Source organism: Phragmites australis, chromosome 11 (assembly GCF_958298935.1).
Source record: "Phragmites australis chromosome 11, lpPhrAust1.1, whole genome shotgun sequence".
NCBI classification, from domain to species: Eukaryota; Viridiplantae; Streptophyta; class Magnoliopsida; order Poales; family Poaceae; genus Phragmites; species Phragmites australis.
Genome location: NC_084931.1, coordinates 18235621 through 18307709, shown reverse-complemented (window position 1 = coordinate 18307709; position 72089 = coordinate 18235621). Strand labels below are relative to the sequence as shown.

General features: G+C 42.5%; 1 protein-coding gene across 1 annotated transcript; it reads left to right on the top strand.

Annotated features, from left to right (window-relative positions):
- Positions 1-51341: 51341 nt before the first annotated feature.
- On the top strand, positions 51342-55926 carry LOC133884527 (xylan O-acetyltransferase 5-like). The gene is made up of 6 exons (XM_062323978.1): positions 51342-51721; positions 51824-52221; positions 53994-54165; positions 54437-54636; positions 54777-54938; positions 55087-55926. Exons 1-6 carry the CDS (start codon positions 51500-51502, stop codon positions 55469-55471), a joined length of 1539 nt encoding a protein of 512 aa, XP_062179962.1. The 5' UTR covers positions 51342-51499; the 3' UTR covers positions 55472-55926.
- Positions 55927-72089: the final 16163 nt, after the last annotated feature.

Genomic DNA, 72089 nt, shown 5'->3' with positions numbered 1-72089 from the left:
CGGGAGAGAGTGCTCGGGGCTGCGAACAGCGGCCCCCGAGCACTCGGTTCCCCGAGGATCCGAACAGTCAATTCCGGGAGAGAGTGCTCGGGGCCATGAACAGTGGCCCCCGAGCACTCGGTTCCCCGAGGACCAAGAGAGGGCGTTTCTGGGAGAGAGTGCTCGGGGATGTGAACAGTGACCCCAGAGCACTCGGTTCCCCGACGGCCGAAGAAGTCCTTCGTCGGTGGCCCCCACAGGGGTCCAGCGGTGAGGTGTTAGCCAGTGAAAGGCCCGATGCAGCATTTAAGAGGGCACGTGGCCTGTCACCTCCAACTGCTCCTGCCACGCTCGGTGTCAGTCTTTGCCACATCCTGGCAGGAGGGCGTGGGGACATTTAATGCACGGGTCCCATCCCGCGTCATCCGGCATGCCTCAGGATAGCTTCGCAAGGCCTAAGGCGCCCCGCCTGCCACCCTGCTGTGTCAGGCGAACAAGACTAGGCGGGCACGCCGGGCTGCTCTGTCGCTGCCCGGTGGGCCCTCTCCATGGCACCCGTTACCAACACCAACATAACGATTGAGACCGGGCGGGGGGGGGGGGGGGGGCGTGTTTTCAACCCCCCGTCACTTCGCGCAGTAGCCCATAATGATTGCCTTTCCATTTATGGTGCCTTTCCATTTATGGCGCCTTGGAACTCATGCCCTCCCTTTCGGGGCACGCTACCGCCGGTGAGTATTTAAGAGAGCCGGTGGGCACGGACAAAAGGAAACTTGGATACACATTCCCAGAGGCTGAAGAATCCAGAGCGAAGACAGAAGAACACCTCAGTACAAGCACAGAAGCTGAGACCACCGAAGAACAAGGGGTCCGAAGCTCTAGGATAGACAAACATTCTTGTAACCAGCAACATCCTTGAGGGACATTCTCAGGGCATTTATAGCATCCACACAGGAGTAGGGTATTACGCTCAGTGCGGCCCGAACCTGTCTAAAAATCCCTCCAGTGCATTTACTGCATTCTGCATTAGATCATTCCATCCCACCTGCCATCGCATTTACACCCATTTATTTCTCCCGCAAACATATTCAGAATCATCCCCCCGGCCGAATCTCAAAAAGGGGTCCCTCCGGATCCCTGTGATAGGAGTTCACCCTCCGACGACGGCCCCGAGCGCCCTCTCCCGGAACTCTGTCTTCTCGGGTCCTTGAAGAAATTGGGTACTCGGGGAACACTGTTCATGGCCTCGAGCGCACTCTCCCGGAACTCTGTCTTCTCGGGTCCTCAGGGAGATAGTCCCCGAGGGAAGGCCCCACGTGGCATTCTGCTGTCCCGGCCTCGGGATTCGGGGACCCCTGGTTCCCATGTCACCGACAGCTTCCCTTCTCCACCTCCTGTTCATTTTGACCCACTGCTTTTGTTCCTCATTTTGCTCATTGTCGAGCTATTGAATAAAATCACAGAGTGGTGGAGGGGACTGAACAAATAGAACAAGATGAGCGGTTAGTAAAACAAGGTGCGAAATCGGCAGAGATGTGCCTGATATCTGTTGCTATACTGGTGGATACTCATATGTTCCATGTTGAGGCTTGTCATATTCGTAGTTGGTACACATGAAGAAGCGCAGTCCATAGGTGTATGAGATGTCCTACAACTCGCGGAGCCTGCAAGGGTCACCACAGAAGCACATTGATGGTTCAATACCTTGAGGGACGAAAATTCTCCAATGTTTCTTTGGTGGGTTTGGTGGAGCTGAGGAAGAAATTGCACTTGAGAGATCTGAGAAATGAGTGGTGCATCAACGTATGGAGGTTCGACTATTTATGGTTGGGGGAGGCAGAAGCATTGGATTCACTCTTGAAGAAATGAGTGAGTGCAAGGGCTCAGAGGGTGGCAGGAGCATTGGATTCCATCTTAAAGAATAGGAAAGTTGTGTCATTGACGATGGACAGAGATTCCATGTCTATTGGTACCTGTGTTGTCATTTATTGTGTGGTAAAAAATATCCGGTGTTGTCACTTCTTGTCTAAAGCCTGCGCAAGGAGACATGTGTTGTCATGTCATGGTTAAAGTTCAGTAGTGTGGTCACTTCGTGATTAAAGTTACACTCCCAACAGAGTAAGCGAGCTGTCACTTCGTGTATAAGTAGCTTTGTAAGATATACATTGGTGATGACGATAGAATGTAGCGTGTGGTCATGTCGGATTAAGAAATGCAACTAGCATGCCATCACATTGGAATAAGAAATGCAGTTATGACATGCTAAGTGGACCATAAAGATTACACGTGTTTGAATACGTAAGAGTACATTGCGAATCGAACATGCATATGTAAGTTACAAAAACAAATGTAAAATTCTACTACTATCTTCTCCGCTGCCGTCGGCCGTGCCCCCCATCGTGGTCCCGATGCCGCTGGTTGACCCTCATGTGGCCCCTGGAGTAGATGATGGGGTCGGGTGGACCGACCTGTCTGGTAGGCCTATAGGGAGCACTGATGTTGAGGCCTCGTCCTGCGTGGGCTGTGTCCGAAGTGGAGCACTGGGTACCTGGGACCGTTGGAGGACGTCGTAGTCAGGTGTGCCCTCGAAGAAGTCACAAACGAGGTCGTACGCGGGGTTCGGGCCAGCCTCATCCTCCTGACTAGGGTACGAGGACTGTGAAGGCTCTGCTGACGTCCATGTGTACTGGCTGGAGGGGCCTACGAACAAATAATTATATTAGATATGGACAATGTAGAAATGAAAGTAGTAGTAAAAAATGCACAATTGTACCTGCGTAGTATGCCGGTACAGCAGAAGATGGCCAGGCCTCGGATTCATCCATACCGTTGCGAATCCAGCGAGTTTGTCTACGGCCAGGTGCGTTCTTCATCTATTCCAAATTAGGCACATAGATTCTTGAAGGCCCTGGATTACTTGTAAAAGTGTCAACAATGTCGTAACCATACAGCTCATGATTTCAGGTGTTCAGTATTTGATCCTTCATGAAGTACTTTGAAACATATTGCCTGGGAAGCATACTGTGCTCCGCACACGCAGCTATGACGTGTGTACAAGGTTTGTGGAGTAATTGTGGCTTCTGGCAACTACAAATGCATGTCCCACTCCTTAGCACACACTCTTGAACATGTCGCTCACGTCTTCCACCCCTTCGACCCTTATCCCGGCACAGGACACTGAACATGTGCTCTGCAGTCCCCTCTTGATTTGCGCGATGCATGTGGGCCTTCTTTGTGGCCTTCTCCATATACTCACATAGCATCCGTCCATACAACATACGATTGTCCTCCATTACATTTTTAGCAGCTGCGTACCGATCAATAAAATACTTGCAAGTCCCATGCAAAATGCCTTCTACAATTCCAACAAGTGGGAGAGACCTCATTCCTCGCATGACCCAGTTATAAACCTCTGCAAGATTTGTTGTCATTACTCCATACCTTACCCCACCACTGTCATACAGCAAAGCCCATTTTTTATTTGGCTCATTATGTATCTACTGTGAAAAGCTCCTAATAGCTGACCCTGACCTCCTTACTATTTGCGGAGTATCTGTTGGGAGAGGTCCAAGAGCTATCGGTTCATCACCAGCTGGTGCAGCCTCCGCTGTCTATTTTAGAGTTAGTTCATCAAGTCTTGCCCATAGGGCATTGAACTTCCGTTGCTGGTTTTGGCTGCACAACTTTTTGAAAAGCTTCATCAACTCTTTGTTTTTAAACTGTCTGTAGAAGTTCACACCCATATGGCGCATGCACCACCTCCTCTTCAGGTCGGGCCACTGTGCTGCTACACCTCATCGAACACTACCATGTTGCATATCCAGCAAAGCCTGCAACAACCCTGCATGTCTATCATGAATCAGACACACATCTGGTCGGTCAAGAACAATAGCATGTTTCACCCGCTCAAGGAACCAATACCAGCTGTCCCCGTTCTCACTCTCCACGAAAGCAAACCCCAGTGGCAGGACTTGATTGTTACCGTCTACCCCAATTGCAGATAATATCTGTCCTTTGTACTTTCCAGTCGGGAATGTTCCATCCAGGCATATGATGGGTCGACAATACCGAAATACTTTGATGGTTGCAGCGAATGCAAAGAAAGCACGCTGCAATACTCGTTTTCCGCTGTACTCCGCATCAGTCGAGGGGTAATGCTTGATATCATAGTAGCTGCCTGGGTTCCTTCCACAAATTGTGGCTAATTGACGAGGTAGATTGTGATATGAATCTTCATATGTTCCGAACCTCATCTCAATAGCCTTCTGTTTTGCCCTCCATACTTTCGTATAGTTTATCATGTACTGGAACCTTTGCTCAATAGTATGGATTATTGATGGTGGCTCATACCTTAGGTTGTCCACAATCTCCCCGTACATAACATTAGCAATAAAGGCAGATGACAGGTTCCGGTGGGCGAACTCTATTTCCTCAATGTGACAATTATGTTTATTGACTATTGAGCACTACCAGTAGTCTACCCATTTCCCTCTGAATGTATGCACCCGCCAAGGACATTGAGGCACCAAACACTTCACATCATACTCTCTTTTACTGGATTTAACAACCTTGAACTGCCTCTGAAGAGATAGCGACCAGAATTTAACTGCATCAATAACTATCTCCTTTGTAGGGTACATAGCACACTGAGACACCTCGTTCTCATGGTACTGCCACGGTATCTTATCAGCCTCGCTAACCACCAGCTTTGAAAATTCATGATCTCTCCACTCTGTAGGCACTGGAGCATTACCCTCCTCGTTAGATGAATCCCCATCGACAAGGCCTTCCTCCAACTCTTGATCCTCCAACTCCATCTCTTCAATGATGCTAGGGATATGCTCCCCTTCATCGGCTACACCCATCGGTTGCATCTCTGGAATATCTCCAACATGTGTCCTAGTCCCTACATTAACCTGGTCCGATTTATCTTCCACCGCCTTACTTGGTCCTGCTACTGCTTCCGTAGAGTTCACCTCCGTTTGATCTTTCAGGTACGCCTCAGCTAACAAAACCAGAGGCAGACCACGTTCACAAGATATATCTATATACTGCCTCCAAGTTGATGTGGCTTCGATCGGAACAAGCTCCCCAAAATATCCATGACTAGCACGGCAGAGGACAGCTTTCAGCTTCAGCTCATGTTGCTACGGATCCAGTTGGAAAAACCGCATGAGCCATTTGCACACACCCACAACGGTCCTCTTATTAGCTTTACTAAGACCCTTCATGACATGATGAAATCTAGACAGATCTACACCGTTATGACCGTACCTAATTTCACCCTCACCATAATATATCTGAAAAATTAATTTATCTATCATCCCTGAAAACACCCGCAAATATAACCAATATTAAGACCGACGAACTATATTTCTCATTATCGGAGAAAAAAAATTTACCGACACCGATTCATACATAACAATAGGTTTTCAATAATAGCTCTACCCAAACTTACCTACAAATATTACTCTATACAATCTACATTTAATAGCTATTCTACCGTGTCGGAATTAATATTCACAGTATACTACCATTTTCTAAATGCTACATCCTAGGTTCGCCTATTATCATACAGTGCTAGCTCCTATGTCGCACAATACAACCCTACAATTATTATTTATAAATCTACATATTCAAAACTAACATAGTACAAATAATATTCTATATTTCACTACTATCCTACCATGTCTTAAGTAAATTTGACAATTTTATACTAAACATAGTATTTTCTAAACCCTAGGTTATACATGTCTAAAACCTATATCATATACTACTACTGCACTAATTAACAACAATAAAAAGAAAAAAGGACTTACCGAGAAGTGATCTTCAAATCCGCGGAATAAATGCAGCAGAGCTTCGCCGGTCTCTCTTCCTCTCCTCTCCTCTCCACCCTCTTCAGAGTTTTTTCTTTTTTCTGAATAAAATGTGATTTTTAGCTATTTTTAGCTCCTTTATAGAGGAGGGTGGAGGGGTGGAGGGGTGGAGGCTGACGGGCGCGGGCAGGCAGCCCCCTTACCGCCCCCTGAGAGGGCGGGTACGTTACCGCCCCCTGATAGAGCGGCAAGGAGCCGTACCCGCCCTCTCAGGGGGCGGTAAGGAGTAGGCTCGAGCGGGCACCTCCTTGCCGTCCTCTGAGGGGTTAGGCCACCCGTCCTCCTAGGGGCGGTTAGCAGGTCTAACCGTCCTTTCAGAGGGCTGCAGCCCTCTCAGGTGGCTGCAGACGTCTAGTTTTACAATTTTTCCACGAGGCATCTATTTATTTAAATTTTTAATGGAAAAATATAAAAATGAAAAAAAAAACTCCATATATAACGCTTCCCTGTGTGGGAGATCGATTGGTGGGCCTTCATTCCGTGGCTACCAAGAGACTAGCTGCTGACTGTGTTTCGCTGACGCGTTCTGACCATATCCATCTTCACCGGACTTGGGGGATGAATAATCTTTTTTTTAAAGAAACTCTAGTACAACATGTATAATTACGCATACATTTATATTACCATATTATGTATTTTCATAATGTTTACTAAAGACTAAACATGCTAAGCTTGAAGCCGCAGTTTAAAATAGAGGGATCTTGGTTCTCTGCACAAATGTGCTTGAGTACGGTTCGTGAGGCCGGCCATGGATTTATCTTGGTACCCACAAAATGATCCCAGACAGATGCTACTCACATGCACCCGGCACTCCCACGACGCGTTGTTGTCGTCAAGGGAAATAAATTTCGCTGGTGCCAAGTAGGAAGGGCAATGTGCACATTTTACACTCGGACACATGGGTAAAAACTTTAACGGGCGTATATATTTCGAATGTATTCTTTGCCTGTAGGTTTAGATATAGGTTTAATGTTAAACCCAATGAATATAGAGAGGTGGACATGAAAAAGTCTTATCCTTGGTTACTTCGTTCGTGTATCCGCTCCACGTATCTAACATGTGAGCATAAATCATTTTTAGTATAAAAACAAGCAGACTATCCTTTAGGGTTTCTCATTCGATCATTCTCTACCCAGCCACCACACACACCAAAGGCTATCCCTACCCTAGTCCCAGTCACCACACCCACACTCCCCAATCCCCAGTCACCCGTCCACCACTTCGGCCCTGACACCCCCGCCTACCGCACATGTCTGCTCCTGATGTGACCAACACCCCTAACCGCACGCCACCGTAATATCTAATTCTAGGTTTCTCCTAATTTTTCTATAATCAACATGTTTTATTTTTTCTTTTAATTTGGGATTTTAAAGCATGTACGTGAGACACAGTCTACTAATTTTTTCTTTGATCTATATCTCGTCTACTAGTATTTATAATACTTTAGGAGCTAATGAAACTATTTTAGTAAAATTCAATTGTCTCAATTCCTCGGCAATCGCACCAAAAACTCGAGTTCTTTTTGGATTTTCTTTTTGATCAATGATAACTGCTACATTATCATCATAGCGTATTATTATACCATCTTCGTATTTGAATTCTTTACATGTATGTACAATTACAACTCGAATTACTTCAGATCTTTCTAGAGGCATTTGGGGCACTTTGTCTTTGATTATAGCAACAATAACATCACCAATACGAGCATATCGCTGATTACCAGTAGCTCATATGACTCGAATACACATCAATTTTCGAGCTCCACTGTTATCTGCTATATTTAAAAGGGTCTAAGGTTGAATCATAATATTTTGATTTTAATTTGTTATTTCAATGCAAAAGAATGAAAGAAATATTGTCTCTTCAGAAAGAAAAACCTAGGGTTTTTTTTATCTTCAATACTCCATTTTGGGTTATATATCTCGAATCGAAGAAATTGACTTCGTATGGGCATTTTCCTGGCAACTATGGAAATAGCTGCTCTAGCTACAGTTTCGATTACTCTTCTCATTTCATAAAGTATTCAACCTGGTTTAACAACGGCTATCCAATATTCGAGGGATCCCTTTCCCGAGCTCATACGTGTTTCTGTGGGTCTTATTATAACCGGTTTGTCGGGAAATATACGTACCCATAGTTTTCTACCAGGACGTGCATATCATGTCATTGCTCTTCGTCTTGCTTCTATTTGTCTCGCTGTGATCCAAGCAGGTTCAAGTACTTCAAGGGTGATAACATCTTTCTTTTGATGTCTTGCTAAGTCAATGTTTTGGCAGGAGCGTTCAGTGTGATTCCATCAATTTTTGGATTTCGATCGTATATAAGATCCTATTTTATCTGGGTTGCTAACTCAATGGTAGAGTACTCGGCTTTTAAATGCGACTATGATCTTTTACACATTTAGGTGAAGCAACAAATTCTTTCAGACTCTTGGTAGAGTCTAGAAGACCACGATTGATCCTCAAAGGTAATGAACGGAAAAATAGCATGTCAAAATAAAATCCATTTTTGAATAAATTCTTTTTGATTTTTTGAGTCTAGTGAATTGGGTTTTCCTATGAGTGGACCCTTGACTTTTTTTGGAAATCCTAATTATTCTTTATTATGGATTGAAAAGAGATGTTATGAATTGAGTGTGTAAAATAAGTAGTGTACTGATAAAAAAGATTATATTCCAAAGTCAAAAGAGCGATTGGCCTGCAAAAATAAAAGATTTTTTCTTTTTTTAATTAGAACAAACATAAACTAATTTAATAGAAAAAGATCTATGGATTAGACTTCCTTTCTTTCCAGGGTTTGTATTAAAAAATACAACACCCTGTTATGACCATATTGCACTATGTATCATCATTTGATAAATCGAGAAATGCTTTTTTTCTTTGATTCAAGTAGAAATACAAATGGAAAAATTCGAAGGGTATTCAGAAATACAGAAATCTCGTTAACAATACTTCGTCTACCCACTTCTCTTTTAGGAATATATTTATGCATTTGCCCATGATTATAGATTAAATGGTTCCGAACCTGTGGAAATTTTTGGGTGTAATAACAAGAAATTTAGTTCACTACTTGTGAAACGTTGGCTCTTTCCATTGTGCACGCAAGATTAGTTGGATTAGTGCACGTTTCCGTGTGTTATATATTCACTTATGCAGCTTTCTTGATTGCCTCAACATTAGGCAAGTTTGGTTAATTTAGTTAGTTTTTTACTGTATCAGAACCCAGTTCAATACTCTTGATGGAGAGGGACGGTCCGCTTTCTTAGAATTTTTTTATTATTTTTCCATCTAGGATTTTATTTATTTTTCCATCTAGGATTAGAAGAACCATATACATGGTAATAATAGGAATGACACATTATGGCAAAAAAAAGTTTGATTCAGAGGGAGAAGAAGAGGCGGACATTAGAACAAAAATATCATTTGATTCGTCGATTAAAAAAAAGATAAGAAGCAAAGTTTCCCCTTTGAGTTTGAGCGAAAAAAACAAAAATGCAAGAAAAATTGCAATCCCTACCACCTAATAGTGCAGCTACATGCCTTCATCGATGTTGTTTTTTAACTGGAAGACCTAGAGCTAACTCTCGAGACTTTGGGCTATCTAGATACATACTTCGAGAAATGGTTTATGCATGTTTGTTACCAGGTGCAACAAGATTCAGTTGGTAAGGATAAAATACCCTTTCATATTTGTATGGTTTTTTGGAATTGATGATCGTAGAAGAGCCCTCTTTACCATTCTGTCCAGAAAGTAGCTCCGGGTTGGGGGACTACTCCTTTTATGGAGGCTGCAATGGGTTTATTCGTGATATTCCTATCTATCATTTTAGAAATTTACAATTCTTCTGTTTTACTGGATGGAATTTTAATGAATTAGGTTTCTACTAATTAAAACTATGAAGTCATAGTTTTTCCATCCAAAAAGAGGCCTTTCTACTTTAAGTTCCACATTTTTAGACATTCTGGTAGTTTGACCGTGGATTTTTTTTTGTTTGAGTATCTTTGGAATATGAGTGTGTGACTTGTTAGAATTGATCCTATTGATAATACATAGAAAGTGCATGTTATCTCTATCAAAATGATTCTAATTCATCGGATATTATTTATTCTAGTATCTGGAACACGAAATACATAGAGTGGATCAAGACAAAAATGGAACTATGATTCCTACTCACTATTTAGACCTCGCAACCAGACTAAAAAAAAATCAAGTAGTTCTTAATAAAAAAAAGAAAATTTCTTCCTTCCAATTTTGTTTGCCCAAAAGAAAACTTTTTTTCTCTCGATTTTGTCGAGTCATTACACCGATTCAATAAATGATCATCAAGCGGTTCTTATTCGAAGAACCCTTGCCTTTTATTTAGCTTGAGACTCAATCATTGTGGCTCTATTATGAATCTAAGATTTTAATTGAACTGATTCATAGGATCGCAACAAGATAATTTCTATCAGAAAACCACTATAAATAAAAAATAGGGATGAGAAAAGTAAAGAGGCCTCTAAAACATAAGGGAAAGAAAGACAAATGAGCCAACTTGAGATTTTTTTGGTGTTATCATAACAAAGAAGAAATTTTGGATTTTTCTTATATCAAATCTTCAAGGCAAATCGTTCCAATCCTGTGGCTGATGAAGTTTTGAACTTTTATTTTCTTTTCTAATATCTGTTGAAAAATTGTTTGATCTAAAAGGGATCTTCTATAATTTCGAACATAAGTGGTTATTTCTTGGTTTCGTCCGGTCATTAATAACTTGATTATTCTTAGATAATAATAGATTGAAAGAACGCTCGTAACGAGTCCTATTGAAACCAAGAAATATAGGCCTACTTGCCATCCACACCGGAATAGATAGAGTTTTCCAAAGAAACTTGCTAGTGGAGGAAGCCTTCTAGGGATAAGAGACATATGGCTAAAGAGAGAGCCAAAAAAGGATCTTTCATGCATAATCCTGCATAATTTCGAATGCTTTCGACTACTGAACTTTAGCCATCTAGGGTGCGACACTCAACCGCTTTGCCTAGCAGCACAACGCTTGTATTGCTCTCCCACAACCCCGTTTTCACGGTTTAAGCTGCTCCCATTTCACTCGCCACTACTACAAGAATTGTTTTTTCTTTTCCTCTGACTACTAAGATGTTTCATTTTGCTAGGTTGTCTTTTGCCTGATCATGGATTCAACAGACAGTTCAAAAGGTTGACCTATTTGGGAATCTTCGGATCTATGCTTATTTTCAACTCCCCGAAGCATTTCGTTGCTTTCTACGCCCTTCCTCGTCTCTGGGTACCTAGGTATCCACCGTAAGCCTTTCCTCTTTTGAACCTCACCATTAACGTTAAGGGGCCTTAGCTGGTGATCCAAGCTATTTCCCTCTCGATGATAAAGCTTATCCCTCATCGTCTCACTGGCCGACCTTGACCTCTGTTATTTTTGGGTCATATCTAGTATTCAGAGTTTGCCTCTATTTGGTACCGCTCGCAGAGTGAAAGGATAATGATATCACCTAGAGGGGAGTGAATAGGCGTTTTTACAAAAAATCATCCCCTTTTACCGTAGCCTTAAACTTGCAGCAGAAAATAAACTAACGGATTTTTCACAAGTAAAAATTCTAAATATGCTATGCTCAACTAGTGCACAATCACCCTAAATAAGTGTAAAAGTTACAATCCTAGGGTGATAAAGATCATTCAAAACTAGCAAAAGATATGCAAGAAAACTTTAGTTGAAAATCCTAAAAACACTATTCACCAAATACTCCAGATTGACCTAGATACTCCAGGTTCAGATCTGATTGTACAGTATCCAGAGTTTTCTAGTTAAATCTAGAACCTATGGGTTCAGCAGAGAATGAAATTGAAACTGAAATTAAAGTACGTCTAAAGAGTTCTAACTCAAATCAAATGAAGTCGTGTGTTCCAAGTGATGATTCTAAGTAATCCATTGAGAACCTACAATCAATTTCACATGAGCAAGTAGATTGAGCAATATGCATAAATGTTGAGTAAGAACTCAAGAACAAGGATACAAGAGAGGAGACACAAGATTTGTTTTCCGAAGTTCGGACACCTCTTCTAGAGGTTCCTACATTTCTGTTGACGGGCTTGGTCACACTTGAGCTAGGTCTCTATTAACACTTTTCCTCTCCAAGCTCGGTAACACTTGAACTTGAGTTTCCACTCTAGATTTCTTCACTTCCGGAGGCAAAATCGAAGCCTTCACAAACTTCCCACGGCACACCACAACCTTGGGTGCTCACCGGCGACGCCTAGCTGCCTAGGAGCTCAAAGCTCCAAGAGTAACAAATGTGATGATGAAATTCTTACAGATGAACTCAAGTGCTCAAGATGGTAGTTTAACTCACTTACACTTAATCTTCCAATCTTTCAACCCAACTTGCTTTTCTTCTCAAATCTCACACTAAAAATAGAGTGGGAAGGAATTCTTTTGGCTCTAGAAGGTTTTCCTTTTGTGTCCAAGTAGCAACAAACAAGGGTGGGGGTGAGGGGTTATCTATACCCTTCCCCAAAAAACTAGCCGTTACATAGCTTTTTGTACTGACTCGGAGTAGCCGGGTTGGCACTTGAACACGTAACCAAGAACCCTGGCTGGAGTATAACTCGAAGGGTTCGGATAACTACCAGAACCCGAAATCTCCGAGTCAACCTAGAGTATCCGGGTGAAACACTTAGACCCTAACAGACTACCTGGCTTGGAGCTAAACCCGGAGACTCTGAAAATGGCAATAACTTTTGATCCCGAAGACCGATTTCAACAATTTTGTATTCTATGGAAAGCTTATTCAGAGGTCTAACATCCCAACTAAATTCATAAAGCACACTAGTTAGTCTATAAAACTCTATTGATAGTGGCATACCATTAGTTACTTGATCTCCACAAGTAATTTAGCATTCACACTTATCGCTAATCTTATATAAACTTTTCTTTCTTCTTAGGAGCATCACTAAGAGCTCATTCATCTTGATGCATATGTCTCCTCTATGCATCACATATAGAACAACTTACTAACAAACTCAATAACATTGTTAGTCCATAGGTATTGATATAATTACCAAAACCACACATAAGGGCTAGATGCACTTTTAATATCCCCCATTTTAGCAATTGATGACAATATCACTAGATGATTATATTTGAAAAACTTAAAGTTTTAAGTATACATATAATCCGAAGGTGAATGTATACAAAGAACAAGTTTTAGAAACGTCAAACATCACAAAGATATTTGAGGTTATCATAACTAGTTTTACTAGCATCAAACACAATAAAGATTTTGATGTTAGTAGAACTAAATATGTATAAAACAAACTCATACACAATCTATGCATGTGTGAATGAATCCTGAATATCATTGCATACATTGTTTATCTCAAATTTTAGACAGAGCTTCCTTTATACATATGAAGCAAGCATAACAAAATATATATCAAAATGAATATGGTCATGCAAAGAGAAAACTTTTCAAAAATAAAGGAGCAAAGGAGTTGCATGATTTTTCTTTTAAAACTGAGTTGCATGATTTTTCTTTTAAAAACTCCCCCAATTGACATTCTCCTTACAAACAAAATATCTATTACAAATTTCCCCCCATGAGCAATAATCTCCCTCATAAGCAAAGTCCTCTTACAAAATATAATGTCTAGTCCAAATTTTCCCCTAATTGACATCAATGCCAAAATGGAATCATCGAAACGAATTCTCCACTAATTGACGTCAAATTGGCAAGAATCATGAAGGACTTGCTAAAAGAGAAATTTTCCAAAATCTTTCGATTGTCAAAAGAAAATTCTCTCCGAACCACATTTGCTCTATCCCAAAAAAGGAATCATCAAAAGCTAGTGCAAGACCATGTATAGTATGAGCTCCACATGATATGTGCATTTCTCATAATTTGAGTTGACCCATATATGAACCATGTGAGGAAAATAAGCTATACAATAGGTCAAAGGGGTTCAAAGAGATGCCAAATAAGATTTCAAAAAACAATACCAATATATCAAATGAAATCACAAAGAATACCAATTAAAAATCCAAATGATATCAATTAAATACCTTCAAGATATACCAATTGAAAATCCAAAGTATTTCATGTGAAAAATATACCAATTCCAACTAAAATAGATGTCAATTGAAACAAATTCAATTGACGATAAATCAAGCATGAGTACAAGATTAGGCACAAAATTGAACATAGCAAAATAGTTGACATTATAACGAATATCTCGTTTAGCAAAAAGTGTCAACATCTCATAAGCATGCATGTTCAATAAGGCCAAACAAACTAGACTAAACCTTGAGCAAAAGATTTTACGATTTTCATCAATATTGCATATAGAAGCAACTCAAGTATTTTATATTAATTATTTTGTATATTAGGATTGAATGAATCGTAAACATGATTATAAAGTTTTCACAAAAATAAGTTACTTTAAATTGCTCATATTGCAATAAAAAGGTTTTTAAGCAATTGCAAGAAAACACATTTTCGTAAGTCGTTTTCATGCTATGATGCAATATTGATCTTGGTGACTTGTTCATGTCGGTAACTTGTTCATCTCGGTAACTAGTTTATTTTTACTTGGCATTACTTTGATATGATCATTCCTTTTGATCCAATTGAAGTTGAAGAAGACGATCTTCTTTATAAATACCAAATGAAATAGTGACCTTCTTCATGAAAATCCAATTGAAATGATCTTCTATTTGGAAGAACCTTCATTATGATTAACCCGCTTCCAATGCATCTCCATTATGCCTAAAACTTATTTAAATACAATTTAGTTCCCAAACTCATTGGGTCTAAAGAGGTTAGTAAAACCCACCATATAGAGTAAACTTTTTAAAGGATGGTGCATATGAAATAGATACCATTTGAAGATATATACCAATTGAAGGATTAAAAGCATATATCCTAATTGAAAGTCAAGTGAAACTCTATACACCTTTTATCCATTAAAAACTCTTGAGGGAGGCTTACTCCATATGTTGGATCAAAGAAAGCAAACATGCTATAGATTCTAACATTTAAGTCAAACAAGCATGCTCATCATTTTTAAGATCTAAAAAAATATTATTTGGGTAAAATAGCATATAAGACTTGAAGACACTAAATCAAAAACAAAATACAGATAATGATGTCCAAATTACATCTAAGACCAAAAGATCAACAAATAATCATTCACAAAGTTCAACAAATAAACTAAGTGAATATTGAGCATATAGAAATATGAAGAAGTTCTAAACATGCTCAAAAACTTATCTCAAGCAAGTATATGGGTAATAATTCAGGCATTAAGATAGCAAGCTTCCAAAAGCTCTAAAAGAAAAATTTCTTTGAAGAAACCAATATTCCTAGCATAAGAGTTAAATGAAATCTTTCACAAAGAAAAAAATAACTTGAAAGTAAAAATTGAAACAAAGATGATAAATAAGGGTTACCACTTGTATTTCTACCAATTATAAGAAAAAATAGTATATGGAGATTTCACAAGTCGGTAATTGCAACAAGATATAGATCAACTTTCTTTCAAAAAGCATGGAGAGAAGGATTTTAGAAATTAAATATCATGCTTCAAAAATATTCTTCATAAAATCAACTATTACAAGTAAACACATAAAATCCATTGTTGATTTGATCCAAATGTGAGAAAGATTCAAATTAAAATTTTGAGATTAAGAGATCACTAGAGAAGTACCAAGAGTCTCAAGTTTTAATTTAAGATCAAATATGTATTAATTAATAGATTCTTGTAAAAATGAGCTTTATATGAGCTTGACATACCACATAGATACTAGATAAGCAATGATATCAATTCTAAGTGGTATTACTCAAATATTCACACTTAATGGGTTTTTAAGATGCATAAAACATAATACTCTCCCATAATATGATAATCCATTAATATGTCCAAAAGAGGCAAACTAGAATTCAATAAGAAGGATAAGATCGAATGAGGCTCAAAAACAAACAATCAACAAATGAGTGTGCAATGCATCTTATACATCCTAGTTATATGACTTACACATACTACTTGGTAAGAGAAGCTAGAAGCACCACAAATAAATTGTAGCACATTTAGAAAGTAATCAAGACATGTATGGATATAAAATATAGAGATGATAAGATTGTAATGATGTCTACACATGCTAGGATAAGCATAAACTCTAAAACAAGTATAGATACAAAACCTATACATGCAAAGAGCTAGAAACTTCCAAAATCTGAAATTTCCGGATATAACCTGGAACTTCCGAGTTCTGGAGCACTCAGATATTCCGGCCTGACTCAAAACCTCAAAGTTCTGGAGCACTCGGATACTCAGGCCTGATCTGGAACTTCCGAGTTCTAGAACTTTAAAAAAATTATGTAGAACAAAACTCTAACACAATGAACAAGAATACGAATTTAAGGCATTGTAATAGAATGTTACCTCATAGAATGACATTGGATAGATAGTAAATATATTTCCATATAACTCGACTATTTAAACAGTTAGATAGCTCTTCAAATAAATAGCCAAATCTCCAATGCTAACTCTCATTGACATTCTTGAGGATATTCATTTCACAAAGATACTAAACACAAATTTTACTTGAAGAAATATTAGTCTCAAAGCACAAAATATAGGATGAGCTCCCCCTAAATATGAGCATCCAAGTACTTGAATTACTTGTAACATACACATAGTTCATTTAAGAATGTAGAGGAGTTTACCATATATTTTGAGTTAAGGCACAAAATGAATTTACAAAGAAAATACTTGCGCCAAGAATGAACTTACAACCATAAGATCATGTAGATTAAGTTCATCTTCCATAGCCATCACTAAGTCCAAATCATCTAGCATTTATTTTACCTTATATAGCTCACAAAGACAAAAAGGTAAAATTCACAAGAAATTGTAACTAGATGTTTTAATAATTACCATACTTCTTTTATATGTCTCGTTGAACATCATTGATGGGATGATCTCTTGGATTCTTGATGACCTACTGAATGAGGCACTTGTAGTGGAGGTTCAGTATTAACTCCTTTCTTTATCTCAATATACCTCCAACTTTCTGTAGATTTTGGAACTTCTGAATTTAGTCCGGAATGTGTGGTTTACAAAGACCGGAGCCTCTGGATTCAATACGAAATATCTGGATTATCCAAAAAGCTAAAATGCTTGGGGTTTTCATGAGTCTTGATCTTTCCTACACAAGGTTAAGGAGGCTAGATATTTCAAAGTAGGTACTTGTTACCGAGATGTCATTGGTTCTTGATATTGGATTAATAATCTTCATACTTGGCACTCTTTCCACAAATGATGAGAAATACAATTTGAAAGAAAACTTGATATGAGATTTGCAATAAAATTCTTCTCAAGTGAGATAAGTCTTCAATGCATCTCTAAGTACCTATTTAGCAAATTAAGAACTTTGTGGTATCCAAATCATGTTGGGTCCTTTAAGGTTAGCCACGAGAGACTTAGGCACCCAAATGTCCTTTACATTAATATGAGGTGAATAAATCACCTTAGCAACACAAGTACTACTCTTAACCTTCCTAGGCAAATATTGATCATTATTGAATAAGTTAGGCTTATGAATGTTACCCTTGGGATAATTTTTACCAACATGTCCCTTTGCCCGGCAATTGTAGCAATGTCGATTTTTGCTTCCACAAGATCTTTTCTTCCTTTTGACTTGCTTCTTGTTTTGCTTTTGTCAATTTGCCTCTCACTTGATGACTTAAAAAGTTCTTGTTTCTTGTAAGGACATGATCCAATTTTATACCCCTTCTTATTGCAACTATAACACTTCCTTTTGTTGATTCTTGATTTCATTCTTGGAAGTGTTGCTTCATCATTAACTTTGCTAGAACAACTTGAGGCAAAGTGTCTCGCATTAGTGCACTTGAAGCAATTGATGTGAGCAAAATTCTTCTTATTTTCTTTTTTCTTGCTCATCTTCTTTTCTACTTTCTTAAAAGGGAAATATTTTACATCATAACCCTATTTCTTGCACTTGAAGCAAGTGATGGGAGCCTTGATATTGACATTGTTGGACTCGTTCTTTTTATTAGAATTGAGTCCAAGTCCACTTATTTCTTAAATGCACTTGATCCTTGAGCTTCTTGCTTTTACCTTTACTATCAATATCACAAGTAACACTAGGAAATATATTAGCTTTAAAGCAACAAGGGTTAGTAGGAAATTCATCATTGGATATGGAATTGACATTAAATAAATTGCTAGGACTAGCACATGTTAAATCTACATTATGCAAAGAATGTGTGCTACTATCCATATGTGATTTATAGTATTTTACAGTTGTGATCGTTACCTCATGAGCTATTTCTAGTATGGTATGAGAAGCTACAAGATTTTCATGAGTACACAAACATTCATTATGATTTTCTTGTAGTTTCACATGTTTGCTAGTTAGCTTATCAATTTGAGCCCTTAACAGAACATTTTTCTTCTCCAAGGATGCTATATGAGAAATAGAGTTAGTAATACAAACATCATCAATAGGAGAAATAGTAGATTTTTCTTTAGACAAAATATTACAATTAGGACATGATTTTCCTAAATCCACTAGAGGCCTAGCGTCTAATTTATCAAGAAAAGAAATATAATTAACTTTAAGATCCCCATAAAGATTAGATAAAGAACTATAGGATTCTTAAAGTTCTTCATATTTCACATTTAAAGCTTTAAGTTTCTCAATTTTTTCAATGAGGAATTCTTATTGCCTCTCAAGGCTATCCTATAATCCTTCCATGGCGGCCATGAGCTTGATCATTTTAGACATTCTTTTTGCTCAAATGATCAAACTCAAGTCTGTCAATGGCACTATTACTATTATCCTCAGTTACTGGTTTCCTTTTACCTTTAGCCATAAGGCTCGTGTAGGTATCGGAATGAGGAGATGAACATCTTAAAGAGGTTGATGCTTCTCCACCTAGGCTTTGTCTCTTATAGATTTCTATTTCTTTCAAAAAGTTAGTCTCACAAGTACTAGTGGAAATAGATGCATCACAATGAGAGCAAGTAATCATATCATCATGATAAATAGTTATTTTTGCACTAGATGAAATGCAAGAGTTAACAACACAAGTAGATATAGAAATTTTATCGCATGTGTTGTTAATGCCAAATGAGGGATTGAACACTTATTAATCACACTCACCATGTTATTACTTTGCTCGGATATGTCAATTGGTAAGGTGGATGATAAAGTGATATCCTCTTGGACAAAAGCGAAAGTCATTTTGTGCTCTTCATGGTGTGATGATGAAGTAGAGCATTCCACAAATAACTTCTTCGAAAGAAGTTCTTCTTCATCACATTTGGGTTTGTCATATATTTTTTTAAGAGTAGTCCAAATGAGATGAGTGTCCTCAAGTGGCATGATGGATTCAACCACATCTGTACTCAAAGCATTAAATAAAGTATTAGTGGCTTGAGCATTGAGATGTATGTATTTCTCTTCCTCTTCAACTGATAAGAGTTTATCACTAGGAGGAAAAATGCTCACATCTACAACTCGCTCTATTTGAGGACCTATGGTCCTAAAAATTAATAGCATACGAGTACTCCACTCAAAATAGTTAGGGCCATCTAATATGTGCACTAATTCACTAGTCGGCATCTTTACTCTCTAGGCGGTAAAGCCCGAAAAGAGCGACTTACCTCTGATATCAATTGAAAGAACAATGATGTCGCCTAGAGGGGAGGGGGTGAATAAGAGTTTTTACCAAAATTCATCCCTTTTTACCGTTGGTCTAAACTTGCATCAAAAAATAAACTAACGTACTTTTCACAAGTGAAAATTTTAAATATGATAGGCTCAACTAGTACACAATCACTCTAAATAAGTATAAAAGTTACAATCCTAGCGTGATAAAGATTATTCAAAACTAGAAAAAAAATGTAAGAAAACTCCAGTTAAAAATCATGAAAACACTGCTCACTGAATACACCGGTTGACCCGGATACTCCAGGTTCAGATCTGATTGTACAGTGATCGGAATTTCTGGGTTAAATCTGGAACCTCTAGGTTCAGCAGAGAATGAACTCGAAACTGAAATTAAAGTACGTCTAAAGAGTTCTAGCTCAAACTAAATGAAGTCGTGTATTCCAAGTAATGATTCCAAGTAGATCCACAAAGAACCTACAATTAATTTCACACGAGCAAATAGATCGAGCAATATGCATAAATGTTGAGCAAGAACTCAAGAACAAGGATACAAGAGAGGAGACAAAATTTGCTTAGTTTCTTCAAAAGTAGATTATTTGCTTAGTTGGTTATTGGAATTTATTAGTTTTCATAAGTAGATTATTTACTTAGGTTAATAACATACATTTCATAATCAATATAATTAGATTATTCCTTAAGTATAATTGTACGAATTTTATTAATCAGTATAATTAGAGTATGTACGTGATTTAGTAAGAGTTATTAGAGTTATATGATTAATTGGATTAAAATGTTACTTGAATGAATTTGTTTAATTAGATTAATCACTTAGGTTAAGTAGAGTAATTTGATTAATCGGATTATTTAAATAGGGTGAGTAATGTGAATTTATTTAATGGTTGTCAAGTAAATATGACACGTAACTTTAAATATTAATTATGATTTTTAATAGATGTTTATAATTTGCATTGTTACGTACTGTATTACTTAATTTTCATTGTTACTTTACTTAATTTGCATTGTTACTTTACTTATTATTCATTGAGGGACATAATTAGCTGTGTATCGTACATACATCTAAGTATTTATTATATTACATGTCCGTTTGTTTAGCAGATTCGGTATGACTTTCCATATTTATTATGGAGAACGTCCAGCTATTTTTAACGGGAGACTCGTAATAATTCAGAACCGCCAGCACATAGAGAGTCCGGTTGAGGTACCTATTAACTTAGATGACCTGAAATCACATGTTATGAGCTTTTTGCATGTGAACCAGCAGTCACATACTGTTGTCCTAGAGGATGTGTGGTTACGGCTTATTCTAAACAGCTCGGTCATTATCCATATGTTGTCCAAAATGAGAAGGAATAATGCATGTGCTTTATACTCATGCAAGGCATTGGAAGAGAACTTTGGTATGAGAGTGTACATAAACATAGTACCACGATTGGTGCAAGGTAATGTAGTGAATAGCGTGCAAGGATCAGGCCAACAGGTGATGTATTAAGAGGAGGGAGGGCATGTCGGGGAGGGTAGTTTCGGTACAAAGGGAGCTAGAGTGAACCCTTCTGAGGTAGATACAGGATGCATGGACGATGAAGCCGATGGTAGTGGGGATGAAGAAGTTGTTGACAACGATGACCTAGTGTCGGCGATCCAGTACTTTCCTGGTGCTGGGCTATTGGATTGTGTCGTTGTTGAGTATAACACATTATCTAGCTGGGATACCAGAATAATGATATCCAGGTCGGATAACGGTTTCATAACAAGGGGGAGGTCTTTCACTTTATTAGCAACTATGTTGTAATGATAAGAAGAGACCACAACTGCGTCCGGTCTAACCCTATGGAGTATGAGGTCAGGTGTATCAAGCACCTGAATTGTCCTTACTTTGTACGAGCACATAAGCCAAAATATGAGCACTATTTTGTGATCAGTAGACACACCCCACATGCATGTAGTGAAGAGGTTGTTAGGAATGTGAGCCATGCCTTTTATGCGAGGTTCATATCCCAACTCCTCATTACCCTTGTTGGCACGGACATATGTTTATCGCCAAAATCGTTTATGGGGGAGATGCAGACTAAGACGGGTATGCTGATCAATCACCACACCATGTGGCGAGCAAAGCGAAAGGTGTTGAAAATGCTGTTTGGAAGCTTCGAAGAATCTTACAACTATGCTCCGAGGCTACTACAGAAGATTTCCATGACGAATTCAGAGACTCAGTTGGCCATGGCGAATGAGCCGATCAAGGTAGATGATAGGTCATAGCAACACTGACCGATACCTCGTTAGGTTATTCTGGTCCTTTAGACAATGCATCGAAGCTTTCGGACATTCCAAGCCAATTGTATGCATGGATGCCACATTTCTGAGCGACAAGTACCATGATACCCTTATGACAGTGATGGCAGCAGATGTAAATAATCAAATCATTCCTCTCGTCTTTGCAATGGTTGAGAATGATAAAAATGATAGCTGATTGTGGTTCCTCACCTTGGTGAGGACACTTGTCATGGGAAATAGGGAAGTTGTTTGCATCATCTCAGACCGCAACAAGGGTCTTCTGCATGCGTTGGACGTGCTGCATGATAGCACAAACAACTCTATTGCATGGTATGATTTGGAGAGAAGATGGTGCATGCGATAGTTGGGCACGAACCTGTACACAATGTACTGCAACAAGTCTCTTGTAAAGAGATTCAAAGGGTTGTGTCTTTAGAACTAGTAGACAAAGTTCAACGAGATATAGAGAGAATTAAATGAGACCACTCGCAAGATGATGGTAGAGCAGGAAGCATAGGAGGATCATCTGCGGACACAAATGGTTGGGGGCCAAACTATCGTCAACCGTTCACATGCCACATTTAGCTAGTGGATAGCGGGGAAGCCGGCGGAGCGTTAGGCCCTAATCCATGATACTGATAGTGTCAGGTTAGCACATAGTATTTTAATAATTATATTTCACCCTTTCTTATACAAATAGCCCTTCTAAAAATATCGTATCCTATGTTAGGTATACCATCATGACAACAAACATAGCGAAGGAGTTCAACAATATCCTAAAGGGTGTGCGCGGCCTCCCATCATGTGACATCATTGAGCTCACATTCTATAGAATGGCGGAGTACTTTCTAAACCGTTGTAATGCTGCTATGAAGTGCAACACACGGTTTAGACCTAAGGTGGAGAAAATTATATCTAAAAGGAGGAACAAAGCACATTTTCATCGGACCAGTATCTACGACCTGGCCAACAATGAATTCGAGGTCATGTGCCACCGCCGGTATGCTTCAGGGTATAGCGTAGGGGACAGTGTGCAATAATGTCAACTTGGACCTCACGAGGTGAAGTGCACATGCAATAAGATAAAATTGCACCATATCCCGTGCTCCCATGTGTTTGCCTCTTGTAGGGACATGAGTGGCAACAACGGATCACAGTACTTATCACCGTACTTCATGATCGATGCATTAAGGAGCACATAGCTTCCAAAGATGCGGTCCTTCAACATCGGAATAGGCTACAAAGTGATTGAGGGGCCTAAGTGGGCACCTTATCCCTGAGCATGACACATAGATACTGGAAGGCCTAGAGCCACGAGGCTGCAGGGTGACATGGATGAAGCAGATGTTGTTGACAGTAAGTGCAAACTTTGCAAACAACCTGACCATGACAGGAAAACTTGCCCGACCCGGTAGTATACTATCAAGCCACTATCGAACTGTACTATATTAGAGTTGTTGCAATTTAGTTTGTTCTTTGAAGTTATTCACAGACATGGTTTGTATTCTATATTGTTATTCACCTATTAGTTGTACTACTTATTTTGTAATATATCATATGATACTGCATCACAGATAGTGTTTTTTTATTGAATCATGCAGCTTGTTATTCACCTATTTATTGATCCATGAAGCTTGTAATATATCTAATTTGTTATTCACCTATTTATTGAACCATGAAGCTTGAAATCATTATCATGGCTTATGGTGGTCTTTAGCAGCGGTAGGACGAGAATTATAGGGGAAGGATGATTTTCATAGGGCAGTAGGTACCACGATTATATGTGCCTCTTAATTGCCACAATAATTTGCTACTAACTAATTCAGTACATGTATTGGATACCTTTTGTAGTTGCTTCTGTTGTGAGCCTAGAGTGTCCACACAATTGTGGAGTTAGACCCTCAATTCCACGAGACACTCGAACGGGCAAGACTACTACCTTTCTCTCTCATGATGGCCGGAGCTCCCATGGCGGGCAGTGGTAGGACACCTCTCCCACCGATTAAGGAGTCACTGCTCACATGGCTTGTTGATCGGTGGAGTCTTGAGACGCACATGTTTCACTTCTCTTTTGGTGAAATGGCCGTAACATTGAGGGACGTGGCCATGCTGAGCGAGCTGCCAATCAGGGGCACCCCGTTAGTAGTTTCATGACCAACAAAGGAGCAGCGGAAGGGTTACATTGAGGGCAGGTAATTATTTGTTATGTAATGGACTTCAAATGTTGTAGTGCTATTCAAGCTTCATTGATCCTCTACATATTGTAGGTTTGGTGTGCAAAATGACATGAAGGATGTTGGAATCTCCATGTCCTAGATTCTTGGACTGCCACAGTTCAGTCCATGCCCAGCAAATGCAGACGAGGCTACAGTTATGCAACACTATGAGGTTTACTTATACGTCCTGCTGGGAGGCATCATGTTCTACTGGCAGGCAATTATGGCATCCCCCATATTGTATGGTTAGCGAGTCAGCTCGCGTCACGTCCTTATGAGCCAACATCTTATAGTTGAGGATCTACTATGCTGGCTACAACCTAAAGAGGATTATGTGCTGCAACCCAGTGGTCAAGGAACCTACAAGAGATCTGTTACAGGCTGTCTACACCTCTCATAGCTATGGAGCTGAGAGTATCTCCCGGTTTGTCGGCCTTGGGTGCTCAAGAGCTAATATTCAGTCCCCATCTCCGATGGCATTCAGATGACATGAGGCCTACGATGGGGTATCGGTGAATTCATGCAAGGCTGAGATGGAGCCAACAGGAAGATCATGGTAGCTACTCCTAGGTGATCAGTGATCTAGATGTCCTCAATGCCGATCTCGTGGAGTGGGATCCATGGTGTATGACACGAGTGACAGAAATTGCGATTGGAGGGCTCATTGCATCCTCTTATTGGCATGACTCAGACTTATGGATGACGAGATGATTCTTGTTATACACGAACAATGTAGAAGTATATTCTCCAAAGTGTGTATAGAGATAGTTCAGGTACCGATAGGTGGTGTCACTACCTCCCCCACGAGACTCCGGATAGGTGCACGAGTAAGCGTGTTATTATAGGTAGCATTAGTACCTTAGGTGATACATGTTAACAAATTATAACTATTTATGTTATGTACAGGAGGAGCGCACATGGGGGCGGAGGCATGCAGGACTAGGCATCCGTGAATGCCGAGCACATACAGAGGTGGATGGAATCAATCGCGGTGGATATCATTGTTTCTGTTTGACAATACGTTGATACCATGTACTTGGAGTACCTTTCATGGTACCGTCCAAGCACGCGTGCCACCTTACTCAGCGGACTTGTAGAGTTGACCCTCAGACCCTTCCCCGAGGTTTGTGCCCACCTTCTTCATGTTGTGGTAAGTGATACGGTACTTATAACGATTTTTATTGGTTAAACCTTTGTATTACCGACATGGCCCTCATCCTATACAGATCGAAGAGATGTACAAGATGCATACACAGTCGGAGCAAGATTTTGGGGAAGCAAATGGGTCATCAACATGGAGGGATTGGAACCCTCTCCTGGACTACATGAAGACTAGAGGTCATGCTTCCTATCCGCTATACGTGGTCTAGGTGGTTGTGCCTCGCGTTGGAAGGGTATGACCTACCAGCCATGGACCTGTCCTGTGCCTCCCACAGCAGGCGCTTGTCTAGTGCCCGTGAAGAACCCATTCGGGCACACTCGCGAGAGGCACCTTCAACTTCGAGCATCATGTGTAACGTTCCAGTGCTGAGGACAAGGAGTGCACGCAGGCTCCTGAGCCCGAGTAGTGTACACTAAGTTCACAGGCCCTGCAGTAGATACAATCTCCTCAGACTATGATGATACCTCCGCCTGCAGCATTGACTCATCACGAGGACGTCACTGATTGCACGCAGCAGACGCCTGACTAGAGTGATACACATGATTTTGACTGAGCTACTGCAATGCAAGCCGCAAGCTTCACTGATCTCCTCAGTGGACAATACCCCTAATATCCCGATGCACATGGAGATTCATAGTGGTTCTAGCAGGGCAAGCCTTCGTCACACCGGACTCCATCGAAGCACGTTATAGGTGCGTCCACACTTCCACATAATGATCCTTCATCATTGTACATGTAGGGCCGAGTTAGCGGGTCTGGATACATGTTCGATGGGGTCCCACATGGTAGGTCGATGATGATGACGGCCAAGGGCACATGAGACAAGGGCCAGTGCAGACTACTAGGATGAGGGCCACACAGTAGCTAGACGCTTACACTCCTAGGGATTGTGTGCGGCGTCGTCGTCATTGAGTAGCCAGTGCCATTGTTCGGTGCACTTGTACTTATTCATGACATATGTACTATTCACTTTAATGTAGTAGTCATCCCTATTATGTCTTATTCACTGTATTGTTAATGTAATTACTTTTAATTTCTTTAATGTTTTTCAAATAATTATAGCACGTAACTTTATTTATTAGTTATTTCTTAAGCATTGTTACATATTAATTATGATATTTAATACTAGTTTAATGTTTGATAAATAATCAGGGATTCGTGCTTTTATGCAAAGCCAGAATGTTGCAGGTAAGGATCAATAAATCTATAGCCCGATCTTCTAGTTCATGCTTTCCATGGACACCTACAATGATCAATATAGCATTTAATGCCTCATTGCTGGTTGTGTGTGGAGGGAAGGATGATCCCTTAAAGGAGAATAACTTAATCCAAGTCGTGTCCAAATTGCATGCAAGACCCTTATGTTCTGTGTTATTCCGCTCAACCATGTAACCACTGATGACCTTAGGGCCCTATTGCATGAGCGGCATTAAAGATACCTCAAGGTGTGCGAACTAGCCTACCATCCTTATGTGCTAGATTTCTCTAGGAGATAAAGAAGAATAGTGATGTTGCCCGACCAGTATGCATCCCATATTCAGGTTCGTCATTTTCTATTTGATCACCTACTTATCTTTTTTCCACTTATTCGAACGCTCCTCTTTTGCATTAGGCGTTCCTGGAAGACGTAGAGTTGATCCAAAAAAAATTCAAACTTCTTGGTGATGTATATGCTCTTTGGTGGGGGTGTGATGTGTGATTCGCATAGAAGATGATGAAGATCAACGAACCTAAGGGGTACAAGCGTGCCCTCTACTATTCAAGCCAAAAATGAAGAGGACGATGAGGATGATAATTTTATGCCACCAACGCTTTGACATTGCAGCAGCAATACAAAAGAAGGTTCAAGTAACACTACAAGAGGATGTTCACGCACCACATCGAGATGGCGTACAACCAACAACGAATAGGACGTGCTCATACCGTGATCGCTCAAGATGACGATGATGACAATTTCACGCCACAACGATCCCTCCCTTCGAGGCATCAATCTCCAGATGACACTGATGACCCTAAAGATGATGGTGGATTTGCTATTACCCATCCTTACAACTTTCCATCACCACCTCAGAGACGTCAACCATCTTACTCTAACATCATTGACTGACACAACAAGCAATCTTCCACTATTTTGCATCGACACTTTCCACCACCATCTTGAGATGATCTAGATATTCTCCATATTCTCTGAGTTAGTACACATTATGCAGTAATACCAACTTATTTGCGCACGCTGTGATGCAGGTATTTTCTATATTGAGACTATCACACAGGTTTACCACAACGACCATCCTTGGGTGGAGAAGGAGGTAGCTATCCAAGCATCAGCACGCATACCAAAGCATGCCAGAGGCAAGGTTTAGGATAGGGTCAGGGTACAGGCCAGGGTAGGGGTCAGGTGTAGTCTCTTTTACTTGTATGCTTAGATAATGTATTTTGTTCAGACTATTACACGACTATTTATTTTGTGTACCTTCCTATTACATTGGTTCAGTTTGATAGATATATGGTTAGTATCTTATATTACCATACTATGCTATAACCTATTTGTGACCTTCATGTCTAATGCATGTGATGATTAGTGTATTATATTAACGTACTATCCAATCATACTTCTTTCCAACATGTGAAAGGCATCACTTAGCCACTTTTGAACGGATCTGTGCGTCGTCCTGTCAGGTAATAAATCGTTGGCTTGCAACTTTCCACATCAAAACCATTCGCACATGAATATAACATTACATGACAAGGTACAATTTATTCAGTTACGAATAACATGGTATAATGAAATATTACATTAGGCTAAGGCAGTATATCGGGATACATTGCTTCTAGTCATACAGAACTGACAAGACACGTAGCATATGACACATGAATGCCTTTCGTGAAATACATTGGCGGTAACAAACTCAATGGCCTGAACTTGTTGAACCACCCTTCCTACGAGACAACTTTTCTTTCTCTGCCTCCCACCTCGCAAGGTCCTCGCATAGTTTCTTCAACCTCTCCTTTGTCTCCTTTTCTTGTTGCTTCATCTCGAGGTCTTCTATGTCCCATTTCTTCAATAGGTTCACCCATTCCTTGTCCTCGGCTTTGATGTCAAAGTCGATCCACATTATGAAGTCGCAAAAAATAATGGACGACTGTATGCACGATTTAGTTACTGTCCGAATCAAAAGTTGATGAATCATGCGAAATATGACATAAATTAAATACCCCATAACACACGAATGAAGGATCAAAGTTTGAACACTAAAAGAATCTCCTCCCATAGGTTTTGAGCTCATGGGATACCTTCATTTCACATACAGTACCGCACTTGTACAACGGCGGTGGTATAGCAAACATATGCGTACCAGAGCTCGCCGTCTCTTTATTTCGTCTTGTGTTTGTGGCAGGGATAACATACGCAGTTCAGCGTTGCCTTTTATAGTCGTTCACAGTATCACATGCAAACACACACTGCTGCAACCACACCCTGCTGCCAAAATAGTACCTCTGTTGTGAGTCAGGCTTTAAACATGAAGTGACCAAATGACTTAGTTTTGAGTATGATATGACAACACCTTCATGCCAGCACATCATCTCTGTCGTGACTCACACTTTAGATACGAAGTGACCACATGACAGAGCTTTAAGCATGACAGGACAACACATTTGTCGTGAATTAGGCTTTAGACACAAAGTGACCACACGATAAAGCCTTAATCATAAATTAAATGGTAGCACCTCTATCCTGACTCAGCTATTAGACAAGAAGTGACCACATGATAGAGCTTCAAGCATAACATGATGGCACCCCTATCGTGAATCAGGCTTTAGACACGAAGTGACCACACGACTCAGTTTTAACTATGAAATGACAAAACCACTGTACAACTCAGGCTTTAGACACAAAGTGACCATACGACAGAGCTTTAATCATAAATTAAATAACAACACCTCTATCCTGACTCAGCCTTCCATGTAGAGGCAACTAACTCCTTGCTAAAATTTTGCATAATGAAATGACCACACCAAACAACAACTTTCACAGGGAATCTATGCTAAGCATGAGTAACACAACTTTTTTAGGTTTTACAGGGAATCCCATGCTCTAGCCCCAACCCATGCCATGCACTCAATCCATGCACCAGCCCCTAACCACCATAAATAACTCTGCCCTCAACTATGCATAGATCACTCCTTCCTCAGCTCTCTCAACTGCAATGTCTTACTCAACACCACCAAGCCCACCAAAGAAATATTGAGATATTTTCATCCCCTAGGGGATCGAACTACTGATATACTTCTGTGGAAACCCATGTAGCCTTCGCGAGTCACAGAACATCACACCTATAGCCTACGCTTCTTCATGTGTGCCAACTACTAATACGATAAACCTCAACATGGACCGTATGAGTACCCACCGGTATAGCGAAATAGATTACTCATGTGGAACTTTCCATACGATTTCATGTACTGTCTTACTAATCTCTCATCTTGTTTCATTTGTCCAGTCTCCTCTATCTATATGTGACTTCATGGAATGGATAGACATGGAGCAAAATAAGTACCTGAAGCGGTGGGTCAACATGAGTATACGGTGGAGGAGAGAAGCGTACAAACGTCGGGAGTATGAACAACAGCATGAGGAACTATGACTCAAGCATCAGGAGGAGGAGCGTACGAGGAAGGCAGTGCAAGAGTGCGCTGCGGCTGAAGCTCACGAAGAAGAGAGGGAAAGAAAGTGGGAGAGAGCTCGTCGCGCTAAGGCAGAGGGCCTCGATGCTCTGAGGAAGGGGAAATATCCTTGGTGCACTCATTAGAGAACATCTATTATAACCCGATCTATTTTCATTTCCTAAGACACGCTACCAATGTTTAGGCGTACCGTACATACCAATATTTATCGTTGTCATCTCTTTATGGTTATGATTCATTTGCGCAGCGTCAAAAAACCATATATCCCATGTAATGTTTATCAGCGTATGTAACCTCTATATCGGGTTATATGATAATTATACTTCACAACTACTATTGTTCACTAAAAAAAATTACTCACACAAATTTATATTAAGAGAATAAAGAAATGTCGATAAAATTACATCGAAACAAATTTACAGTAGCATGCGACACAAGAACAGATATTAGCTAGTGCTACAGTATAACCTAATGAGTAAGACGCGAACAACAGCAGTACGTAGGAGTGGTGATAGACCGCTAGTTTGTATTTGGCACCTGAGATGCTGAATACGGTACTATTCAGAGTTTTTGGCACTGAGGTGCTGAATACAGGTTGTTTTTGACAACTCATGTGCTGAATACGGTGCACGATACCGTATTCAGTACCTTAAGTGCCGAAAACGGTTAGATCCATCTTTTTTCGGTGCCTCGCGTATCAAAACTGGGTTTTCATAAACAAGATGTCGAATATAAATACTAAATTTGTAAATACGCTAATATATTATCTATTTTTTAAATACGGTGCCATATATTATCTATTTTTTATTTTACCCTCCAAACGTCCTGAGACTACGTCTTCTTAATTTACGCGTGATTACGAGCTTATCGTTGCTAACCCGTGGGGCCTGATCCGTTGCTATCCCGGCCGATTTTTGACAAATCTTGCAGCTAGAGTACACAATTCCATTCTTTCATAAGAAACCAGCTAGCACTGAACAATCCTACCGGGTCTCTTGGCGTCATGATTTTTTCTCTTCTTTTCTCAGGTCGTCGTTGCATGGTGAACGGAAACGAGAAAGCGACACGCGAACGTAGCACGGCAGCAGGTGCAGAACGTTGGGCAGGCTCACTCGCATGGTTGCTGTCACCAAACGTCCACAGCGAAAAAGAGAGCGAGCCTTTGGGTTTGACCCCGAACCGCCTGCTGCTGCTGCGTCTGCTCCATCAGAAAAGAGCCTCCACCAACGCCAGGCCAGCCGTATGACGCCGACCGGCATGCACCTTTTTTTAAGAACCTGGACCAGGCAAGTCAGCAGCACTCGTCAAATTGCGCACGCGGTGGGCAGCAGCGGGTGGAAGCCAGACCCGACGCGACCAGAGGCGGCTAGCTACAAACTAGTCTCTATACGTATCCGCCCGCTTCTGGCGCCGGGACGGGCGCGATATTTTTGTGCATTCCATTCCAGAGCGTCCGCCGCCGGCCGAGCACGTTCGGGAAATCCTGTCGTGACGTGCTGCGTGAATGATGTGGACGGACGCGAGAGAGCTCGTGGCTCTGGAGCTGTTGAGCTACTGCTACTGCGACTGCGAGCCGAGCCATGTGTGTCCGATCAATCAGATCGGTTTCCAGAAACGTCGCAGACTACTGTTTCTTTTCCTTACGTCTTAGACTACGATGGTTTCCCCAAAACACCAGCCGAGTATTTTTGCTTTGATGCGTCCCTAGTGAGCAAACGAGATCTAAACCGGAAAAGAAAGAAGAGGGGGGACGAAAGCTATAACTATGTTTATCGAGTTTGGATTAGTGCACATCTGTTTTAACCACAAATCAACAATGACCCAACTAATTCATCACCAAGACACCAATCGTTAAAATAGTACCACAACTATGGTCCAAGAACAACTTAACGATCGACTGATTTCAGGCTTAAATGGAGCGTCGACGCCCAACAAAACGTGAATGATCAGGCAGACCTAATTCGATCTCCAACACGAAATCCACTCCCTCAGTTTTAGAACAATCACCCTCTTACCAAAATCCAAAGAAGTAAATAGAATCTAGCAATATAGTCCTATTTATTTACTAAATATTAGCTTCAAAATTTTCACAAAGTGCTAACTAATCGAATGAATAGCGTGACAGATAAGATAATTCAGCCATCCCAAACACTCTTCATGAATGGGTGAAACATCCTTGAATGAGTTGTAATCTTGTATGAAACAATTTATGAAATTTATCGTAGAAAACAAAATGAGATTATCTTAAAAATTGATTTCGAAAAGATGTATGATAAAATCAAGTAGCCATTTCTCTTGTGGTCTCTCTGGATGAAAGGGTTCTTACCTAAAAAGTGTACCTGAATGGAAAAAATCATCTCAGGGGAAGTGTGACCATTAGAGTAAACGAAGATATTGGCTTGTTCTTCTAGACTAAGAAGTCCAGCAAGGAGACCTGCTCTCACTGCTGCTTTTTAACATCGTGGCCGTTATGTTGGCTTTCTTTATTGAAAGGGTCAAATCGATGAGTCAAATCACTGGAGTGATACCACATCTAGTGGATGATGCGTACGATGAAGGAGGTCAATTAGAGTGGGTAAATAGGTGATTCTAAAATTTCTAGCAAGATATAACTGATTCTAATGTGGAATTAAAATATCAGCTACAACACATATAAAACCCCTAAAAATATGTCTGTAAAGTGATCAATTATATGTATATGTCAAGGTTTACAACCTAATGTGATATTTAGGCAATTATAATTCTAGAAATGTAAATTACACAATGTAAATAAATTTAAGTAGACAAACCACAAAGTAGACATAAAATTTTTTAATGTGGTCTCGGAGACTTGACAGCCTCCCTAATCCACGTTGAGGTGGGTTCAAACTTTTAACCGCTCCACTATCAAATATGATATTCTCACCACGATAAGAAACTCACGATGAGCAACTTGATCTTGAGCCAGATTAATCCAATGAACCACTCACTATCTCAATTTCACTATAGTTGCACTTTATCGCTCTGGCAAGGCCTGCACAAAGCCTCTCACAATCACACCGGGTCTTCTCACAAGCTTATTTGAGAAGATCACCGAAACACAACACCACCGCGTTGTGTAGGTGTTGGCAAACACCAAGAGTAACAAGCCAAGACGAACTCGACTCTCACCAAATACCTAAAGCTCAATCTCTAATGCAAATGCAATTGATTTTTGCCTCACAACCCTCTCTATATACAACACATGCACAAATATGTGGAAAGGACTTCACTTTGCTCAAGGATGCTCAATAGGGGTAGGAGAGATCTCTAAGTCGCCGGATAAAGGATATATATAGGTCACAATCTGAAATGTAGCTATTGCTCAAAGTCTGACTTCTCTACGCATTTGGCAGTCAGAACGCAGTACAACTGGCGTTCAAACCGCCACTAGACCAACGCAGTACAACTGGCGTTCAAACCGCCACTAAATCAAATGCACTTGTCTAATTACGAATAATTTAAGAGATCACACTATTCAATAGACTCAAGGGGTGTAAAGAGATGCCGATTAAAAATCCAAGGCATAGCGATTTAAAGAGATGACAATTGAAACAAATTCAATTGAAAGCAAGTCAAGAATGAGTCCGAAATCAATATCCAAAATACAAGTGCAATGGATTAGGCTCAAATTAAATATAGCAAAATCGTTGACATTGTAATGAGTATTTAATTTATCACAAAGTGTCAACATCTTATAAGCATAAGTGTTCAATAGATCCATTCAAAGCAGACCAGGATGAAAGAGTTCAACACAACCCAACTTAAAAGAAGAACTTGAGATGTTTCTACCAAAGCCAATGTCACACCCGGTTTAACGGACAAAACCAAGTATGGCTTATGTGTGCCCAGAAAGTTTAACACACATAAGGACGTCATAGGTGAAGTAACAAAAATAATACTTTAACTTATAATTGTTCACTTCTTACAATAAAGATTTCACCTAAACAACTTCAAAGGCTAAACGACAGCATCTAAACGACGGCAGCGGGACCAAAGCATCGGCAACCAAGCACTCCACAGGCACCGACTGAAAGACACGCTCCTAGAACGCTAGGTCGTCGTCTTGGAAATCTCCAAGTCTTCTACTGAGCAGCATATGTATTGTAGAAGATAGCAAGAGTGAGCACATAGAGTACTTAGCGAGTGTGGGAAAGTAATGATACGTAGGCTTATATCAAGAATAGGCTAACACATGGTATATTTGCGTAAATGCGAGTAATGAAAACATATTTGGACTAAAAAAACATTAAATAATTATTAAATGAATGTAACCCATACAGTTCAACATCTAGCATACAAGGCTTCCTACCTTGTATACCACAACCGTCTAGTAATCTCTGTACTATAACCAAAACTATGATCAAACCCATAACCATAACCCACTAATCATGTGAGGATCCAAGTCTCTCATAACCGTGAGTATGGCTGTTATAACAGTTTTATACTCTGCAGAGATTGTCCAGCTTTCCCTACGAGTCAGTGAATTTCATGTTGTTGTGTTCGCGAAACACTTAACACACACCAGTGTGTGCCACCAAGAAATCACCAAATGATATTTTTCACTAACCAGAAACTAGTCCAGTATGCGTCTACCCACTAGGTTTCACCGTCAGGATTTACGCGAGTTCAACTCCTACCCAGAAGTCCTTTTTTGTGTTGACACAACACACACTGGATAGACTCTAACTAGTATGTCACGCCTTACCCATATCAACCTCGTGGTTGGTACGTTACTTCTTGGGTTGTCGTTTCACGAACAAGTCCTTACTTAGGTTACTTGAGCAAACACTAAACCAATATCATAACCATGACAACCATCAAAATCACTTTGCTCAAGGCCTAAGGTTCCATGTTGCTAGGCCATTAACAAACTAACGACATTATTGCATAAGTTCATTAGTCAAAATTATGACACTTCCCAGTATCTCAAAAGTATGACTAAGCAATCTACTCAACAAATACATCTAACCATAAACCATTTAGGTTCCAAGGGATGACAAGGGAAAATCTAGTGAAAACCTAACATAGGTGACTACCCATTATATTGACAGACAAAGCATGCAATTTGTAAAACAAAACATTTAAAATATAGGTTCAAGATGATCAAGGACACTTGCCTTCTCCTTGCTGCAATTCAGTGTATTTTTGCTCCTGGTCTTGATGTTCCTCAAATCGATCTGGGATGTTGTCGACTAATCGCACAATTACTAGCAAAGCACACAGATAAAATACACTAAGAATAGAGCATAAAACAAAAAGAACAATGAGATAAAACCTATCTAGAAAGATAGAGCTCTGAACAACGAATCTAACGACGCAATAATTGCTTAAAACGAAGGTACGACGAAAAAGATATGCTAAAAACAAGATTAGGGTTTATCTTGAAAAATAAAAGGACTTATTTGTAAATAACAGAAAGTCTAGGAACCTTTTTATAAAAATAGAAGGACCTATATGTAATTTTAGAAAAGTTTAGGGACCGAAGTGTAAAAAGATAGGGCTCTTTTTGTAATTACATAGAAGTTCAGGGGTTGCAAAGTTACCAATTTATGGGAATTATCATATTTATTTTTTATTAAAAAACCTTGATTTAATGCGTAATCACTAACTTGGCAGACACGTCAGCACTTTTCTCGATGTGGCGTTGAGGTGGCTGATGACGGGGAAAATGAGGTGGCCGGGACTGACTGGGATTAAAAGATGACACATGTCAGCTTCTGATTGGCCAGTGAAGGGGTATTCTTCAATCTAATCTAGGCCACTGGTTTTGGATCTAACGGTGCACGGTGATCGGACGACCGGGGAAGAAGAGAAGCGGCGGCGCCGAAGGTCTCACGGCGGTGGACGGCCGAAGATTTCCACAGGGTGCGATGGCGAGCGACGGAAGATGACAACAAGCTCACGAGGAATCCGTTTTGGGGCTTACCGAGGGCAGTGAAGCACCGGAAAGAGGTCGGCGATGATTAGGGTAGCAGAGGGCTCAGATCTTCATCGACGAGGGCGCTCCGGTGGTTAATCAGCGACGGCGAGGCTTAAAGAAGCTTCAGCACATGCAGGCGGTTCCTTCGATGGCTTCGGGTGAGGCTTGGTAGCTCTGGAACGACGAGGCGGTAAGATCGGGGAAGACGGTGGTGATGGCGGTGCCGAAGCTCGAAGATTCGGCAGATTGGCTCGGAATTCGGCGGGTTTGGCTTGGGGAAAAACTGAGGGAAGGCAGGGCTTTATATAGGCGGCATGAAGGGGCTCGAGGAAGGCCAGGACTCCTTGGCGGCGTCGATTTCAACTCGGACTTGGCGGCGGCACGACGGAGACCGACTCGGAGACGACGGATCTGACGCGAGGGTCCCATCTGGCAACAGCTCAGGCGAAAGCGGCTTCGGCGCAGGCGTCTTCAACGGCGGCGCGGCGCTATGCTGCAGCAACTGCTACGCTAGGCCGACTCAGCGCACGGGCGCGGCCCAAGCGAGAAAGGGACGGGAGAAACAGACCGGCGCGGGGAGATGGGCCAAAAAGAGGAGAGGGCGGCCCGATGAGATTTTAACCTCTTTATTTTTTAAAAAATAACTTTCCAAAGCTTTTGAATTCAAATCAAAAGCCACAAATGAAACCCAAATAAAACAAAGGAAACCTAAATGCCTAAAAACAGCATGAATGCACTTAAACAAATATTTCCTATGTCAAAATTAGATTCTATTTTTATGAAAATAGCATTTTCTCTTTTGAAATCATTTAAGCTCAAAAGTAAATTCTAGCAAATTTTATAAATTGGAAAAAATTGAAAATTAGGGTGTTACAGCCAATAAACTTCAAGCAAAAGGATAAATTTTGCAATCTTTATCAATATTGTATATAAGAGCAACTAAAATATTTTATATGAATTCTTTTGCATATTTGGGATTGGATGAATCGTAAACATGATCATAGACTTCTCACAAAAATATGCTACTTTAAATTACTCATATTTGCAATAAAGAAGTTTTTAGGCACTTGCAAGAAAAATAAAATTTCACAAGTTACTTTCATGTTATGATGCAACCTACGCAAGGTTGAATATTCAACATTCAATACATGAATTAAGAACAAGTTACCTAAAAGCATTGGATTTATATAGTAGATTTTTACTCATTCTCGCTTGGCTTTACTTTGACACAATTTTTTTTTATGATTCCAATTGAAGTGGAAGTTAAAGGAGAAGATCTTATTTTTCAATACCAATTGAAAAAAGAAGATCTTCATTATGATTTTCAATTGAAATAATCTTCCTTTTGAAAAGACTTTATCTACGAATGAGCCAAGCATATAATGTATCTCCATTATACTTAGAACTTATTCAGGTATAGTTTGATCCGCAAACTCATTAGATCCATAAAGGTTAGCAAAAACTTTAACACATAGAGTAAATTCTATCATAAATGGTGCATATGAATATGAATTAGATACCAATTAAAGTCAATATGCACCTTTTAGCCATCAAAATCTTTTCAGAGATGCTTACTCTATATGTTGCATTAAATAAATCAAACATGCTATAGATATTAAATTTAAACGAGCATGCTCATCATTTTTAAGATCTAATAAAGATATAATTTGGATAAAAAAGAATATAAATCATAGAAGGTGTCCAAAATACATCTAAGGAGCAAGATCAACAAATGATCATTCATAAAATTCAATAAATGCACTAAGCAATAGGATTGAGCATATAACAAAAATGAAATAATTTCAATCATGCTCAAAAGCTTATCTCAACCAATTATATTGAAAAATGATACAAGTAGTGAGATAGCAAAACCTTAGCTTCTATAAACAAATTTCATAAAAGAAACCAATCATTAGAAGTGCAAGGTTGAAAGAATGATGATGAACAAATATTACCACTTTTATAATTACCAATTTCAAGTAAATACAATGGTATATCGAGATATTTTAAAATGGTAATTGCAAGATAACATAGATCAACTTTCTTTTAATGAAACATGTTATGAAAGTTTAGAATTAAGCACCATGCTTCATGTCACATTCTTCACAAAATCTACTAGTATAAGTAATTTTTATAAGGCTATTAGTTGATTTGATCTGAATAAGAAAATAATTCCAAATAAAATCTTGAGATTGAAAGAAAAGCATAAACACAATGATGATCTCAAGTTTTAATTAAAAATACATGTGGATCAATGAATAGATATTTTGAGACATTGAGTCTTAAATGAGCTTAACATACCTCATAGATACTAGATAAGCAATAGTATCAATTCTAAGTGGTATTTCTCAAATATTCATAATTTATAAGTATGTAAGATGCACAAAGTATAATACTCCCAATCATATGATAATCCATTAATTTCTCCAAAGAGGCAAATAGATTTCAATGAATAAGATCAAATAGGTGCTGGCGGTGAGATCGGGAGAAGGCGTGGTTAGACCGTTGAAAGCAGAGGATTCAGAAACCTCTCTGTATAACTCTGGCGGCTAGATCGGCATCCTGACAGTTAGACCACTGGAATTAGAAATTCTAGAATTTTTTTAGAGAATTTGAGTCAAGATTTTGATTTTGAAAACAATTCTAATGAGATGATTTTTGACAACTCCACTAGCAACTCAAATCAAATATAACCATACATAGAGTGTCTCAATTTGAAATTTTGCATCAACTTACCATGTTTATGAGAATAGCATATAGAAATATGAGCATGTAAATCATGATGTGATGCTAGATAAGCAAAAAAAACATAAACTATTATTCATACATATATACAAAACCTACACATGCAAAGGGATAGAAACCTTCAATGGTTTCTTGGACCATCATATATTCCAATTTTTCAATCGAAAGTTCCAATATATGTAAAGTTCCATAAACCCTTTGACTATGTATCTATCAAAAAAATGAAGTTTAAGAACACTCATCCAAAAAAAATATTGTGATAGAGTGTTACCTATGGATTGACATTGGATAGGTAATAAATGTTTTCCACATGACTTGGCACTTTTAGCACTTTGATGGATTCTTCATCTTCAAAAAATGTTGTCAAGTCTACAATGCCCTCCTTTCCACCTTGAGGACATGATGATGATGAATTTCCTTTTTTGCGGCATGTATAATTCATTATTGGATATAAATTCTGTATCTAATGAATTGTTAGGGCTAGCACATGTTAAATCTACGTTATGCCAAGAAAGTGTACTATTGTCCATATGACGTCCGTATAATTTTACCATTGTAAGAATGACCTCATGAGATATTTCTAGTATGGTATGAGAAGCTACAAGACTTTCATGAGTGCACTAAAGCACATTGTGATTTTCTTGTAGTTTCACATATTTGCTAGTTAGCTTCACAAGTTTAGCCTTTAGCTCAATATTTTCTTTCTTACAAAGATGCTTATAAGAATTAGAGTTAGAAGCACAAGCATCATCAATAGGAGAATTAGTAGATTTCTCCTTATATATAGAAATGAAATTAAGACATGACATATCTAAATCTACTAGAGACGTAGCATCTACTTTCTCAATTAAAGAAACATGTTTAATCTTAAGATCCCTATAAAGATTGGATAAAGAACTATATGGTTCAACTAGCAACACATTTGAGTGTTTTGAACCGAAACAAATATGCTCTAAAAGCTAAATCATAACATGATATATGAGAAAGCAACAACTAATAATATTATGCACAACTAAACAATGTAACATACTCAAGGCTAGAGACTAGATACTTCAATGTAAATACTTGTTACCGAGATGGTATTGGTTCATAATATAGGAAGTCTGTCCTTATACTTGACTCTATTTTGGCATAAGGTATGAAATTACTTCTTCATAAATGAGGCAAGCCTCCAATACCTCTTCAAGTACATATTAAATAATTCAAGCATCATGTGGTACTCAAACCATATTGAGTTCTTGAATGTTAGTTGTAAGAGATTTAGGCACCTAAGTGGTCTTTGTGTGAAGTTTACGTGAACTAACAACCTTAGCAATTATGGTACCATTTCTAGTCTTCCTAAGAAAATAACGATAATAGAAAAGAATAGGCTTAGGAGTATCTAGGGATTCCAATCCATTACATGAAGCCAAAGAATAGTGAATAGAAAAGAGTAGAGGAGAGGTTCCTGAAGAGATTGTCTAGTTGGAAAGGCAAGTACCTACCTTTAGGAGACATATTAGTTCTTATTAATTAGGTCATTTCCTCCTTGCCTACGTGTATGATATCTTTTTTTTCAAATCCCTCAAGTAGTCCTAAATCGGTGATAAATTCATATCTAGATTTTGTTGGCGAGGGCCATAAAAAGAAGTATCGTCTTGTCAAATGGAGGATCATCTGCTAGCCCAAAGATCAGGGAGTTTAAGGGTCCAAGATCTCGAGGTACAAAACAATTTCGCTTTTGTACAAATGCCTCTTCAAACTGCTTAACGAAGAGGGTAAATAGCAAGAGTTGATTAAGAACAAATACCTAGGTTTACTGGCAACTGGGGGACTCTCTCACTTTTGGGCTGGCCTTATGAATTTAAAGTGCCACCTTCTCCGTTTTGGCACTTTCACCATAAAGGATGGTGCACAAATCAAATTTTGGGATGATTCATGGCTGGGAAATTCTCCGCTGCGTGAACAATATCCTAGCCCTTACAACATAGCTCGCCATAGAGATAAAACAGTTGCCGAGGTGTTTCACTCACCGTAGGAAACCCTTTGTTTCTGTTGGAACCTTGATGGCGTTTGTTTGTCAGCGTTTCAAGACATGATATCAAGATTAAGCAATATCATATTGACACAAGAGTGTGATGAGTTCCATTGGAATCTGACAAAAAAAAGGTCAATTCATGGTAAACTCATTATACAAGGCGCTAATGCAAGTCGATACGCCAAATAAAAACAATTACATTTGGAAATTGAAAGTGGCTTCCAAAATTAGGATCTTTTTTGGTACCTCTGTCAAAGGGTCTTACTCACGAAGGACGACCAAAAGAAAAGAGGACGGCAAGACAGTCAAAAGTGTTGCTTTTTGTCACAAAGATGAAACAATTATACATATCTTTTTTTGACTGTCAATTCGCGCAGCTCATTATCCAGATAGCTACAAACTCTTATCCACCAAGAAGCGTGTCTCGTATATTGGGAAGTTGGTTAGGAGGTCTTAGCAAAAGTTTAAAATCTAATATACTGATTGAAGCGACAGCTTTATGCTGGTCTGTATAATGGTATAGGAATGACTTCATTCTTAATAACAAGTAGCATTTATCTTTTTTACGAGTTATTTTTACATGTTTGTTCAGGCTCCGTACTTAATTTGCGCTGTTTGACTGGATTCTCAACAAATCTTTTCTATGGCTTGCCAGAGTTTGGAGCAGGCAATCAGGTTCTTCACCAGTCTTAGGGTGAGGCTCAAGACTACGCATCAGGTTCTTTGCCATCTTTTTTGTTTTGGAGCTGTGTGCATCGCCACCCTGCAGAGAAAAAAAAAACAGCTTCTATTAATTATAATCATTTTATTATAACAATATAAGTTCAATAAAACTTCCCTTATCGGAAAAGCACGAAATGGATGGCCATGCACGTCAAACAGGAGCCTGATGCGATGCTCGATCGTCCGTCACGTGGCATTCTCGACTCTATTCAACGGGAATTAATACGTTTTACAGCCACCGGCCGCATGTGCTGTCGGTTTCCGAAAATAACTGGCCCAGATTCTTTCTTTTCTTTTTGGCTGGCTGAAATTGGCCTAGATTATTTATATTATTCGATCTAAAAAATATTTTCTATTATTCCAGTATACTGGCACTGTTTCACGAAGACAATACGCACTACCTGCATGTATTATATATATACGTACATGCTGCAAAAGACAAATTCAGTGTCGAAAGGCTTCGATCGCCACTCTTGTATAATCACTGTACCACATCGCTGTTGTTCTGTCCTGAAAGCATCATGATATTAGAAACAAGGCAAACACCATACATGGACACGATCACATAAATGAGGTTTGTTAGCGGTTGGTGCCCGGTCAGTCAAAGTGCACAAAACGAAGGACTGTCCGAACGTCACACAAAAGGACCTAACTAACAATCTACTATCTCCGTTTTCTAATATTTATCCACACCTACTATTACATACAAACAAAAAAATATTAAAATTAAATAAAAAAAATATAGTGAGATGATCGTGCTACCTCTAATCAATACAAAGATAAGAGCAAATAACTCACCAATGTTAAAATAAATACATGTATACACTCAAATGTATAGCAGAAAAATAGACCATAAAACATCTTTGGTCACCGTAATAGATAAATAATTTGAGACAGATACTCTCGAAATCATGAATAAACATTGCGAAACGAAGAGAGTAAGTGCCTAACAGATTTCGCTGAAAATTAAATCACCAATATTAAATCGTGCAAAATTAAATCGCATGAATTTTGGTCTTGAAACACCGCTACTAAACAGGCCCTAGCTTGTTATTTTCTCCGAGTGTCGAAAGGCAATGGAAGTGGCGCAAGCATCCCACGGCCAAACAGGTCGGGATGTCATTTTATATAAAGCCGATGAAGGCCCTGGGTTAGGAAGGTGTACAAGACCTAATGAGGATGGCTGGCTAAACAAGGCAAGTATACAACCATGCATGGCAAGCTAATGAATAGGGCTAAACTAGGCAAGTATACAAGCATGCATGGCAAGCAATAATACATAATAAAAGTTGTACAAATTTCTCTAATACCCGCCCGTAGTCGCAGCGGGAGGTTCCCAGACGTAGAGACTAGACTGAAACTCCTGAAATAGTTGCGTCGGTAGGCCTTTAGTAATTATATCTGCGAACTGGTGGGAGGAGGGCACATGAAGTACTCGGATCTCTCCAAGAGACACCTTATCACGGACAAAATGGATATCAATCTCAATGTGCTTTGAGCAGCGATGTTGAATGGGATTGGTTGACATGTAGACAGCGCTTACATTGTCGCAATAGACAACAATTACCGAAGAAACAGGAACGTGAAGCTCCCATAAGAGTTGTCGCAGCCAGCAGCACTCAGCTACGGTGTGAGCAACAACATGGTACTCAGCTTTTGCGCTGGAGCGTGACACCATGGTATGTCTCTTGGACGAACAGGAGACAAGGTTGTCGCCGAGGTAGACGTAGTAGCTGGAGGTGGAATGCCAAGAGTCGAGGCAGCATGCCCAGTCAGTGTCAGAGTACGCAGTGAGTGATGTCACCAGGGAGACGCCGAGGTGAAGCCCGAAGGCAATGGTGCCCTTGACGTATCTTAATATGCACTTGATCAATGCGAGATGGGGATCATGTGGATCATGCATGAAAAGACAAACCTGCTGAATAGGATACACCAGGTCGGGGCGAGTGAGTGTCAGGTACTGGAGGGCACCCATAAGGCTGTGGTAGCCAGAAGGGTCAGCCACCGGAGCACTGTCAAGGACGGAGTGCTTGGCATGAGTGTCCACCGGTGTCGCGGTGGGGTGGCACTCAGACATGCTAGCTCGGCGCAGAAGGTCGATGGCATACTGACGCTGGGACAGGAAGAGACCATCAGAGGATCACGTGACAGAGATGCCGAGGAATTGGTGAAGGTCACCAAGGTCTGTCATCGCGAACTCCGAGTGAAGCATGCTAATGAGCCGCCAAAGGAAGTCGCTCGAGAAGGCGGTGAGCACGATGTCGTCAACGTAAAGTAGCAAGTAAGCCATGTTGACATTGTCTCGTAGAATAAAGAGAGATGTGTCCGAAGTGGAGGCAACGAAGCCGTGGTGACGAATGTACATGGCGAACCGCTGGTACCATGCTCAGGGAGCCTGCTTTAGACCATAGAGTGACTTTTCTAAAAACCACACATGGTCAGAGCGAGTAGGGTCGATGAAGTCTAACGGCTACTAGCAGTAGATGTTTGTATCAAGAGTGCCATGCAAGAAGGATTCTTGACGCCGAGCTGATGTATGGGCTAGGAGTGAGACGCAGCGATGGACAGAACAGTCTAGATGGTAGCTGGTTTGACCACTGGACTGAACATCCCATCGTAGTCGACGCCGTATTGCTATGAGTGCTCACGAATGACCCAGTGAGCTTTGTAGCACGTAAGACTGCCGTCGGAGTGGTACTTGTGCTTGAAGATCCACTTGCCGGTGACGATCTTGGCGCCCGTGGGATGCAGTGCAAGGCGCCATGTGTCGTTGTCGAGCAGGGCCTTATATTCCTCGATCATCGCAGCGCACCAATTTGGATTAGTGAGAGCGTTGCGATAGTTCACCGGAATGGCGGAAACCGAGGAGTGGATAGTGGAGAGTGACAAGCGGTCAACCGGTTTGACAATAGCAGCGTGAGCACGTGCCACCATCGGATGATCGCTGGTGGAGGGCTGTGGCACAGGACCGCCAAGAGGCTATGCGTGGGCTGCTAGAGTTGGTGCACCCGATGGGGCTACTGAGTTCGGCGAGAGGGTAGCCGGAGACGCACCGGCTGGCTGCACAGAGGGCACTACCATACGTGTATGCCTGTAATAAACCAGGGTGTCAAGCGGGCGTTGAGTAGCCGGGGTAGGCATGCTGGATGGACGCCCAGGTGAACATTGGACTGGTGAAGCTATGCCCATGGATGTGGGCAACGCGTGCTCTGGGGAGACCACACCAGACGGCACACTGGACATCACGGGCACACGGCTAGATAGCCGGGAGGTGGAGAGAGGCCATGTCTGCTCAACTTCGCAGAGCGAAGGAGTGACCGTGGATGAAGAGCGCAACCGCTCGACACCACGAGGTGGTGGAGCTACTACGAGGGGGGGGGGCACACCGTGGCCAATGCCCGACGCATCGGCACAACATGATCATCAAGGAAATCGAATGTGCCACCTAGACTTGAGTCATGTCTAGCGAAGGGAAATGATGCTTCATCGAAAACCACATGACGAGAAATAATAATATGGTGCATAGCAATGTTCATGCAACAATATCCCTTGTGAGAACTAGGATAACCAAGGAAGACTCATGTGACGGATCGTGGAGCAAGTTTGTGTGGTGTGGTGGAGGAGATATTTGGGTAGCAAAGACAACCAAAAACATGTAAGTGATCATATGTGGGGGTCTTGTGGAAGAGCATCTCATAAGGGATCGAATTGTGAATAGAGGAGGAGGAGCATCTATTTAGAAGATATGTGGCTGTAGCGAGAGCCTCAGCCCAGTATGGAGGTGGCATGTGTGCGTGGATTAGAAGCATGCAGACAACATTGTTCAATGTGAAAATGGCACGCTTGGTCTTGCCGTTTTGAGGGGAAGTGTAAGGACAAGAGCAGCGCAAATGGATGCTAGGAGAAGCAAGAAATTGAGAAGATGCTTGGTTCACAAATTCGATGCCATTGTTTGCTTGAATGGTTATAAGAAGCAAGTCGAATTGAGTGGAAGTGTAGTTGGAAAAATTCATAATGTGCTGATAAACGTTAGATTTCTTAATTAGAGGGAAGGTCTAATAAAAATGAGTGAAATCATCTAAAATGACCAAATAATATAGAGAACCTAAGATGCTAGCTATTGGGGATGTCCATACGTTACAATGAACTAATTCAAATGGCGCATAAGTGCATGAGGTAGAACGAGAAAAAAGGTAGTCGCACATGTTTGCCAAGCTAACAAGCATGACAAAGTGGGTGAGCTAGTTTATTACACGAAATGGAAGATGACTTTTTTAGCGTGTCGAGGACAGTAGGACTTCGATGTCCGAGGCACTGGTGCCAAAGGTGGATGAAGTGGCGAGATGTGCTTGAGCAACAGCGGTAGCGGCGTCGGGAGAGAAAGTGTAGAGGTATCCAAGACTATTGCAACGTGTGATCACACGCCGCACCCGCAAGTCCTTGCCTGAAAAATCCAAGGTGTCAAATTCTATTATGCAATAATTGTCACGTGTAAATTGATGAACGGAAATAAGATTGTGAACTAGCGAAGGGACTATCAGCACATTGTTTAGAACAAAATCAAAATCAGGTATTTGAAGGAGCGAATGGCCGCAGGAAGTGACGGGGATGTTGGAGCCGTTGCCAACAGTAATAATGGAGGGAGAAGGGGAAAGGTGGAGAAGGAGTATACCATCATTGGACGACATGTGAGAACCGGCAGCGCTGTCCATGACCTAGTTGCCGAGACCCTGAAGGGCAATTTGGTTCATGGCAGTGATGAGGCTAGCTTGGTCCCAGGAGGGCGCGTTCGGTAGGGACACCTGCGACGAGGCAAACACCGTGTGTGCCTGAGGGTATGGCCCAAGGATGCTCGAGGGGGGAGGGCGCCACTGCGGAGCACCCTGAAGAGCAACCCACAGGTTGAAGCACACCCAGTGACCCGTGGGCCATGGTGTGGCCCACTGTTGGTTGGAGGAGCGCGACAGGTGGCTGCCACTGTTCTGACGGCCACATTGGTTGTGGTCGCTGCATTTTTTTTGTCATGGGAACCGGGGCCATTGTGCTGGGCAGCAGGAGGTGGCGTCGATGAGCCGCGGCACCCGCCCGGGCCGCAGGTCAAAGAGACGGCGATGAGAGCGATCTCGGTGGCCACCTTCACCTCGTTGCTAGGCGCAATTCCTTGAGCGAAAGCATGGAACGGGCTTTAGGAACGAGGGAAAAGGAGTCAAGTTGGTGATGTCGTCGGCGATGTTGGAGTAGCGAGAGTTGAGGACGAGCTGCGAGTTGCTGACGAGATGCCCGACGTCATGAAGAGAGTCCGCTAGCATTTTGGCATGCTGGCGGTATTCGAGGATGGGGGGGGGGTCGTGATGAGGACATCACTCATTTAGATACACGCACTACAAGTGATCCTCCGGTGATTGATCCCTTACAAGGACCAATTACACGGGCTCGTGCACGTCGTTTAATTCATGAGGTGAATTCGTTACTCACTGTCCGTACTACTAATTATAAGGATGGGTGCTACTCAATTTTTGTGAATTTTTTGTGCTTAGAAATATGGGAGAATCACCTATGGAACAGCCAAGTCGGACGGGGCTCAAGCCAACTTCGAGTCGGAGTCAGAACTCGGTTCGGATTCAGCAGACAGCGCCACACTAAAACGGCCATAACTACTTCATATGAAGTCCAAATAAGGTTTTCTTTGATGCGTTGGAAAGCTAAGGACGATAGCTTTGTTTTGGTACTGGTCCCAGCTCCAGATTTATGGTGGATTATTTTGTGTCATCAAAACAATGTGCTGTTTTACAATTTTGGGCCATATCAGACCTTGTAAACGTGTTCGGGTCTAAGACCAAGTTGTGGATGCCCCCTGGTCGCCCAAAACCCTAGGACGTCCCTCTTCATATATCTAGAAGCCGTTGTCATAGACTTTTTGGGTTTTGCTTAGATTAATCTGTCATTGAACAGTTTCACCGTCGTTCGGTTTGTGAAACCCCAACTCGTGAGCTTAATCATATTTGCAATTTCAGATTATGTTCTTCCATATTCTTGCTTGTGTTCTCGATTCGCTTGCAGGATTTAGCCTTCTTGGTGAGGTCAATCGTGCCGCGCGCAGTTGATAACCAACGGAGCAGTGGTGTAGCGATTGCAAGGGTTGCGTTCTGTCCTGATCGGAAGCCTTGGATCGTCAACGTCGAGTCTCCACAAATCGACTTACCATTACCTAACGGAAGACCGGGCCTAATCCTCTCATCAGGTCGCCCTGTGTGATGGAGTGGAACTAGTTGCTGTGGAAGATCACGTGGGATTCTTTGTTGTCGTTGAAGAGGCCTTCGATAGCAAGCCAGAGGGCGCGCGCATTTTGGCCATCTGCCATGGCGAGATCAAGGACATCATCAGCGACGGAGCCGAGCAGCCAGCTGTGGACGACACAATCGGCTTGTACCCACAGGGCGTTGTCGGGTTCGGTTGGGCTAGAACCATCGATGTGGGGCATGAGGGCGAATTTGCCGCACATGGAGGTGAAGAAGGCTGACCACTTGGTGTAGTTTGAGTTCTGGAACTCAAGAACAATGGGCACCTGAGTCTTGACAGCGACGGTGCAGTAGGGGAGAGGATCACAACCGGAGCGGCTGTGGAGATCGTGTCATCCCCAGTTGCAGCTCCTATGCTAGCCATTGAAGGTAGGGAGGAAGGACGCGTGGTGCTGGGAACTCGCGGTCGTCGCTGGGAATGCGTGGTGGGTGCGAAGGGGAAAGAGGGGTGGGGTGGGCAGCGGAAGCTCAGGATCGAAGATCGTCTGATACCATGTAGAAAGGCAATGGAATTGGCGCAAGCATTGCAGGCCGGGATAACATTTCATATAAAACCAGTGAAGGCCCTAGGTTAGGAAGGTGTACAGGACCCTAATCAAGGTGGCTAAACAAAGGCAAGTATACAGGCATGCATGGCAAGCAATAATCCCTAATGAATAGGGCTAAACTAGGCAAGTATACAAGCATGTATGGCAAGCAATAATACGTAATAAAAGCTGTACAAATTTCTCTAATACCGAGAAGAAAGAACTACATTTGAAGCAAGATCGACAAGCTTATTAATTCTAGAGTACTCTTATAATGCAAGGAGAGTCTCACAGAGCCAACAGGAAACAACATGGCATTCTTAAAGCTGGCAAGTTCCGTTAATTTGTCAGGAATAATAACCCTTGGACTCCCACTGGGTTATAGCAGGTGAACAACTGAATTATGCATGGTACTCTCACTTGCCCACCAATATTCAAATAGGGCAAGATAGCGATCTTTGTTGTCAATACCGAATATGTTTTTTCTTTCTTGGATGATATACAACAATGCAGCTTCCGAACTGAAAAGAATCCTTCTAGTCTTCAACCAAAAGAAAAGGGGAAAGAAATGAAAAGAAATAAACAGTCTGGTTGCCAGGCCCAGCAGCGGATGAACAATATATGTATATATGTGTGTGTGAGAGAGACTGAGCATGCCCCAACGGAGAGGTCGATCGCTAATCCTTTTCTCATGCACTTTAGTTTGTTGCGTACTTTAATAATGCCCGGAAATTCGTCAAACTAGTACCTAATTGACCTTGGAACCTTGATGATCTTGCAATTGGATCATGTGAAGGTGCAAGGTATTGCGGTTGCGGTTGGTGGTACCTAAGCAAAGCAAGCACCTGCTCCCAGCTTCCATTCCATGCCCCGCCTCAGCACCAGACGTGTCCGCGTGTGTCTTTCACGTCAGCAATGGGCGGCGCGACGCGTCGGCGAGCATGCATGTGCGGGTGCAGGCGTGCAGCCATCGCCGGCGTACGTGCTTCCACTAGCTGCTGCTGCTGCACGGCACGACGTTGCAATAACGAGTTGGTGGTGGGGAAAGCAACAAAGGACGCCGGTCCCTGCAGGATCAGTGGAGGAATTGAATGGAGTGGAGATTGATTGGGGAGCAGTCTGCCCAGAATCAGCAATATACGGCCCTACCATTAGTGATGTTCAGCTTGCATAGCAAAGGGCGGTGAAAGACGCTGGATCCGGTTCTGTGCTCGTTGACTGGAGTGATTTCTCAGGATATAAACGAATTGAATGTTCCTGCCGAGATTTTTTTTTCTCTGTAACCCCTACCAAACTACTCCGGCTCGGTCGCTTAAAAATCTAAAACTTTCCGTCGGCAATTGTTATCCTCACCCCTTAGACTATCTTCAGCAGTTATTTTAATTTTTCATCCTCAAAAATACTATTATAATATCCTTTATCACTATTACAATATCTTTTATTTTTTTATCTCCAGCAGCTACCATATTTCCTACCTTCTACTACTCTTTTCCTCTCTCCGATCCGGTCGGCAGCCATCATAAACAGTACTACTACGGTAACCCGACAAAATGACTGATTTCTCGTGCTCCAATACTTTGCAGGGTACTGTAGCACGGAATAACTCCTCTGCTGAGTTAGCCTTATACTTGCAACGACACCAATACGCATGCTTTTCCCTCTTCTTGCAACCGAGTTAATTATTGAATTGAATGGGGGGCGCGGAGCTCGATTGGGAGCAATCTGCCCCAAATCAGCAACATCCAGCCCTAGCATTACTGGTGCTCTGATCTGATCAGCTGCAAACAATGGTGACAGTCGCTGGATCCGTTTGGAACAAGTACAGTTTTACTCCTACCTAGTGTGCAGGCTTTGGACTGGACCAGAAAAATAAAGCACTAGGGTTTTACTTTTCCGCACTCAACCTGTCAATGTTTGCTTTGCTCTTCATGCAACTTGTCCACACTACTCGTTGTCCACCACACGAGCCAGAGGACGAGGATCCCCTCCCTGTCCACCATCAGTTAATGGCTGTGTGCTGCACACACACAGCACAGGTCCATCTCTTCAGGAACCGTCCAGGCCAAGCAACCTTCAAGAGAAAGAGAAAGGAGAAGGGGACTTCCCGCCAAGTCCGTGTGTCGGCTACATAAATTACAAATCATTTGTAGTTTCGCACCAGGAACATATGTCACGTGTGCGTACAAGAACACGCCTCGTTTCATGGCACTGGTCGTCAATAGTCCAACCACACCAACAAGGTTGCAAACGACGTCTAGGAACATTTAATGGCCGACGTGACACAGTTTATAAAATATATCTTTAACTATTATTTTTATGTAATATGTTTATAAAATAGAGAAAAGAAACTAACTAGACATTTTATTATTTTCAAGTATTCAAACACCGTACATAAAAAAGAATTTATAGCTAAAATTTAAAAATATTAACAGAATACATCCCAAAATGACACTTATTTATAATCATAGTTAGTAATATATAAATATTAGTATAATCCATTTATTTCCTCTTGGTATATAGCCGGTATAAGATGTAAACTGTGATATACTATACGTATTACTCTGGTTTCGTTTACTTATCACTAAGAATTTACCGTAACAATTTTAACCGTTAGTTTTTTTAATTTTTTTTTACAAATACTTAAAAGCATATAATACTATAAAATGTATTTCACAACGAATATAATGATACGAAAGCTTTACTATCTATAAATTATTTTAGAAAACATATGATTAAAATTATTATAATAAATTAATGGTAATAAGTAAATAAAAACGAAGATAATACTTGCACCGCAAAGATAGAAACCATTGGATCCTCCCCTACCCAATGGGGTTCGCACAATCTTCTCCGTGACATACCAGTGCGCCAAACAATCGCAAAGCGGTGTCGACATGGAGCAGTGTGAGCCACCTTGTGACCGTTAGCTAGTCCGGTCGCACGTTAAAGCGGGGAATCGAGTAATTACCGTGCACTTTGGGCATGTAAATCTTCCCTGGGCCCACTTTGGGTCATAACAACGGACGGGCAACTAGCTAATTGAGTTCAGCTTGCCACGCCACCAGCTCTCCCTTCCGATGGGTCTGGGTGTGAGCTCAGCTAAACTCCTCAGGGAGGGCCCACTCCGCTTGTCCTCCGCTCCTCTCCTCAAAGGGCGTGCCCCTGCCCCTACCCCGCCTCATAAATAAACATAAAGGGAAACGAGCAGAGCAACAAAGCCGCCGCTGTCTGCAGCCCAGCCGCGCCGCGGGACGGAGCGGACGACGGAGGAGAGGCGACGCGCCCGCGGAGTCCCCAGCTGCGAGCTCGCTTAATTCGATTCCCGGAGGCGCCGATGCGGATCCCGCGGCGGAAGGGCGCGGCGGGGCCGCTGGCGGTCGGGGCGCCCAGCCGTCGGGCGCAGGTCGCCGCGGTGTTCGCGCTCGCTGTGCTGCTCGGGGTCTCCGTGCTCTACGACAGCGCGCACATCGCCGCCTCGCTGCGCCGGCACAGCGGCGGGGCTGCCCCACGCGCTTACGCCAAGCTCTCCTCCGGCGCCGCCACCACCGCCGCGAAGGTGAGGAGCTACTGCTTCTGCTGCTCCTGTTGCCGCGGCGTGGCCTTCTCGGCTGGTTGCTGTTCCGGTCTAGCTAATCCTCCTGGTTTCCCGTCTGTGCAGGATGAGGCGGCAGTTGAGGCTGGAACGCGCGCACCGCCGGTGCAGGGAGCGGAGTCAGCGGCGACGGAGGGCACAGATCGGACCGACCCGCACCCGCACCAGCAGCGCCAGGAGGAGCTGGAGGCTGTGGCGAAGCCGGGAGCGGCGGCGGGGAGCTCGCTACAGGAGGCACCGTTGATCGAGGAGGTGGTGGAAGGAGGCGCCCGCGTCGGCGAGGAGCAGCCGGGGACCTGCGACCTGTACAGGGGCCGGTGGATCTACGACGAGGCCCGTGCGCCGCTCTACAAGGAGTCCGGGTGTGGATTCCTCACGGAGCAGGTCACCTGCATGCGCAACGGCCGCCGCGACGACGACTACCAGAAGTGGCGGTGGCAGCCCGACGGGTGCGACCTGCCCAGGTGCGTCCGCCGCCCCTCTTTCCCTCTGCTTCCTTGCTTGCTTGCTTGCCACTGCATTCCATTTCTCCCATTAACCTTTCCCCTTTCTCGAGATACGGTGTACGGTGTACGTATGCGTGTACGTATACGCAGCTAGCGCCCGTAGGTGTGGGTAGTTGCGTGCGCGCTTTCCGCGGACTGGAAAGCGGTGGTGTACGCGTGCTGCGCATGGGCGGCTTCGTGCGCCCAGATCAGTTCTCGCTTTTTTTTTCACTGGGAGCCGCCGTCGGATCAGCTAATCGCGTGCGTCTGCATCTGGCGCGGGTGCGGCGGTCTTGTTGATCTTATTTTTCCCATGCGCGTCTTGCTAACGTGGCGATACGCCAAGTTGTCTGGCGGATGCGCAATTGCGTAGGGAGTGCAGGTGCTACATTGCTACATTATACCGCTAACTATAAATACTACTTGTAATTGGCTTGCAGAGCAACTAGTTACTGCTGCTTCAATCGGACAAACATTGTACTGAATGTAGATACTTAGATTATTTCCTGTCGTGATGCTTTAGTCTTATCATTGCAATGGTTGTTGATGCTATAGTTTCGTTGATGGTTCTGGAAATCTTTTCTAATTCCCACATAGGGGTCTGTCCATGTTGTCAGTATGCTCAAAGTTTCATCAAGGCAAGTGACCGTGCAGGATCGCCCTGCATTAAACTGCGGAGGACGTTAGGTGAAGTTGATCCGTTGAAGCCTGTACTCATTAGCTATGTTTCTTGGTAACTAAGATTTGTATATGGGGTACTTTAATTGGTTAGGTGTTATAATTGAAGAGAATTAGACACTGCACTCATTGATCAGCTATAGACCTATGGTCTTTCTTTGAATATATTAAGCAATTTAATGGTTGACAGAGAAGTTTCATTTGTTAGAGAAAGTTGTTGGGAGGGGGAGGTAAGTGGATTAGAATCTCAAAAAACAAATGGGAGGTGTTGCATGACATGACATCAACTTCTAGTTCTAACTAAATACAAATAATTAGCTGCACTTCTGATTTTTTTCAGTAAACTAGTGAGTATCCTACTTCAAACTTAAACCGCAACCAAAACATGAGCTAATCTAAATATTTAAGCAACATTTTTATAGATACACTCCAGAGTTTGTCAGATCGGTTATGGTTTAGCTCACATTTGTCAGCTTCAAGGACAAGTAGTCACACTTGCTGCACAATTTACCAAGTTTATTTGTTTTCAAATGCATGCTGCTACAGGCTGGAGCTTTCTTAAAATATTCTTTAGTTTATATATTTGGGTAATGCACTTGGTAGATACACTAGCATCTTACCGAAACCAAAGAAACTTTTTCTGTATTGAACTGAAACATGGTAGCGTTCATGCTATCATGTCTGTTGTACTATTCTATGACAAGTGAGTCTGTTGCATGCTCAATGTTCTCCCATGGGTCCATCTTTGTATATGTCAAGTTGGAGGGAAGTTGTGATCTTTTGGTTATACATCACCAGCATGTCAATGAATCATGGAATTTGATGTAGGACTTCCTGGTTTGGAAATGCGTTGAATTATCCTTGTAAATCGTGTGGATGTCAAACTGTACAAAAGACACTAATGAAAAACTGTAGACTTCGGTCTAGTTCAAGCAGAGTGTAACGAAACTCTAACTTGGAAAGATCTTGTCAAGTGAATGTTGGACTAAACAAAATCGCCAAAGCAGATTGATATGTCATAGAACTGATGGTTTTTTTAGCATTAAATCGGTGGTTTGATAATTTTGTTACAGATTTGAAGCTAGGGCGGTTCTAGAGAAGCTAAGGAACAAAAGACTAATGTTTGTGGGTGATTCACTGAATCGGAACCAGTGGGAGTCCATGGTGTGCCTGGTCCAGTCAGAGGCTCCATGGGACAAAAAGTCGCTTGTCAAGAATGGTTCTCTGAATGTGTTCCGTCTTCAGGTACTTCCATCTGCACGTCAAATAGTGGTTACTGACACTACAAGATCCAATATAGAAATTAGAGAACAGAGCAGCATTGAGGATCTAGCTATAATCAGTTTGATAAAATGGTATTTGTAATAAATATTCAGATTATCAGCCTCATTAATTAAGAAAGATAAAAAAGATTCAGAAATCTGTTTATGCTGAATTTTTTAATTTTTCCCCCAACTTTCACTTGTGAATCTTTATGGTTAATCCTGATATGAATAATTTATACGAGATATTTCAGGAGTTTAATGCAACAGTTGAGTTCTATTGGGCTCCGTTCCTAGTAGAGTCAAACTCAGATGATCCAGACATTCATAGCATCAGTGACCGCATGATCAAGCCAACATCTATTGCCAAGCATGCAGCAAACTGGGAAGGGGTGGACTATTTGATCTTCAACACTTACATTTGGTGGATGAACACACCAAATATGAAAACCTTGTGAGTAACTACAAACATAAATCCTTCAGTACTCATGAACAATGAAAACAGTTTATCTGACCAAAACCTTATGAGTAATTAGGAAATCATGATATTCTGGATATGCTTGCTTAAGCTTACACAAGCTACTTTGACTACAGGCGTGGCAGATCTTTTTCTAGGAAACCGGTTAAGTACGATGAAATGGAACGTGTCGTTGCATACCGGAAGGTCCTAAAGACATGGTCTAGATGGGTAGAAGAGCACATAGATCCCAAAAGAACAACGGTCTTATTCATGAGTGTGTCACCTGTACATATGCAGTAAGCTCTCTATCTCTCTCTGGGGTTTCAAACTGCAGGTTGCTGTGATATTGTTTGTAGTTTTAATGCCCTTCTGCTATTGTTGTGGCACAAATGTACTACTCTGAGGATGCTGGGCCTGACCACTGATGGCATTGGCTTGATGCAGGAGTGAAGGTTGGGGCAGCCCAAACGCCATAAAATGCTTCTCTGAGACACAGCCGGCAATCAATTACACAAAAACATTGGAGCTGGGCACGGACTGGGATCTGTTTAGGACGGCTCAGAGTGTGACAGAATCTATGAAGAAGGTGCCTGTGCATTTCATCAACATAACAGCATTGTCAGAGATCCGTAAGGATGGACACACCTCTGTGCACACGCTGCGGCAGGGGAAGCTCCTGACGAAGGAGCAGCAGGCGAACCCAAGGAAGTTCGCGGACTGCATCCACTGGTGCCTCCCGGGCGTGCCTGACACATGGAACGAGTTCGTTTATGGCCACATTGTGTCGAGCACTCCGCGGCAAATGATCGAGGATCAATCTCACAGATAACAGTGAAAATGCCTATATGAATTCTGGTAGCTCGTTTTAGTGAGGAAAGATTTTGATTGAGGCCATAAATTATTTTTTTTCTAGGTCTAGAAGTCTATGCTGTTGGTTCACCTAGCATTTGTTGGAAGGTAAGATCACAGTATAGCGAAAAGGGAACGTTGCTATGAACAGCCAAAATCACCTGTGGACATGTTCTCTCCTACCTGGATGTCGTTTGTGGGGGATGCTGCTATTGCTATGCTTCTCATCTGGAAATGAATCTTATCTCGCTGACATGTGTACATAATTTCATCAAATTGGTTCATGAAAATGTTTATATTCGTGTGGTAACATTTTCTTTCTGAAACTTTTGCATCTTTTCCTTTGAATTTTTTCGCCATTCTATTGAGGATGTTGTGAGCGATGTTGCAAAGTTGCAAACTGGTTAAATGTTGCGAATAAAACTTCATTTTGAAGGTAGTGAGTACGATGTCGCGTGTACATTGTCTGGCTACATAATATCTCTAGCAATTCTAAATCAAACTTTCTAATGCTTACAAATTATTATGACTTTACCCCCTTTCATAGAAAGGAAGGAGATAAAACGAGAAATCTTTACTATCCAATCTGATTAGAATATTATAAAGTGTAAGTGGTAGAACTTTTTCTATGACTCTTTTATCAATTCATTTTCATTCCATTTCTACCCTTGCAAAATTTGAACTTTTGCCGAACTTGTCTCTATTCATATGTATGAAATACATATATGAAATGCGTATGTGGAGTTCCATAAACAGAATATGTATTTTTTGCCGAAATTGTCTCTATTCATGTGATTCAATAAACAGAATTGTTGGGATTTAAATCACAACACAATGAACATGTATTTTTTGGCATACTAATTATTTATACTATCACATCAATGGGTGGGATATTTATACTATATTCTAACCACCCAAATTCATATTATAGTCATTACATTATTACAAGCTATATCATCATAGGACAATACACTTGTCGGTTAGCCCCTCAGCAGCTTGATCGGCTGCCTCCGGACCTTCTTTCTGCCTCGTTCCTCTGAGCCCTTCGTTCAGCATCTGGTGGCATGTCGTCCTTCGCTGACGCCTTCGGCAACCTTCGTCCTCGCGGTCGGAGCTTTCTCCTTCGTGCCCTTCGCACCGCCCTAAGTGGCTCCTCAAGCCTCACCAATACCTTCGGTGATCCTAGCTCCTCGAGATCGGGGCCTTGGCCTTTGGGTTCCTCGCATCGTATCGGTGGCTCCTTCAGCTCCATACCTACAAAACAACTCCACTATTATGTTAGTGCTTCCGGTTACTTCCTATTTGGGGTTGGTTGAGGCCAGCTGAAGTCACACAGGGGGCTAACGTGGTACCATCCCCCTAATAGTGGTCCCTCATGGTTGAGGTCTAACTTCCGGGGGCTCAAGCCGAGAATCTTTAGATGATGGTACCCCTTCTCTCGGTTGCCCCCTTTGGCTAGTCGAAGTCAACCCTTGATAGGATTTAACTAATTATTAATAATAATATTTTTCAACCATTGGGAGGGTTCCTTGTATATCGGGCGCGCTTAAATGTCGTGATAGGTGTCAAGCCGCCATTTGCCTTCCGCGCATGATGTTCAGTTCTCTTGCTCGCATGACGCCCGATCTTCTCGCTCTTGTAGGTGGGGATGTGTATAAATAGGACTCCACCTCGTGGTAACTCATTCATTTTCCCGTTCTGTCACTCTCTCTCGCTTCTCTGCCTTCTCTCGCCCCTTCGTTAACATTTGGATTACAGGTCTAGCCCCCACGCCATAGGACCTTTGGAAGAACACCTTCATTCCCTCAAAATCATGGTGAAGGACATTCCCCAGCAGTCTAGCGACAAACACCCCTCGACCACGCTCAACGTGCCTTCATGATTCATTGAGGATACTTGTGCCTCTCTCGTGGGACGAGGTTGGATTCACTAGCTTGAAGATGCATGGGTAACGTCTTTGGGTGCGATGAGACCCATCCTGATTGACGACGAAGTTGTGGTCTTTGTCAAATTCTTCGCGGTAGAACTGATGTTTCCTTGGCAGCATGCTGGAGCGGTACAAACTAGAAATCCAACAGTTGACCCTGAACGCCTTCATCCTCCTTGCCACCTTCGTCTAGGCCTCGAGAGTTGAGGGAGCGATCCCCTCCGTGGCCACTTTTGCTTTGCTGCACTATGCCTATTGCCAGCCGAAGCGGGTGATAGTCAACGGCGTTGACCATGTGGTCTCCTTCGATTGCATTTCTTTTGTCCCGTATGGGACATCGGAGACCCCCGTGAAGGCTTATCGCAACCAGTGGAGCACCGATTGGATGGAGTATTGGTTCTACCATAAAGTTTCGGAGGAGTGCCCTATTCAATATGTAGGCGAAGAGATTCTTTATCTTTAGGGACCACGAGTTGTGTTGACATCATCGATGGTCGAGAAGTTTAAGATCCTTTAGACAATTTCTCATCGGCTAGGGATATATGACCTTATCGAGGAGTTTTACACTGTCGGAGTCTGGCATCTTAGCACCGAATGGACATTTGGTGACTTTCCAACTCCTTTGGCCAAAGATGGCCTTTGTTGCCCTGTTTTCGACTATAGGGATGCGCCTAGTGAGAATAATTACTAAATGATCTTCGATACGCCGCCAGATTTATGTAATTTTTCTTAACTTTTCACTTTGGTAGCAGCCAGCATCGAAGCGATGGAATCAGCTGTCAAGGCCTTGATTGGCCCTTACATGAAAGTCGAGCAGGATAAGGTGAAGTTTCCAGAGTTAAACCGCATGATGAACCTTCGTGGCATTAGGTACGGGCCTCGATTGTAGCCTCCGAAGGCTGTGAGGTAGAAAAACATGAAGCCCTGGGTGTGGTGACTCCTTTGCCTCAGCTTTGAAGACTAAGCATGGCAATGCTGGGCCTTCACAGGCCCCAACCCAAAAAAGCTGAGACGTGCCGGTACCATCGTAGGCTAAGGGGAAAATTTTTTCTTTGGAGCTGAGATGCGCTAAGACTGTCATAGGCCAAGGGGAAATTCTTTGGCGATTTATGCATTGGGGCCAGTATGAAGGACTCCTTCGGCGCCCCGAAGGCCACCGAGTGCTCGCAGTTTGAGGAGTTGTCCCGCCCCTGCTTCGAGTTCCCTCCAGAAATGGTGTTGTCAACCAGTGACCATGGGATAAAGAGCGTGGGTCTCACCTTCTTTACAAAGTATTGGTTTTTGTTTGGGCACAACGATGTCGTCACCACCACTTGAAGCTCTTGAAGAGGCAGTGGCACATCGGGATCAACCACCCCTGACAGGATCATGTGGCGGCGACGGAGGGTCACACTGAGGAGGTAACGCTAGCAGACCCCAGGTGTGAATCCCCTGGGCCGTGGCACCGCCATGCTTTTGTAGTTCGTAGTTTCAGAGCGTAGCTCTGTTATCATGTAAAAACCTTTGCATCATAGTCTTACGATGGTGTACAAACTTCATCCTTATTAATGAAAAGTATGTTTACATTTTCTCCGCCATTTATACACTTTGTTCGCATTTCAAAATTTTGGTTTCGAAGTGAAACGTATAGCAGGGCAAGGCCCCTGTCCTTCTCACAGACGATGAGAAGATGCTAGCTTTGGGGTTTGGGCCAAAGAGTTGCCCCCCTTCACTAGATGTGCTCTCGTTGGTCATCTAACGCAATGGTCTCTTTGCACCAGGTGCGACTTGGTACACGCTCCCGTGTCAACATCCCTATGGAGGCTTTGAAGACTATTGGACAGAGCGTGAGGCTATCCACTATGCTCAAAATATTGACACTAGGGAATTTTGGACGAACTTCAATAGATCGGTGCTTGCGGCCTAGAGGGAATGAAGGATCGCTCGACATTTGAATGTGGAAGACCTTCGGATTCCAAAGGTGGAGCCTATAGAAAAAACGGAGCCTTCTACTCTTGATGCCTTCGGGGTGTCTTTGGATTCAGATTTGCATCACTCTAGTGATTGGTCAGGCGAAGACGTCGACCCCTAAGCGCCCTTCGATGCTAGGCATAGCTGCGGTTTCCAATTAGCGTGAAGCTGTAGATATGTACAAGAGCTCACGCGCAACCCCTCGGATTTTGCGAAGAAGTCTCCTTTGTTGTAATTTGTAACTCTATTTGTTTTTTATCTAATAAAATTTATGTTGTTGGTTTGTCACACCTGGTTTTAAGACCAAAACCAGATGTAAACTATATGTATGCCAGGATCAGTTTATTCATACATATAGCGACTTCATTAGTGCGTAATAGACACAATGCTTCTTATTACAACGCTAATTATTACAAAATGACCACACACGGGTCTAAAGAAAAATACACCACAGCGAAAAAAAAAACGGCGTAGCTCCAAGTCAACAGGCAGCCGACCGGGAGTTTCACAAGCCTAGAACTCGGCATCATCTTCAGGGAAGTCGTCCTCAGGGAATTCTTCAAAATTTTCACCTTCTGAAACAGCAAGCGTGAGTATTTCCAATACTCAACAAGTGGGGGAAAATTTAATTTGATATGGTGGCTTGAAACAAGGTTTCCTATTCTCTAGGGTTTCATTTGCATAAAAGCCGATTTATCCCTGAACTATGGAAAAGCAAATTTTATTTTAAACAGGAAAAGATGTACCAAAAATTTTCTTTAACCTCCGAGAATTCAACCCAATTCTCAATCCAAGAAAAACAACCACCCGACTAATCATGTGAGGGTCCACGCTACTCATAACCGTGAGCACGGCTGAATATTCAGTTTGACACTCTGCAGAGTTTGTACACTTTACCCACGAGTCGTGATCTTCTCTGTTGCCGGTACCTGCCGGTACCTTACACACTTCCGGGGTGTGCGCCAAGAGATCACTACGAGGCTTTTCCAAAGAGTCTCCCAGTATGCACTTGCCCACTGAGGTTTCACCGCCGTACATAAGTGGAGTAACCCTCCACCCCAGAAGCCCCCTCTTGTGCCGGGTAGAATCGGGAAGTAACCCTTCCTTATCTACACATCCAATTAGCTCATACAACACTGGGAGAACATCTAATTACTAGGCCAAGCCGTACCATATTGGTCTCGTGGTTGTTCTATTTGCCATGGATGGTCGCTCCACGAACCGGTCCTTAAAATGGTCTGGGCAAGACCGCCAATAACCCCATAAGGGTAGATTACCAAACATTTCCAAACAACCAACCATGCTGGGAAAAGTAGCCCTTTCTTACCCAAAATCCCAATTATGTTTGTTGTTAACTCCCTTAACAACATCAGTTTTCATGACATTCTTCTTATATCAACTTTTAGTTCATGATTCATCACCTACACGCTACATGTTCATCTAAAAGCATGGCTAAGCATAAACATGATGTTGTTTTAAGGATAAAACATCTACAACTAACACTAGTATTTGCTGTACTACCTATTTTGTAAAATAGCATGCGTATTGGATAAAGACTATTTTTTATATAAAAACTGGGTTTGCAACATGGTCAAGACACTTGCATTCATCGAAGTGATGCACATGTCCTTCAAAATTTTCTTCCTGAAAGTTTCCGAACTCCTGGACTGAATCGTCTACACGAGCACACAATCATACATAAGAACAGTACACCAAACAGACCTAAAACTAAGGGGAAACCCTATAAACAGAATCTACACGTCGCTACGAGAATATGAGCGCAAAGATCGCCTAAATCGGAGCTACGAGCAAAAAGTTATGAGCGTTTGAAGTTCCAGGGGTGTTTCTGCAAATTTTCCTTATTATCAGTGAAAATCCGAATTGTTTTTACACTGGAAAATTGGATTTATGATGTCATAAACATTATTGGTTTATTCTTCTATTAGAAAAGAATGTGGAATGGGTTCATGAGCCCATGGACCAGGGCCGGATGGCCGGTCCATGAGTCCACGGTGGACCGAATTTAAAAAATGAAGAGGTTTTAATCCTGACCATAGAAGGGAGATCGACGGCTGAGGTTGTTCTGGGTTCGGTACGGTGGCGCGAACGGCGGCCGACGGCGGCGGGGTGGTCGGAGTGCGGCCGGAGTTGGCCGAATCGGGGCTCCGGCGGCCGGGCTGCTCCGACGAGCGGCGGAAGGGAGTGAGGGGAGTCCGGCGAACTCACCTAGAGCTAAAGGATGGTCGGAGGGGTGTTGGGGTGACCGGGCGACGACGAGGGCAGCGGTGGCGGTCGGTGCAGCAGTCGAAAGGAAGCTCCAGCGCTCGAACGACAACGGTGAACCGCGAAATTGGCTCTGGATGGCCCTGCAGTGCCGAGGAGGGGATTAGTTCGGCCGGAGATGGCGCATATGCGAAGAACGACGGCAGTGGCGCGTCTCACTGGAGCCGAAGAAGAAAATGGGCGGTAGAGGCGTTCCGAGCGGAAACACGAGGTGTGAGCGGGCGTGTGGTGTGCGGAATCTTACCGGGATGGTAGAGGGCGGCTTAAATAGAGGAGATGGTGGCCGGAGTGGCCGGAATTTGAAGGCGAAAGGCGCGGCGGCCATGGCCTCAACGGCCGGTAGTTTCTGCACTAAAATTGAGCACCAAAAGGTTTTAAATGAAGGAGAAAAGAAGGTGGAGGGGCACGTGCACGCGGCGGAAGCGATTCAGGGCGGGGAGATGAACGGGGAGGCCGTAATTGAAAACGGCGGCGGCGGCGTTAAGCAGGGAGGCGGGCGGACGGAGGTGGAAGAAGGAGAGCCGTCGACTCAATTCGGCGCGCGGCTCGGCGGTTGGCTTCGGCTCGGGGCTCGGCGGGTCCCACGCGGTAGCGAGAGCGGGGTGACGGCTCGAGAACTCCAGCAGGTCGGCTCGGCCTGCGGGCCAGCACGTGGAAAAGGAGGCCGGCAGCCCACGAGGGAGGGAAAGAAGAGGGGAGGAGGGGGGGGGGGGGTTGGGCCAAGGAAAAGGAGAATTCGGCCCGAGAGCATTCTTGTTTTAGAAATTCTTTTTCCAATTTGAATTTTCAACATATTTCAAAAGAGGTATTAAAGCGACGAAATCTAGCGAAATTTGCAAACTTTTTCCACCCAATAAAACCTTATTTCATCTATAACGGCATGAATGCAATCAAACAATTTATCTTAGGCTAGGTTAAATTTAGAAATTAATTTCCTATTGAACTAAGTTGCAACACTTGATTAAATTTCTAGCAAAATTTTAAATTATTGCAAGAATTGAATTTTTGGGTGTTACATTGTTATTCATTGCGAGTTCTCAAATCATGGCTTTAGAGTGACGAGTCAAATTCTTAGATGTGGGTTTTGTGGAGTCCTTAGACTTATTACCACTACATGAGTAATGAGTCATTAGACTTCGGTCACGGGAGGGGGGGGGGTCCTTAGAATTTTTCACTGTAGGTGAGTCTTTAAACATTAGCCTTCAGGAGCCTTTAGACTTTTTCCCACTTCCAAAGTGGTGAGTCCTCAGACTTCAGCCATGGGGGAGTCCTCAGACGACACCCCTCTTTCGTCGTAGGTGAGTCCTTAGACATCAGCCTTCAGGAGCCCTTAGGCTTTTTCCCGTCTTTGGAGTGACGAGTCCTCAAACTTTGGCCATGGGGGAGTCCTTGGATGTGACCCCTCTTTGTCGTAGGTGAGTCCTTAAACGTCAGCCTTCGAGAGCCCTTAGGCTTTTTCCCATCTTCGGAGTGGCGAGTCCTCAAACTTCGGCCACATGGGGGAGGGGTCCTTAGACCTCTCCCCTATCACACAATGCATCTCGTCAGGGAATACATATTTTATTCATAAGAGGTTACACAAGGAGACTGCCTCATTAAAAACCTTGCTCCCTGAAGTGGGGTTTCCCTTGCAAAGAGAAGATTATAGCTCCGAAGGGTTAATAAGAGTGCAATGCTGAAGAAAAGAACAAAAGTAAGCAGAAATTCTATCTACATTTTCTAAATGACTAAGAACTACCACTGCTAGACCTAAAACTTGCGAAGCACGTCCATATTCCAAGTGTGGGAGAGCCCTTCACCATCCAACGTGGCTAAATGGTAGGATCCTGGTCTTTGGGACTCCGTTATGAGGAATGGGCCGCCCCATTTGGCATGTAGCTTTCCAACGGTTCTATGGTTGAGTCGGTGATTGTCGGAGGGTTAACTCCTATCGCAGGGATCCTGAGGGACCCCATTTTAAGATTCGGAGGGGGGGGGGGATGATTCTGAATATGTTTGCTGGAGAAATAAATAGATATAAATGCAATGACAGGTGGGGTGGAATTATCTAAGGTAGAGCGTAGTAAATGCACTGGAGGGATTTTTAGATAGGTTCGGGCCGCACTGAGTGTAATACCCTACTCCTGTGTGGATACTATAAATGCCCTAAGAATGTCTCTCAAGAATGTGCTGGTTACAAGAATGTCTGTCTATCCTAGAGCTTTGGGCTCCTTGTTCTTTAGTGGTCTCAGCTTTTATGCTTGTACGAAGATGTTCTTCGGTCTCTGAGAGTTCAAGCGTTGTCCTTCAATTCACCTTGGATCGTCTTTGTCCGTGCCCGCCGGCTCCCTTAAATACCCGTCGGCGGTAGCGTGCCCCGAAAGGGAGGGCACGTGTTCCAAGGCGCCATAAATGGAAAGGGAGTCATCATGGCCTCTGCACGAAGTAACGGGGGGTTGAAAACGTGCCCCCGCCCGGTCTTCGGTCGCCATAATGGCGCTGGCCACGGGCGCCGTGGAGAGGGCCCACCGGGCAGCCGCAGAGTAGCCCGGCGTGCCCGTTTAGTCCTGTACACCTGCCACAGCAGGGTGGCAGACGGGGTGCCTCGGGCCTTGCGAAGCTATCCCGAGGCGAAATGGATGACGCGGGATGGGACCCGCGCATTAAATGTCCTCACGCCCTTCTGCCAGAACGTGGCAGGGACTGACACCGAGCGTGGTAGGAGCAGTTGGAGGTGACAGGCCACGCGCGCTCTTTAAATGCGGCATCGGGCCTTTCACAGGCTGACACCTTATCGCTAGACCTCTATGGGGGCCACCGACGAAGGACTTCTTGGGCCATCAGGGAACCGAGTGCTCGGGGGTAACTGTTCACCTCCCCGAGCACTCTCTCTCGGAAACACCCTCTCTTGGTCCTCGGGGAACCGAGTGCTCGGGGGCCACTGTTCACGGCCCCGAGCACTCTCTCCCGGAATTAACTGTTCGGATCCTCGGGGAACCCAGTGCTCAGGGGCCACTATTCGCAGCCCCGAGCACTCTCTCCCGGAACTACTTTCCTTGGGTCCTCGGGGTACTCGGGTGCCCGGGGGCCACTGTTCGCAGCCCCGGGCACACCCTTCCTGGTACTCGACTCTTCTGGTCGTCGGGGGACTTAGGTGCTCGGGGGTCACTGTTCACCTCCCTGAGCACTCTCTTCCCGGCCACTTAGTCTTCGCAGATCATCGGGGAACCCGGGTACTTGGGGACTTAGTCTTTTCGTACCTCGCGGAGATGAACCCCGCGGGAAGGTGCCACATGGCGGATTGCTGGCCTGGCCTCGGGATTTGGGGACCCCTGGTTCCTGATTCATCGACAGCAGCCCCCGGGCCCATTGGCAGGCGATGGCCCAGAGACTGCGGATGGGGCCTTCGTCGTCATCGAGGCCGAACCTAGCACTGACGCCACGTTGTAGCATCTAGGCCCCTAGGTAAGAGGTAAGAGTTTCAGTGATTAATGACAACCGTATCATTGTGACTAATGTATACGTTTTGAACAGTATCAAAGAAAAAGAAAAACTTAATTGACAATGATGTGTTGATACTCTTGCCCTTTAAGCGCTTATATGGACGATCAAATGACCGGTACATGAAGGTTAAGGATCTTCTAGTTCTAAGCGTCACAAGGAGATGAAGTACACTTAGAGTAGTATAGGCTCTATTTCTTTTTAGTCTTTTGACCGTACTATAAAGAGGGGTTAAGAGTTGTAGCTTGACCTAGGTAAGTCTAGACATAGTTGATGCACACTTGTGGAGTTCTATAGCTAGGTTGGTCATACAAGCTTTTGGTTCATATCCAAGAAGTTAGAACTCAAGATTGTTTGAATTAGATAAATTCAGCGAAAATTCAACTCACCGGATGATCCTCTGTATAAAGAGTGTACTCACCGGAGCAATTTCCTAAGAGTTCTGAGTTGTAAAATTGTTGAAGACCACGCCGGATGGTCCGACGTTGTGAAGAGTAAATGCCGGATGAATTTATACAGAGAGGTTGCAAACTATCATCTGGCCGGTTTCAATGCGCCAGATGGTCCGGTGTAGAAAAGAGTAATCACCGTATGAATTTATACATAGAGGTTGCAAACTATCATCTGGCCGGTTTCCATACGCCGGATGATCCGGCGTTAGTCCGGATGAAACGCCAGAGCTTTAACGGCTAATGAAACAGTTAACGGCTATTCTGTCAGGGGTATTAGCACCGGATAGTCCGATGTGAAGAGAGTTATTCACACCGGACCTTCCGGCGTTAAGAAAAGTTTTGGGTTGTTAGGCAACGGCTAATTCTTGATCCTTAGCCTATAAATACCCACTCATTTGGACTTCTCAGTGGCTCTTGCGACCCTGTAGCAGCTCATACACTTGGTGTGTCATTTAGAAGCAAGAGAGAGCATTTGTGTTTAATCTCAAGTTCTTAGTTGAAGATTAAGGACATCTTTAGTGCTTGGAGAGTAACAAGTGTGCATCTAGCTGTTGTCTAGGCCTTGTCTTTGTCAAGTGAAGCTTGAAGCTTGTTACTCTTGGTGGTTGGCAACACCTAGACGGTCTTGGTGATCGAAGGTGTTCTCGGTGAGCTCTTGGAGGACTTGTGGGAGCCCCGGGAAGAGATGATGCACTTGGTTTGATGCCCGCCAATCCGGAGATGGAGAAGGGGCAATCAAGAGGGAGCACTTGAGTCAAGACTCAAGGGGGAGCTACATCCTTGGTGGATGCTCCAACGAGGACTAGGGGGAAGTGACAACTTCTCGAAACCTCAGGAAAAAATTGGTGTTCTCTTCTCCAACTATTTACATTCCCGCATTTTACTTTGAGTATCTTGGTTCTTGCAAGTCTTTCTTTTTATCATTTCTCCCTCTTAGTTATCTTGCTTGTTTAGTTGCCTTGTCCTAGTTTAAATCACGTAGTTGCATTCTCTTTTATCTAGGCTAAGGTTGTTATTTATTTTAGAAAGCGGTAGAAGTTTTAATTAGCGCCCAATTCACCCCCCCTCTTAGGCCATTCGATCCTTTCAATTGGTATCAGAGCCTCGTGCTCTTGATAGGCTTAAAATCCTAGAGAAATGGCCCCGGGGAGCGAAAGTAGCGTGCCAAGATTCGAGGGAAAGAACTTTGCCTATTGGAAAGTTCGCATGGCGAGCTATCTTAAGGCTATTTCCCCCGAGTGTTGGCAAGCCACCTCTGTTGGGTTTGATCAACCTTTTACCAAACAAGAAGTTAGGTGGAATGCTAAGGCAAAGAATGCTATATTTGAAGGAATTAGTGAAGAAGTTTTCTCTAGAGTTAGAAGCAAAGAATTCGCTAATGACATTTGGACCGCTCTTTGTGAAATTTATGAGGGTTCTAGGAGAATTCGTGAGGAAAGATATCATGTGCTTATGAATGCTCTTAATCAATTCAAGATGTTTCCAAATGAATTATGCAATGACATGTATTCTCGTATGAACATGCTTGTGGAAGAAATCAATTCCCTTGAACTCACCCAATTGTCCGATAGAGACATTATTCGTAGGATCTTGATGGTGCTTCCCAAGCCACAATACAACATTGTCATCTCTCTTCTTCATGAAAGGGACATCAATGACATGACCATCACCGATGCCGTGGGAAAGATATGTGCTCATGAGATGTTCTTGTTTGGAGATCATGAGTCTTCATCCAAGAAAAAGCTTGCTCTCAAAGCAAAGATGGTTGACAAGAAGAAGAAGAAGATGAAGCTTCCATCATCAAGTGAAAGCGATGAAGATGATGATAATGATGAAGATGATGATGATGACTCCGACACCGAGCTTGTTCTTCTCATGAGAAGAACCACAAGGATGATCTCTAAGTTTCAAAAGAAGAGCAATGTAACGATGTTCACCTCTCTAGAAGATGAAGTGGGTGATCATGATAAAGTCACCTTTGGTGATAACTCTAAGGCAAATGTGGTAGGTTTGGGTAAGGTGGCTATCTCAAAAGATCTCTCTATTTCTAATGTTCTTTTAGTAGAGTCACTTAGCTTCAATTTGCTTTTCGTAGCTCAACTATCTGATTTAGGCTTCACATGCTTATTTAGTGATGTTGATGTTGTCATAACTAGCAAGAAGCGTAATGACCTAATATTCAAAGGTTTTAGACATGGGCATATCTATTTTGTGGATTTTTCCTCTAATGAAGCTAGCTTGACTACGTGCCTCTTCACCAAGACATCTATGGGTTGGCTTTGGCATCGTCGGTTTGCACACATTGGGATGAGCCAACTCAAGAAGGTATTCAAGAATGGAATGGTGGTTGGTTTGAAGGACGTGGTTTTCGAAAAAGACAAGTTTTGTAGTGCTTGCCAAGCGGGAAAACAAGTTGCAAGTTCTCATCCATACAAGTCCATGATGTCTACATCAAGACCCTTGGAACTTCTACACATGGACCTCTTCGGACCAACTACCTATAAAAGTCTTGGTGGTAATCTATATTGTTTTGTCATTGTTGATGATTATACAAGATACACTTGGACTTTCTTTTTAGATGACAAGGGCAAGACCATTGGGATCTTCAAGAAGTTCGCAAAGAGGGCTCAAAATGAGTTTGAGTCCACACTTGTGAAGATCCGGAGTGACAATGGCACGGAGTTCAAGAACACTCAAATTGAAGATTTTTGTGATGATAGAGGCATCCAGCATGAGTTTTCATCCACCTACACTCCTCAACAAAATGGCGTAGTGGAGAGGAAGAACAAGACCTTGATCACGCTTGCAAGAGCAATGTTGGATGAGTATGGAACGCCGGAGAAGTTTTGGGCAGAAGCAATCAATACGGCGTGTCATGCATCTAATCGAGTCTACCTTCACCGACTATTGAAAGAGACGCCATACGAGCTACTCATTGGGAGAAAACCCAATGTCTCCTACTTCCGGGTGTTCGGGTGTAAGTACTTCATCTACAAGAAAAAGGAACGCCTAGGCAAGTTTGAAAAATGTTGTGATGTTGGTTTTCTTGTTGGCTATGCATCAAACTCCAAAGCATATTGAGTATTCAACAATGCCACCGGTTTTGTTGAAGAAACTTGTGATGTAGAGTTTGATGAATCTAATGGCTCCCAAGGAGAAGATATTTCTTGTGATGATGTAGGTGATGAACCCTTGAGAGATGCAATGAAGAATATAGCAATTGGGGATATCAAGCCTAAGGAGGATGGTGAAGATGTACCCTCTACTTCAATTCCGCACACCTCAATGGCACCCCAAGTTGATAAAGATGAAGACAAGGATGATCAACCACTTCCTTCACATGACGTCTATATCTCTCAAGAGAAAGCTCAAGCTCAAGCTCAAGATGTTGGACCACCACAAGATACACCTCAACAACCACAAGTGAAGCATACACACATTTCCAAGGATCACCCGATTGACTTGATCATTTGGAGTCCATCTAGGGGAGTACAAACTCGCTCTCGTCAGTGTGCTTCATTTTGTGAACATTACTCGTTTGTCTCTTGTTTAGAACCCACACATGTAGATGAGGCTCTCAAGGATCCGGATTGGGTGTTAACAATGCAAGAAGAACATAACAACTTCACCCGCAATGAGGTATGGATACTTGAAGAGAGACCTCAAGACAAGAATGTGATTGGAACCAAGTGGGTCTTCCGCAACAAGCAAGATGAACATGGTGTGGTGGTACGCAACAAGGCAAGACTTGTCGCACAAGGTTTTGCACAAGTTGAAGGTTTGGATTTTGGCGAAATATTCGCTCCCGTGGCAAGGCTTGAAGCCATCCGTATCCTTCTTGCATTGACTTCACATCATAACATTAAACTTTATCAAATGGATGTGAAAAGTGCATTCTTAAATGGCCTTATTAATGAACTCGTATATGTTGAACAACCCCCCGGTTTTGAAGATCCTAGATATCCTAATCATGTTTATAGGTTGGTCAAGGCGCTTTATGGACTCAAGCAAGCCCCACAAGCTTGGTATGAACGCCTACGTGACTTCCTCATCAACCAAGGATTCAAGATCGGGAGGGTGGACACCACTTTGTTCATAAAGATCATCGACAATGAGGTTTTCTTGTGTCAAATTTATGTTGATGATATAATACTTGGTTCAACTAAAAAAGAGTTTTGCAAGAAATTTGGTGACATGATGTCTAGGGAGTTCGAGATGTCAATGATTGGCAAGCTAAACTAATTTCTTGGATTCCAAATCAAGCAATTGAAGGAAGGGATATCCTCAAGAAGTTTAAGATGGATGAGTGCAAGCCAATCAAGACCCCTATGCCTACAAATGGACATCTCGACTTGGATGAAACGGGTAAATCAATTGACCAAAAACTCTATCGCTCTATGATTGGGTCACTCCTTTACCTTACCGCATCTAGGCCCGATATTATGTTTAGTGTATGCATGTGTGCTCATTTTCAAGCTAATCCTAAGAATCACATCTTAGCGCGGTAAAAAGAATCCTTAGATACCTAAAGCATACACCTAGCATAGGCTTGTGGTATTCGAAAGGCGCTAGTTTCGTACTCCTGGGATACTCGGATTCGGACTTTGCCGGATGCCGTGTGGATCGCAAGAGTACTTCGGGTGGGTGCCACTTGCTAGGGCGATCCCTAGTCTCTTGGAGTTCTAAGAAGCAAAACTTAGTAGCCTTGTCCACAGCGGAAGCGGAATACATTGCTGTCGGAGCATGTTGTGCTCAAATCCTCTATATGAAGCAAACCTTGTTAGACTTTGGTGTTCATCTAGAGAAGATTCCACTCCTTTGTGATAATGAGAGTGCTGTAAAAATTGCTAACAATCCCGTTCAACACTCTCGCACAAAGCACATTGATATCCGTCATCACTTCCTAAGAGACCATGTGGCTAATAATGATATCTCTCTTAGTAGTGTTCGATCGGAAGATCAACTGGCGGATATCTTCACTAAACCTCTAGATGAAGCTACTTTTAGTAGATTGCGAAATGAACTAAATGTGATCGATTCTTCTAATGTCATGTGATGCCTTGTCATATAGATGCATTCATAATAGGAGCTTGTCTAACCTTCTCAAGATAGTGGTGAACACGGGTTTTGCTTGAGATGGGGGGGTGTCTAGTTTTTCTCAAGGCATGTTGTTGGGTTCACCATGAAGAAGCTTGAGAAGGGAAGTAATATGACAAGATAGATTAATTTTATGCTTCGCATTCACATGTCATACAATATGCACTCATGTTCACTTTCATGCATGTATCTTGCATTACATAAGCATTGGCGGTAGAGAGATCACAAAGGAGAATATCACTTTTTGAGATGGTTGTTCATTCTTGATGTGAACATACAACTCTATAAGTGTGCTTAAATTCATATAAGTGCTTAATGCCAATTGAGTCATGCCCTATCGAATTTAAAGCCTTAATCTTTAAGTTCATGGAAATGTGACTCAAACATTTCTTTTGGAATTTTCTCCCTCTTTCTCTGGTTCTTAGTTGCCTATTTCAAAAATTATATATGGTAAAGTCTTTTGGCGAATATTTACAAATGAGTGTTTGATAGGGTAAAGATTTCACTCAAACTGGTCTAAATATGTGTTTTAGTTGAGTGGTTGTTTGAAATTTGGACTCAGTGAGAGATTTTAGTTCAGCGCATTTTTTTTATCACCGAATGATCCGGCGTCTGCTCAAAGTTATCACCGGATTATCAAAAGGATATGCACCGGAAGGTCCGGCGTTCAGCACATGCCCCAGAGGAACGTCCGGCGTGCAGAAGATGTTTTTGGGCAGTTTAAAGTGCTCTCTGGATAATTTGTTCCGGCATTTATCCGCTGTTCAGTGCCCAAATCACCGAACTATCCGGTGTTCACAAACTAGGTCGAATATGCCGCGGGAATTTTGATCCGGTGTCTTTTCGGCATTAAAATCCTATGTCAGCGGATCTTCCGGCGTTCACAAATTTGAGCGGGCCTCGCCTGTCATATAAACGATTCGTCGGGCGCCCGTCTTCAATCTTTCCTGTCGCCGCTCATACTCTCCTCTCCCTCGTCGCCGACCGACCTCGCCGTCTCCGCTCCGAGCACCACTGCCCTGAACACCGCCGCCCTGAGAGCCACCGTCGCCGCGCCGCCTGAGTCCCCGGCGCAGCCTTCTTCCTCTGCGCCGGTGACTCCCCTCCGCGCCGCCGCAATCCACCGTCGCCGGCCGGTCTCCCTCACACTCCTCCCTCACCGCTGGCCTCTACACCCATTAAGGAGTGGTGAGCAACAATTTCAACTCAAATTTTAAACAATGCCAAACCCTAGACCAAATTCAATGAAATTCATTCAAATTTGTTTCAAATCTTGATCAAATTTGAGGCAAACTTTGTTTCATTATCTTGAATTCCCACTCATTTCCATGAATTGAGTACATGTTCATCGATTTGTGCTAATTTTGGTCAAATTCATGCAAATCCAAGCAAATTGAAGCAAATTTCAT

Excerpts from the sequence above, each read along its gene's own strand:
- LOC133884527 (XM_062323978.1), top strand. The coding sequence starts at position 51,500 with ATGCGGATCCCGCGGCGGAAGGGCGCGGCGGGGCCGCTGGCGGTCGGG. Across the intron at positions 51,722-51,823 it reads CCGCCACCACCGCCGCGAAG|GATGAGGCGGCAGTTGAGGC; the intron begins GTGAGGAGCTAC and ends CCGTCTGTGCAG. Across the intron at positions 54,939-55,086 it reads GTGTCACCTGTACATATGCA|GAGTGAAGGTTGGGGCAGCC; the intron begins GTAAGCTCTCTA and ends GGCTTGATGCAG.